Consider the following 72,089-nt stretch of genomic DNA (forward strand, 5'->3'; position numbering starts at 1 on the left):
AAATAATAGTCAATAATTTCCTCTTCTTTTTTTCCTGATCAGTTTTATGCATCTCATATTCAGATTGGTTTAGAGGCATATGTTACCCCTGTTATACAAAAAGTAGAAAAGATACCCAATTTATTTTATGAGGCTGAGATAACATTTATTAAAACTGAGTGAGAAAAATGCAAGAAAATATGATGATTGTCCAGTGTTACCATGAACACAAATGTAAATTAATTTAGAAAACAAAACAATAAAAGCTTAGAAACTATATTCTACACTACTAAAAAAATAAATAAATACTGTCCTTTATCAACAGATTAAATGACAATGATATTATGAACATTTCAGAAGATACCAAAAACAAACGGAATAAAATAAAGCACTTATGGATGATAAACAAAGTTATAGCAACATCAGAATGGAGGAGCATATTCTTAACCTGATAAAAAAAGTTTAATAAATTGGCACAGTGAACAAACTACTTAAAACTTGGTGGTAAAGCCTCATTATTTTCAAGGTACAGGGAAGTCTCCAATCTGTAAGAACTCATGAGGGAGTTTCGTAGCATCATTGTATACAGGATTTACCTTCAACTACCTACCATTTCTTTGCAATCTTACAAATCAGCACCAACGAGTCTGAAAAGTAATAACAAAAGATATTAAAAATGGCAACAAAAGTGAAAAGGTACTTTAGGAGTAAATCTAACAAAAGATATTATAAAAGATATAAGAAAATGTAGGGAAAACTAATAAAAAATTCTGAAGAATATAAAATAAGACTTATATAGATAGAGACCTGTATGATAATTGCATAAAAATATGTTGACTTGAGCTAAAATTGTATATAAACTTAATATCGCTACAAAGAAAATTCTAACAGAGTATTTTGAAGAACGTGATCCGTGAATCATTTGTAAGGATGAAGGGCAAGAAATACTCTAAAAGAAAAGGAAAGGGGAAGATGGAGTATGGGCTTGTCCTACTATTTATCAAGGCTTGTAATAGGACACAGTAATGCAGACGTGCTACACCATTAGAACAGAATGGACAAACCAAATTAGACCAACTTGTATGTGGGTCTAAACTTGATGCATGACAAAAGAGGTATTACAAATCGGTGGGTGCAATGTTGTAAATATTTTTTTAGTTCTTCACAGAGAAAATAAATATAGATCCCTAAGGAACAAAATGGATAGAAATCAATTTTATGTGAAAAAAGGCCTATTTGCCAAATGCTGACCTTAGAAACTTTTAGAAGAAAATATAAAAAACTATTTTATTATACTAAAAATTTCAAGAACTTCTTAAACAAGATACATAAAACACAACTGTAAATATATAAAATTAAAGCTTCATATGATAACATTTAAATCAAAATGAAAAGAAAAGCCATATGTTGAGAAAATTATTGACAGTGAATATATATGACAATAGCATACTATGCACAATATATAATTTATGCCTACAAGTTAATACGAAAAGAAAAGAAAAATCATAAAATAGAAAAATGAGGAAGGATCTGAAAATCTGAATATTTCCATAAAGGGCAATTACAATGCCTAACATGAAAACATGCTGAACTTCACTACTTATCAGGTAAATGTCAATTAAAGCAATGTGATATTATCTGACAGCCATCAGATGGATAGAATTTTAAAAACTGAAAATTTCAAGTATTTGGATAGATATCGTTAAATGGGAACTCTTATAGTGTCATGTAGCAGTGTAAATTGGTGAAACTACCTTGAAAGGCAATTTAGCAACATGCTGGAAAAGTACAAACACACATATTGTATGATCTGCCATTCCATTGCTACACCTACATGACATAAATATTTGTGCAGTTACATAAGACATGTGAAATTAGGTTTAGTTCATTATTGTTAGTAATATTGAAAAATTGCAATCCATCTAATTTCTGATGACTAGGGGAAATGGATAAATTATCGTTTACTCTTACAATGGAATACTTCCCAACAGTTCAAAAGAATCAACTGAACGTAATGTTGAATGAAAATGCTATTTTAAAAAAAACATAAATGATATTTGCAATTAACTCTGAGATGCATCCACAAATTCATATGGATTAATGGATGAACAGAGAGATGGATAGACAGAGACATGTAATAAAGCAAGAACAAAATGTAGATAAAATCTAGGTGGCAGGTATACAGGTGTTCACTGTAAAGTTCTTTCAACTTTGCTGTATGATTGAAATATTTAATAATAATTTGTTTAAAAAGAACATGTTCAATGTGATAATATCATATAAATACTCAGAAATTATATTATTGTTTGTGGAGTAATATGTTAATGAGATTATAAAAACATGCATAGCTATGACACAGAACAATTTCAGGATAATGGGTTTATCTAGGGAGGGAGAAAAAGGAAAGGAATGGAAGGTGAGGATTTAGTTCTATCCATCATTTTTCTTTGCATTCAAGAAAAAAGTGAGGAACAGAGAAATCTGAAACAAATACAGCAAAAAGATTCTCATGTGAATACCACAATATGTTTTCAGGGATGTAGTTTATTAATTTGTACATATTTTCATTTGATTGAAGTATTACCTAATTAAAACTCTTATAAATAATGAAACAAAATAAGTAATATATACATTACCAAAATTATCTTAAAAAGTAATATTTACTAAGAAAGCGAGACACAGAATCATTTGCATGGTATAATGCCTATTGCATAAAATTTTTAAATACCAAACAATCCCGAGTGTTGCATATGGATGTGTGCATATGTAATAACATATAAAAGCACAAATGTGAAAATATTCACCAAATAAAAGATACTGGTTACCCCAGGAGAGGGAAAGAACAATGGGTTAAGGAGGGGTAACGATCATTTCGACTAAATTTGCAACATTATAATCCTCAAAACAATTTTACTTTTGATACATCTGAGTAATAGAACACAATTCTTCATCATGTTTTAAAATTTTCATGATACATAATAAAAAAAATCATAAATCTGCAGAGTATAAAAGAATAACCCTACTTTTAAAGCCAGTAACAGCAACACAAAAAGAAAGAATTATCCCATGATGCATGAGAATTAGCTGGCATATTCCAATAACTCTTTTTCCTGCTTGCCTATGATATTAGCTGAGATCACAGATAGATCACAGATTGATTATACTCATTGATTACTGTACATATTATATTCCTGCTCTGCTTTGTGGCCATTATTTTGTTTATCTTATATTGTATCCCCCAAATTATAAAGTTTAAAGAGTTCTTACTGATTATTTGATACAACAATCTAACCAAACTGAGGGTCTCCCTGCATTATTCTGAACAGTTTCATTCTGTCCTTTATTAAGAAGCTGAGATCATAAGAAACATCTAAGAAACTCCCCGGGAACACTGCATAATGAAAAGGATTATTTAATTCAACCTCTAGTGATGCACAATTCCTTAAGAAAAAGATTTCTCCAATAGACTGAAAGCAGAAGGTCTACAGCGGTTATAATTAAACACTTTCAGGTGCTTACCTGGCTTTGCCAGCTACCCAGGAAACTGGGAATTCAGAGTGAAAAAAGCAAAGCCCGAGGATCTGGAGAAATGACAGGTCACTTGCTTCTAGAAACTAGAGAAATTCAAAGGGACACTGGACGAGTTATGGGAGAAGAGGCCCTAGAAGTCTGATTTCTATTTCTTTAAGATGGGAAAACTGGACTGAGAGTCCCCTGAAGGTAGCCAAGTGTTCTATGGCTGGGCTCAGAGAGACTTAGTCCACAGATATTAAAAAAAAATGAACCATCAAAGAATCATCAAGTCAGAAGCCTACTCGTTTCCTTTTCTCATCTTTCTCTTCCAGAAAATACTTTCTTTCAGAAAGAGTACATTCACAGGCATGGCAAAAAGCTCTTCTAAAACCATTTATCATTTTGAAGTAGTTTCTGCTTTACAATCTGAATCCACCCCTACTTCTAGCTCCTTAGAGAGAAAATAACAATGGAAATGCAAAGTGCTAACAACATATACATCCCCAACTCCTACACAAGGGTGTTGTAAAGACTAATGAGTTATTGTTTGAAAAGACCTTGGTGGCTTTCTGATGAGAGGTGGAATATACATAGAGTTTTGAAGGTTTTATTTTGTTGTTGTTATAATTACAGTAGTTGTATAGTCTGTGAGGCATACCACCAGCTAAGCATCTTTTTCTTCTTTTTTGTTTGTGTTTCAAAAGTAAGCTTGTTGCCCTCTATAGGTCTTGATCATGTTAATCACTTTTTATTCTGCTGTCAGACACCATGGGGCAAACTCTGGATTATTTAGTTTGCTGAAAAGCCAACCTCAACATTTTGAAAAATTCCCTGACCTACATAACATTTCTCTTTCCCCTTTCCCATCCTTACAGAGTATCCCCTCTGTGTGCTAGACTTTCTAGTTTTAATAATTTGTTTAACCTGCTGCATTTGGTGAGGGAATCTGGGAAACCATGTTAAGCAACACAGGAAGGTTTATTATGCCCCCTTATAAAATGGAAGCTAGTCCTCTTGGAGACCTCTAATAAGATACAGATGCTCAAAAGCATCACTCAAGGATAATTGTGTATAGGTCTTTGCTTATTGGCAAGCTGATTTCTCTAGGTCTTCTTTGACCCTGGGTTATGGGGGGCTGTTTTGCATTTGCTGAATAGTATACCTTTTCCCTGCTGCTTGCCTCTCTTGTTATGTATGGGCTGTGTCTGTCTAAAATTCCTTATGCTGATTTTCCAGACACGTTTATTTATGTTCACTCACTAATTGAAAATCTCATATTTTAAGTTATTATTCTGATTGATGTCTGTCATTTTGATCAAGCAGTAGCTCACAGATGCTTTGTTGGAACAATTTACAAGTGAGTTTATCATCATGCCTTTCTTTCCTGAGCTTCTTCATGGCTGGTAGCAAAAAATCTCAGTGGAGGCTCAGAAAGAGGAGATGTTTGGCAGACCTCCCAAATTCATGTCATTGTGTCTTCACTACTAAAAACAATTCTATTTCAGCTGTTGTTGACAGTAATAGAGGAGAGGGATTGAGGTCAGACTCAGTGCAGGGGACCAAAAGCAAGTGTAATGATGACCTCTCCCCACCAACTGGAACTCTCTCTGTCCCCAGGCTGAGCCCACCATCTCGCTCTCACTCTCCTACACAGATAACCTGGGGCCAGGAAGGAAAGAAACATCATTGATCAGATTCTTCTCCATGATATGTAAAATACAGAGAAGCTTGAAATTCTGATTTGTTTTAGGCAAGAGGGCACTGAAAGGACTCAGAAAAGAGCGGTGTGGGAAAGGGAAAGCACATTTTCAAGCACTTTGCACATTTGCTAAGTACCATCAACTTACTTGTTTTGTTAGAAAAAGTGTTTCACAAAGTACGAGTTGTTCTGTAACCAAATATATCCACATTTAAATAAATCTGGTTAATGCTGCAAATGTTATTCCTGCTTTGATGATTAACAATACTCATTCATATAGTTAAGTTAATTATATCAAGAATTTTATTTCAATTTGCTTAATTCAAAATTTTTAAGTATATTTGAATCATTTTTTGTTTATCATAAAGAGTCAGATCCCAAGAAACTATTGCCTTATGAAACAGTTTTAAAAACAGCATATTAGACCATAGACCTCCAGGGCTAGCCAGTTAGCTCAGCTGGTTAGAGTGCCACCTTGTAACACCAATGTCTAGGGTTTGGATTCCCATACTGGTCTGCCGTAAAAAATAAAATAAAATAAGTAAATACATAGACCACAGGCCTCCTGCAATGAGGTACTTTTGTTTGTAGAGTCATGAACTTTTAATGTTGGGAAAACCTTGGGTTCAGTTAATCCAACCCTGTCCCGTGACTACTGCATGGATTTCTTCCATAAGAAGAATTCCTCTTAACACATGAGCAGCCAGAATTTTCTTGAATATCTTTAAAAATCTTACCACAAAGGCTTAGAAAGGCTAATAGAGGAAAGCATTATTTTTTAGAAAATGATTCAGGTTGAACTTAAATTTTGGCCAGAGACAATTTTTTTTTTTTAAATTTCACTTCTTATTCTCTTACTCACTCATTTAAACATATTTATTGAGGGTCATTTATGTGACAGGCACTGTTCTAGACATTGGGCATATTTCAGTGAACAAGACTAACAAATTCCTTGCCCTCCCTGGACTTACATTCTATGTGCAAAAACAGACCGTAAGCAAGCAAATAAATAAATAATATAATACCAGGTGGTGATAAAAGATGCAGAAAAAAAAAGTGATTTTAGAGATAGAGAAAGAAAAGGGGATAGAAGGATTCTGTTTTAAGCATCCTAGTTAGGAACGTCTTCTTGAGCAGGAGGCATTTGAATAGACACCTAAAGAAAGAGAAAGGAGAGTGAATTTTGCAGCAGGAAGGTAAAGCAAGGTCCCAAGGGCATGAATAAACTGAGTGAGTTGGAGAAGTAGCATAAATGCCTTCAGTGAAATAGGGAGGACAGGGGGATGAGGCTGGAGAGTTGTCAGATCTCAGAGAGTGTGATACCAGGCCAAGGCCTGTGGATTATGGTTCAGGATGTATGGACACCACTGTAGGATCTGGAGTGGATGAATAGTGTTGCTAGCGTTAAGTTTTCAAAGGATCCCTCTGGCTGGTGTGTAGAGAATAGACCATTAGGGCAATAGCAGAAGCAGGGGGAACCCACTGCAGTGGGGTGAACCCCCATATACCTCTTCCTTGACCATCTGTCCCCCATCCTCTAGGCCTACCATGCTCTGCATGCCCTTCTATTATAGCTCCGTAGACTTACCGTGGACTTATTTGCTTACAAGCCCATCTGTACCATTCCTGAAAGATCATCAGCTCTGTAGAGGCAAGGATAATAATTTACTTGTCTTCCTACCTACCCATAGAACCAAGTACAGTGCTGGCCAAAAGTTGGGTCAAATGTCTTTACATCTTTCTACAAGTGGCACCTTAAGCTTTGCATTGGAAGGCGATTATGTTAATTTATTTACCTAAAAATCACCTTGAGTTCTGTTGCCCATTTCCACATACCAATTAAAGTATACCCGATAGGGTTTTTCCCCAAAAAACTCATGTGGAAATCTGATGCCCAATGTGGCAGTGTTGGGAACTATTGAATCATGGGGGAAGATGCCTCATGAGTGGATAAATGCTGTCCCTGGGAGGTGGGGGTAGTGAGTGAGATCTCGCTCTATCAGTTCCCCTGATAGCTGATTGTTTAAAAGACTGGCACCTACTCCCTGTCTCTCTGTCTCTCTGTCTCTGTCTCTGTCTCTCTCTCTCTTCCTTCCTCTCTCCATGTAATCTGCTCATACCTGCTGGCTCCCTGCCACTTTCCACAATGATTAGAAGCAGCCCGAGTCCCATGCCAGATGCAGCTGTCCCAGAATCGTAAGCCTAATAAACCTCTCTTCTTTATAAATTACCCAGTCTCAGGTGTTCTGTTATAGCAACACAAAAACACACTAATACAATATCCTCTCTTATGAAGCTATCTGCAATTGTTACCTGTGCTTACCATTTTCCTACCTTGTTTATAGTTTGTTGTGTTAGTAATCATAATTCTCTTACTGTTCTTTATCAGAGTTTGTGGCCAAAGAAGGCACATGTATGCATCACTTTATCTCCAGACCATAGTGAATAATCCAAATAAGTGGTAAGCAATGTTTACCATGGGAGAAAGCTCCAGAAAGTGAGCACTATGCACAACTTCAGATTATCGGGGTTCTTTAGCTTAGGAAAGAATTTTTCTTTTCTGTTTGGTTGAGGCCAAACAATACTATAGTGTTTCACAGTAGCTAAGAAAATGTGTATAATGTGTATATAAAATAAATGATGGGGGGGCATCTACCTAGATGAGAAGGCAAAAGTATAACAGGTTTCTTAATATAACTAAGATTTTGAGAAGATATGAAAAAGGAAAAAGCATTGTGTAACATTTCATGTGGTTGAACTCAAACTCCAATACCCACACTGGTCAGGAGTTCTGGCTAATATCACCTCACATGGACCAAAGCAGCAACCCTCTAATCACATGGTTGGTCTTTCTGGTGTGGCCAGAGCCCACACTAAGACTCTTGCTATAGCTAGTCCCACCCTGAGTCATATCAATAGTATAAACTGTCAGGGCTTACCATGAGTTAAATCTTTAGCATAAACTATCAGGTGTGGACCAGAAGGCCACCATAAATAACAGAGATATTACTATTATTCTAAAAGTTCTAAGGGGTTAGAAGCTCCCTCCTGGGAACCGGGATCAAAGGCCAGACAAATCTTTGTCACACAAAGGCTATTTAATTTCTCACCTCTGTCAGTCTTTCAGTATGTTACTAAAATAAATCTTTAATTATTTTAGTTTTTTATCATCCATGTATATGTTCCCCTAAATATCTAGCTCTGTCATAACATTATTTCTGGTTAGCAAAGCTCATTAAAAAACATAAAGAAAAACAGGAGAATATTTTTGGTTTAATTCCAGAAGTGTGAAAGTCTTCTGTTACTTTTCTTGAATTATATGATGTTCTGTACTATACAATGTTAACTCATTTAGAAATTGATGGAGTTATAGTATTCATATCTAGAAAGGTAAACAGAAAGGATCTAATTTTAATTTATTTTTAACTTTTCACTATCACACAGCTGCTTAATTTTTTCTGCCACTGACTCTTTGTTTTTTTAATTAATTATTTTTTAAAAAAATAATATGTCTACCAAAATAGCATAACAAGTATTAACAAATTGCAAGGTTTTAAAATTTATATTCATCATATACCTACAACTATTAATCAGATATTATGCTTAAAATTTATGAGATTTTTAACATGTTAACTGATGAGGCTTAACATAATATGAATGGAAATCAAAATCTATGTATTTATTGGAGTTTGAACCAATTACTTGGAAATAAATATGCAATATCAACTTGGATTTTTGAAATACTGAAATTAAATTCTGTTGCCAAATTCATTTAATGTTAGAGCACAGACTTTAAAGCCATTAATCTAACCTAAATTTCTCACATTGCATGTGAAACAACTGAAGCCCAATGAAGTAAAAAATTTTCTTGAGCTCTTAGAGATATTTAAAAATAAATTAAAGATACTTATTTGATGTTATTACTCCAGCAAGCAAAAGTGCTCCTAATATTTTTGATTCATCTTTTTCCATAAAATATTTTATGTATAAGGAATACATACTCCTATTTACACTTAGAAAGGGTGCTCTGGCCATATTTAAAGGGAGCTATTGTAGAGGACTATTACTGGAGTCATGAAGACAAGAGAGTGCTGCAGTAATCCAGAAGAGAACCACATAAATTAGTGTAAGGAGCAGATTGATGGAATGAATGATGACCAAGAGAGTGTGATATCATGAAAAGCAAGGCCAGAGGACATTTGAAAAAGAAAAGAGGGGTCAACAAGGACAAAGCAAAAGAGAAATATAATTCAAGGCCAAGGAATATAATTGTTGAAACATTTCTTATCGCATTTGGTATCCCTCTGATGAGGACAAAAGTCAGTACAATGTTGAGAGAAATGTAAGTTATGGTGGTCACAGCCATGAATGGGAGGTAAAAAGGTAATAACGGGGAAACAAATGCAAATAACATTCTCAAAAAAATTGCTATGAATAGGTTAAGAGAGCTGAAGTAGAAGTCAGGATTGTTATTGATTTTAGGATGGAAAAGAGCTGAAATTATTTAAACGCTAGTATAAAGGAGTCAGTAAAAATGAGAACCCAAAAATGCAGGACAAGGATATAAGCAAGGTATTTATATAAATACCATATGATGAGATCCTGGTGAATGAATCTCATTACAAACTTGTTCTACACATTGGTTCGGTTTTCTAAGCATGTGCTGTAAGCACCCCGTCTAGTTCTGCTATAAGTATTTTAGGAGCAAGTCTAAAAAACCTTCTTCTGTGATTTTATTATTTCGCTTTCTCTATTCCTTGTTTTTGATGCTCTGTAGTAAAACATTCCCATGAATTTTTAATTATGAAATACTTGATACAGATGAAATAATATATGCTAGCCAAAGAACATATAGTGACTAAGGCTATGAAGGAATACAATGGGCATTCACGACAAGGAACAAGTTTACCCCAGATATCTGTTTATGGTCACAGAAGTCTACTGGTTTATAGCACATCCCTCCATCCCTAATGGGCCGATACCCTACCTTCAATGCTACTCTCTGACATCAGTCTTGACTCCTCTCTGAAGACTAAACTTCTTTGATATTCAAGGATTCATCCCCTCAATTTAAGCTTATTCACTGCTTTGGTCTACCACACTCCTTTTTTTTTTTTTTAACAATATGACAATTTTTCAGAGAACTGATGTCTTCTTCCTGGAAAGAGAAGAGTAAGGTTCAAATGAGGATGTTTTATAGCAAGACAAACACACACACTGATACTGATGCACCTAGAAATTTTTTGGCCAAGAACAATTTTTAATGAGGATGTTGGTGGGGACAATGAACAAGGTACTAGATAGGCTGTACACTGCAGTGGAAAGAGTTTGGTCTGCGAAATCAAATAATTCTGCAGTCACATATCTTACCACTTACTACCTATCTGATGTTGAACAAATTACCTATTCTCTCGGCCTCAGTTTCTTTCTCTGAGAATTGGAATAATGGTAGTGCTATTGTGGAATAACTTATAGAATTGCTTTAAAAATTCAAAGTGGTCATGCAGTAACAGAATGTACACAGTGCTTAGTGTGAAAATACTCATTTAAAATGAGGTGTTATGTTGATGACAATTACAAAGACAACAATGATTATGTATGATATCAAATGAAAAATTAGACTATTCAGAAAGGTCCTGCTATGTACATGTGAATTATATTTGCAAAAGCAAATTCAAACTTAAAAAATAATTTCATTGTTCTTAAGACATTTTATTCAAGATAAGCAACTAGACATTCAGGTTGAAATCACTTGAATACAAATTATAGAAGATAACATAAAGTTAAACTATTTATAATTAAAATTTGTAAATAAAGTTAAATAACATTTTAAATATATTCAATGAGTCTCTATATAATGGGAATATACTATATGTAACAGATCATTTAAGTTTATATTTTGATAGACATCATGAATAACAAGTCATTAAATGATATTTCTATAATGTTCTCACATTTTCTTTAATACAAAGGCCAGAATGAAGTATAATACATTTAACCCAGTAACAGTTTCAGTGATATCAGCAATCATGAAATTTAAGAATCAAGTGATTTTTGTTTTTATTATGCATGTAGCTTGAAGGAAAGTTATTTCTCCACCCAGTTAAGTCTCCATATCCAGTTTAGGCTAATAATTATTTCATTATTACAGATATATTCCTTTACCCTTATGCAAAATTATAAGAAAAATAATACGAATAGCCAAAGGGAAGAAAGATTTAAAAATATATCATCTAGGGGTTTATCAATACCTTGCTGGATCTTACATAGAAAGTTACACCACCAAGAATTTTAGTGCTTTTTCCAAACTAAAACACATGCATTTAATCTTCCGAAAGATGATATTGGAACAAAATGTGACCTAAGGAAGGGAATGTTTGAGTGCTCCAAAATCAAAAACAACTTAGAAATATGACCCAGAACTAATTCTTGATGACAAAAGCAAGTCATGAAAGCTGTATTAGTCAGAGACAGACAGAGACAGAGACAGAGACAACAGAGAAAAAGACTGATTTATTAGCTCACGTTGAAAGAAGTGTTTTCCAAGCTAGCCGCAGTAACGCCATTCCGCAAGGCCAAGAAATTCATAAAGGGGTGTGCGAGGTAGACTGATTTAGCTTATGCCATTTTTACTGTTTGAAAAGTGTTCTTGTTTAAAAGCCCCCCCAACACCTGTGGTGAAAATTGAAGGTTAAAAATTGTGCTGTACTTAGAAAAATTTTAAGTTCTGCCTGCCTTTGCTGTTTCCCACCTATGCTGTCTCTGACTGATAACACCAAGAGCTGTATCTGGATGTATCTAGACAACCTAAGGAAGAAACCGCCCTGTGAAAGTTTTTGCTGTCCCTAAGTGATTAACTCGCTTCTTTCAGCTTCTGTTATCAGCTTGCACTAGGCCTCCCAGAGCAGTTTCCAGGGCGCCCTTCAGCTGTTTCAAGAACTCCCACATGACCCGCGCTTTTTCCCTGGCCTTGTTTAAACCGACCAATTACCTTGCTTCTCGCTTCTGTACCCGCGCTTTTTGCTATAAAACAAGCTCAAAAACTCTACTCGGCGCGCCAGTCCACCGAGAGACTGAGCCGCCCGGGTACCCGTGTATTCAATAAAACCTCTTGCTAATTGCATCCGAAGCCGTGGTCTCGTTGTTCCTTGGGAGGGTCTCTCCTGACTGAGTGATTGCCCAAATCAGGCGTCTCTCATTTGGGGGCTCGTCCGGGATCAGACCCCCACCCAAGGACCACCGACCCACCAACGGGAGGTAAGCTGGCCAGCGATCGCTCCGTGTCTCGTTTCTGTGTCTGACTCCGTAACTCTGACTGTCCCTCTGAGTGCGCGCATTTTGGTTTCAGTTTGTTCCGGGCTGATCGCTCTGTGAGCGACGTGTGAGTAGCGAACAGACGTGTTCGGGGGCTCACCGCCCGGTAATCCTGGGAGACGTCCCAGGATCAGGGGAGGACCAGGGACGCCTGGTGGACCCCTCAGGAGAGGATCATTGTGTTCTGATCCCACTGCCGCGTCTAGAGAGGCGCGCTCTGCCATCTGACTCCTTCTTTTGTCTCTACGCTACTCGATCTCGCCGCCGTTTCTGGTTTCTTTTTGTTTTGTTCCTGATAGGCCTCTGTGTCGTGGTCCCTCTCTTCGAAATGGGACAAAATAACTCTACCCCTCTCTCCCTCACTCTAGATCACTGGAGGGACGTGAGAGCAAGGGCTCACAATCTGTCCGTGGAAATCAGAAAGGGAAAATGGCGGACCTTTTGTACCTCCGAGTGGCCCACGTTCGGTGTCGGGTGGCCGCCGGAAGGAACTTTTAATGTTTCTGTTATTTCCGCAGTTAAAAGGATTGTCTTTCAGGAAATCGGGGGACACCCGGACCAAGTTCCATATATCGTGGTGTGGCAAGACCTCGCCCAGAGTCCCCCACCATGGATGCCGCCCTCCGTCAAGGTCGCTGTCGTCTCCAGTCCAGAGAGGCCATCCGCTCCTCCCCGACCCCCCATCTACCCGGCAACAGACGACTTGCTCCTTCTCTCTGAGCCCCCGCCCTATCCGGCAGCCCTGCCACCTCCTCTGGCCCCTCAGGCGGTCGGACCGGCGCCGGGCCAGGCGCCCGATATTTCCGATCCTGAGGGACCAGCCGCGGGGACCAGGAGTCGCCGTGCCCGCAGTCCGGCAGACGACTCGGGTCCTGACTCCACTGTGATTTTACCCCTCCGAGCCATAGGACCCCCAGCCGAGCCCAACGGCCTAGTCCCTCTGCAATATTGGCCTTTCTCTTCAGCAGATCTTTATAATTGGAAATCTAATCATCCTTCTTTTTCTGAAAATCCAGCAGGACTCACGGGGCTCCTTGAGTCTCTTATGTTTTCTCATCAGCCCACCTGGGACGATTGCCAACAGCTCCTACAGATTCTCTTCACCACGGAGGAACGAGAAAGGATTCTCCTTGAGGCCCGCAAGAATGTCCTGGGGGACAACGGGGCCCCTACTCAACTCGACAACCTCATTAATGAGGCCTTCCCCCTCAATCGACCTCAGTGGGACTACAACACAGCCGCAGGTAGGGAGCGTCTCCTGGTCTACCGCCGGACTCTAGTGGCAGGTCTCAAAGGGGCAGCTCGGCGCCCCACCAATTTGGCTAAGGTAAGAGAGGTCTCACAAGGACCGGCAGAACCCCCTTCGGTTTTCTTAGAACGCCTAATGGAGGCCTATAGGAGATACACTCCGTTTGAGCCCTCTTCTGAGGGGCAGCAGGCTGCAGTTGCCATGGCCTTCATCGGACAGTCAGCCCCAGATATTAAAAAAAAGTTACAGAGGCTAGAGGGGCTCCAAGATTATTCCTTGCAAGATTTAGTGAGGGAGGCAGAAAAAGTGTACCACAAAAGGGAGACAGAAGAAGAAAGACAAGAAAGAGAAAAAAAAGAGGCAGAAGAGAGAGAAAGGCGGCGCGATAAGCGCCAAGAAAAAAACTTGACTAGGATTTTGGCCGCAGTGATAAGTGAAAAAGGTTCTAGAGATAGGCAGACAGGGAATTTGAGCAACCAGGCAAAAAAGACACCTAGGGATAAAAGATCTCCTCTGGACAAAGACCAGTGCGCATACTGTAAAGAAAAGGGTCACTGGGCAAGAGAATGTCCCCGAAAGAAAAACGTCAGAGAAGCCAAAGTTCTGTCCCTAGATGACTAGGGGAGTCAAGGTTCGGACCCCCTCCCCGAACCCAGGATAACACTGACTGTGGAGGGGACTCCCATTGAGTTCCTGGTCGATACCGGGGCTGAACATTCAGTTTTGACCCAACCCCTGGGAAGGGTAGGGTCCAGACGGACAGTCGTACAAGGAGCAACAGGGAGCAAAGTCTACCCCTGGACCACAAAGAGACTTTTAAAGGCTGGACATAAACAGGTGACCCACTCCTTTCTGGTCATACCCGAGTGCCCCGCCCCTTTGTTGGGTAGGGACCTCTTAACCAAACTAAAGGCCCAGATCCAGTTTTCTGCTGAGGGCCCACAAGTAACATGGGAAGACCGCCCTACACTGTGCCTGACCCTGAACCTAGAAGAAGAATACCGGCTACATGAAAAGCCAGGTCCCTCCTCTATCGACCCATCCTGGCTCCAACTTTTTCCCACTGTATGGGCAGAGAGGGCAGGCATGGGACTGGCCAATCAAGTCCCACCAGTGGTAGTGGAACTAAGATCAGGTGCCTCACCGGTGGCTGTTCGACAATATCCAATGAGCAAGGAAGCCCGGGAAGGTATCAGACCCCACATCCAGAGGTTTTTAGACCTAGGGGTCTTGGTGCCCTGTCAATCGCCCTGGAATACCCCTCTACTACCTGTAAAAAAGCCAGGGACCAATGACTATCGGCCAGTCCAAGACCTGAGAGAAATTAATAAAAGGGTACAGGATATTCATCCCACCGTCCCAAACCCTTACAGCCTTCTGAGTTCCCTTCCGCCCAGCCACACTTGGTATTCAGTCTTAGATCTCAAGGATGCCTTTTTCTGCCTCAAGCTACACCCCAGCAGCCAGCCGCTATTCGCGTTCGAGTGGAAAGACCCAGAAAAAGGTAACACAGGTCAGTTAACCTGGACACGGCTGCCCCAAGGGTTCAAGAACTCTCCCACTCTCTTCGACGAGGCCCTCCACCGAGATTTGGCCCCCTTTAGGGCCCTCAACCCTCAGGTAGTGCTACTCCAATATGTAGACGACCTCTTGGTGGCAGCCCCCACATATAGAGACTGCAAAGAAGGGACACAGAAGCTCCTACAGGAATTGAGTAAATTAGGGTACCGGGTATCGGCTAAAAAGGCCCAGCTCTGCCAAAGAGAGGTCACCTATCTGGGGTACCTACTCAGGGGGGGAAAAAGATGGCTGACCCCGGCCCGAAAGGCTACTGTTATGAAGATCCCCGCTCCCACGACCCCCAGACAGGTCCGTGAATTTCTGGGCACTGCAGGATTCTGCAGGCTCTGGATCCCTGGGTTTGCTTCCCTAGCTGCGCCCCTGTATCCCTTAACAAAGGAAAGCATCCCTTTTACCTGGACTGAGGAACATCAGAAAGCTTTTGACCACATAAAAAAAGCCTTGCTGTCAGCCCCCGCTTTGGCCCTCCCAGACCTCACCAAACCATTTACTCTATACGTAGATGAGAGAGCCGGTGTGGCCCGGGGAGTGCTTACTCAGACTTTAGGACCCTGGCGGCGGCCAGTAGCTTACCTATCAAAAAAATTGGATCCGGTGGCTAGCGGGTGGCCAACCTGCCTGAAAGCGGTTGCAGCCGTGGCACTCCTTCTCAAGGACGCTGATAAGTTAACCTTGGGACAGAATGTGACTGTGATTGCTTCCCATAGCCTCGAAAGCATTGTGCGGCAGCCCCCCGACCGGTGGATGACCAATGCCAGGATGACTCATTACCAGAGCCTGCTGCTAAATGAAAGGATATCGTTTGCACCCCCTGCCGTCCTGAACCCAGCTACCCTCCTACCAGTCGAGTCGGAAGCCACCCCAGTACACAGGTGCTCAGAGATCCTCGCCGAAGAAACTGGAACTCGACGAGACCTGAAGGACCAGCCATTGCCCGGGGTGCCAGCCTGGTATACGGACGGTAGCAGTTTCATCGCGGAGGGTAAACGGAGAGCAGGGGCCGCCATCGTAGATGGCAAGCGGACGGTGTGGACAAGCAGCCTGCCAGAAGGTACGTCAGCCCAGAAGGCCGAACTAGTGGCTTTGACGCAGGCATTACGCCTGGCCGAAGGCAACATCTACACCGACAGCAGGTATGCTTTTGCCACTGCTCACATTCATGGGGCAATATATAAACAGAGGGGGTTGCTCACTTCTGCGGGAAAAGACATTAAAAACAAGGAAGAAATTTTGGCCCTGCTAGAGGCCATTCACCTCCCTAAGCGGGTCGCCATTATCCACTGCCCCGGCCACCAGAGGGGAAATGACCCTGTGGCCACCGGGAACCGGAGGGCCGACGAGGCTGCAAAACAAGCCGCCCTGTCGACCAGAGTGCTGGCAGAAACTACAAAACCTCAAGAGCTAATCGAACCCGCCCAGGTTAAGGCCGAGCCAAGAGAGCTCACCCCTGACCGGGGGAAAGAATTTATTCAGCGGTTGCATCAGTTGACACACTTAGGACCAGAAAAGCTTCTCCAATTAGTAAACCGCACCAGCCTCCTCATCCCGAACCTCCAGTCTGTAGTTCGCGAGGTCACCAGTCGGTGTCAGGCTTGTGTCATGACTAATGCGGTCCCAACCTACCGAGAGATCGGAAAGAGACAACGAGGAGATCGACCCGGCGTGTACTGGGAGGTAGACTTCACAGAGGTAAAGCCTGGCCGGTATGGAAACAGGTATCTGCTGGTATTCATAGACACTTTTTCCGGATGGGTAGAAGCTTTTCCTACCAAAACTGAAACGGCCCTGACCGTCTGCAAAAAGATATTAGAGGAAATTCTACCCCGCTTCGGGATCCCTAAGGTACTCGGGTCAGACAATGGCCCAGCCTTTGTTGCTCAGATAAGTCAGGGACTGGCCACTCAACTGGGGATAAATTGGAAGTTACACTGTGCGTATAGACCCCAGAGCTCAGGTCAGGTAGAAAGAATGAACAGGACAATCAAAGAGACCTTAACCAAATTAGCCTTAGAGACCGGTGGAAAAGACTGGGTGGCCCTCCTTCCCTTAGCGCTGCTCAGAGCCAGGAATACCCCTGGCCAGTTTGGTCTAACTCCTTATGAAATTCTCTATGGGGGACCGCCCCCCATACTCGAGTCTGGAGGGACATTGAGTCCCGATGATAATTTTCTCCCTGTCTTATTTACTCATTTAAAGGCTTTAGAAGTTGTGAAGACCCAGATCTGGGACCAGATCAAGGAGGTGTACAAGCCCGGTACCGTGACAATCCCCCACCCGTTCCAGGTCGGAGACCGAGTGCTTGTCAGACGCCACCGACCCAGCAGCCTTGAGCCTCGGTGGAAAGGCCCGTACCTGGTGTTGCTGACCACCCCGACCGCAGTAAAAGTCGACGGTATCGCTGCCTGGGTCCATGCTTCTCACCTCAAGCCTGCACCACCCTCGACACCAGATGAGTCTTGGGAGCTGGAAAAGACTGATCATCCTCTTAAGCTGCGTTTTCGGCGGCGGCAGAACGAGTTGGAATGAAAACCCTCACCAGCCTGTGACCCTCACCTGGCAGGTACTGTCCCAAACTGGGAACGTTGTCTGGAAGACAGAGAAAGTCCAGCCCCCTTGGACTTGGTGGCCCATTCTTACACCTGATGTATGTGCCCTGGCGGCCGGTCTTGAGTCCTGGGATATCCCAGAAACCGATGTATCAACCTCTAAGAGAGTCAGACCCCCTGACTCAAACTATGAGAACGCTTATAGACAGATCACCTGGGGAGCCATAGGATGCAGCTACCCTAAGGCTAGGACCAGAATGGCAAGTTCCACCTTCTACGTGTGTCCCCGGGATGGCCGGTCCCTTTCAGAAGCTAGAAGGTGTGGAGGGCTAGAATCCCTGTATTGTAAAGAATGGAGTTGTGAAACCACGGGGACTGTTTATTGGCAACCTACGTCCTCCTGGGACCTCATAACTGTAAAATGGAATAGCACAGAGCGATCATGGGGTGCCCTACTGGCAACCTGTGAAAAAACCGGCTGGTGTAACCCCCTTAAAATAAATTTCACAGAACAAGGACGGCAATCCAAAGAGTAGATAATAGGAAAAACCTGGGGATTGGGATTCTATGTGTCTGGATATCCAGGCGTACAGTTGACCATTCGGTTAGAGATCACCAGCAAGCCAGCTGAGACAGTGGGCCCCAACTCCGTCCTTGCGAAACAAGGACCCCCTAACAAAAACCCCCCTTCCCCAACGAGGGAAGCGCCGCCCATCTCTCAACCCTCGGCGGCTCCTAGCCAAGTCCCCACGGTACTGGAGGAAAGCGTTGTCCTGAACACTCTGTCTCCAACCACGGGCGACAGACTCTTTGGCCTTGTGAGGGGGGCCTTCCTAGCCTTAAATGCTACCGACCCAGACGCCACGAAGTCTTGCTGGCTCTGTTTGGCCTTGGGTCCCCCTTATTATGAAGGAGTTGCCTCCTTAGGAGGGGCCTTCACTTATACCTCCAACTATACCCAGTGCCGCTGGGGGAGCCAAGGAAAGCTTACCCTCACTGAGGTCTCAGGACACGGGTCGTGCATAGGAAAGGTGCCCTCTACCCATCAGCATCTTTGCAATCAGACCCTACCCATCAACTCCTCCACGAACCATCAGTACCTGCTCCCCACCAACCATAGCTGGTGGGCCTGCAGCACCGGCCTCACCCCCTGCCTCTCCACCTCAGTTTTTAATCAGTCTAAAGATTTCTGTATCCTGATCCAGCTGGTCCCTCGCATCTATTACCATTCTGAAGAAACTTTGTTGCAGGCCTATGACGATCCTCACCCCAGGGTTAAAAGAGAGCCTGTCTCACTTACCCTAGCTGTTCTTCTGGGGTTGGGGGTCGCAGCAGGTATAGGTACTGGCGCATCCGCCCTAGTTAAAGGGCCCATAGACCTCCAACAAGGCCTAGCCAGCCTCCAGACCGCCATGGATACTGACCTCCGGGTCCTCCAGGACTCAATCAGCAAGCTGGAGGACTCGCTGACTTCCCTATCGGAGGTAGTACTCCAAAATAGAAGAGGCCTTGACCTACTGTTTCTAAAAGAAGGAGGCCTCTGCGCGGCCCTAAAAGAAGAGTGCTGTTTTTATGTAGACCACTCAGGTGTGGTGCGAGACTCCATGAGAAAACTCAAAGAGAGACTAGATAAAAGACAGTTGGAGCGCCAGAAAAACCAAAACTGGTATGAAGGGTGGTTCAATAGCTCCCCTTGGTTCACTACCCTCCTATCAACCATCGCCGGGCCCCTATTGCTCCTCCTTCTGTTGTTCACCCTCGGGCCCTGCATCATCAATAGGTTAGTCCAGTTCATCAATGACAGGGTAAGTGCAGTAAAAATTCTGGTCCTTAGACAAAAATATCAGACCCTAGACAACGAAGACAACCTCTAAATTCGCTCTAAGATTAGAGCTTCCCACAAGAGAAATGGGGGAATGAAAGAAGTGTTTTCCAAGCTAGCCGCAGTAACGCCATTCCGCAAGGCCAAGAAATTCATAAAGGGGTGTGCGAGGTAGACTGATTTAGCTTATGCCATTTTTACTGTTTGAAAAGTGTTCTTGTTTAAAAGCCCCCCCAACACCTGTGGTGAAAATTGAAGGTTAAAAATTGTGCTGTACTTAGAAAAATTTTAAGTTCTGCCTGCCTTTGCTGTTTCCCACCTATGCTGTCTCTGACTGATAACACCAAGAGCTGTATCTGGATGTATCTAGACAACCTAAGGAAGAAACCGCCCTGTGAAAGTTTTTGCTGTCCCTAAGTGATTAACTCGCTTCTTTCAGCTTCTGTTATCAGCTTGCACTAGGCCTCCCAGAGCAGTTTCCAGGGCGCCCTTCAGCTGTTTCAAGAACTCCCACATGACCCGCGCTTTTTCCCTGGCCTTGTTTAAACCGACCAATTACCTTGCTTCTCGCTTCTGTACCCGCGCTTTTTGCTATAAAACAAGCTCAAAAACTCTACTCGGCGCGCCAGTCCACCGAGAGACTGAGCCGCCCGGGTACCCGTGTATTCAATAAAACCTCTTGCTAATTGCATCCGAAGCCGTGGTCTCGTTGTTCCTTGGGAGGGTCTCTCCTGACTGAGTGATTGCCCAAATCAGGCGTCTCTCAACGTGACTTTGCGTAGCTGACAAATTAGAAATCCGCAGGGCAAGGCATCAGTCTGTAAAAGGTAATGTTGAGTCTGAAAGCTGGAAACTCAGGCAGTTTCTATGGTGCAGAATGGAGGTAGAATTCCTTATTTTTCAGGTAACTTCGCTCTTTGCTCTCAACTAAAGACCCACCCACATAATAGAGGGGAATCTGCTTTATGCAAATTCTACTGATTTAAGTGTTCATTAAGTCTAAAAAATACCTTCACAGCAACCTCTAGAGAATTAGACACCATAGCCTAGCCGAGTTGACAAAGATAGTTAACCATCATAAAAGCCTATTGTCCTAACAGTAATGAAAATCGGTAAAGAAAACAGCCTTTAATACTATTGTATAGAAATTCCACAGATTATTAGGCTAATAAAATCATTTAGTAAGGTTGTTGTATTATTTTAGAAATCTATTGCATTTGCCTCCCCAAGAAGTGCAAACCATTAATTTAGCAAGAGATTTAAACACAGCTCCCTGAGTTATTGATAGATAAGGCTGTCACAGTATCAGCGAAATTATGGAAACTGAAATGAAGTATTAACAAGCTTGGTATGAAATCTGCATTGTATTTCATTTTATGCGTTATGTTTCTTTGTGGGAATTATATCAAAACAGAATTGTTTGTAATCCTTTATTTTTTGATAACAAAAATGCTTCAAGAACCAAATTTGCTCATTTGTCACTTCTGTATTTGTAAAAGTGTGTCTGTAGCATGAATTCCTAGAAGAGGAACCACTGCTTCAAAGGGTAAATGTATGCTTATTTTCATTACTATCGATAAACTTCTTCACATGTGGTATGTACAATTTTGCACTCCCACTGAAAATATAGTACTTACTTCCCCAGACTCTTGTTAAGAGTGTGTCTTGTCAAATTTTGAATTTTTATTAATCTGATAGTAGGAAAATAGGAACTCACTGCAGTTTTAATTGAAATTTCTGTCATAATATATATGAGCAGATTTTCATGCATTTAAGAAACATTTTCTCTATGAAATACCTTTTCATATCCATTGCCCGTTTTTCTGTAATATTTTACTCATTTATGCCTTTATATCTAAAAGACATTAACATACATTAAATGTATGACCTTTATTCTTCCTAGTTTTTACTGTTTTTTGACTTTGTGCATGGTGTTCTTGTCAATCTTAGTGCATTAATCTTTTTCATAAAATGTGAAATTACAGATTTTTAAATTTTGATTTATACTTCCAAAGATTTTTCCCACTTTGGCACCATAAAAACTTAGCCCACATTAACTTAGAGTAAATTTTCATTTCTACATTTAAATCTTTACAGTAAGTAAGATATAAATTTTGATCTGGCATTACTTTTCTATTTCAGATAGCTATCTGATTGTAAAAAGAAACGTCCATGAGTTCATACCAATATAAATAAAAAATTGATAAATAAACAGAGGGAAAGACAACTCTTCTTTACAAAAGAATTCTAAATGATGCTATTGAGACAGCTCCCTCCAGGAGGTGGAGTGCAAACCTCCCCAATGAATGTGGCTTAGACTTAGTGACTTGAGGAGCATACTATAAAGCAAATGTATTTCACTGGGCCTCCAAAGCCCTACAGTTTCAGGTTTAGCCCAACTTTTTAAAATTACATGTAGAAATGTTAACCTTGCAAAAGACAGGAAACTTTCATCAGGCTAGGGTCTCTGATGTGGATGGAAAGTTGTGGCACAGCAAGGTTTCTGGCTCAAGGACAGACAAGTTATTGATTGATATGAAAGATACTGGGAAATTGCTGTAGAGAAAGACAGTGTTTGCTAAGATCAAGCTTTTGTTGGTAGATTGACTTAACCTCTTGCAAATTGCATTACAGAATGTCACCTTGCTTGTTTCACTGAATGTTACCAGCCTCTATTGTTTTTTTTTTTTTTTTTTTTTAATTTTATTTTGTCGATATACATTGTAGCTGATTAATGCTCCCCATCACCAAAACCTCCCTCCCTTCTCCCTCCCCCCCTCCCCCCCAACAATGTCCTTTCTTTTGTTTGTTGTATCAACTTCAAATAATTGTGGTTGTTATATCTTCTTCCTCCCCCCCCCCCGGTTTGTGTGTGTATGTGTGTATGTGTGTGTGTGAATTTATATATTAATTTTTAGCTCCCTCCAATAAGTGAGAACATGTGGTATTTCTCTTTCTGTGCCTGACTTGTTTCACTTAATATAATTCTCTCAAGGTCCATCCATGTTGTTGCAAATGGCAGTATTTCATTCGTTTTTATAGCTGAGTAGTATTCCATTGTGTAGATGTACCACATTTTCCGTATCCACTCATCTGATGATGGGCATTTGAGCTGGTTCCAACTCTTGGCTATTGTAAAGAGTGCTGCGATGAACATTGGGGAACAGGTATACCTTCGACTTGATGATTTCCATTCCTCTGGGTATATTCCCAACAGTGGGATGGCTGGGTCGTATGGTAGATCTATTTGCAATTGTTTAAGGAACCTCCATACCATTTTCCATAGAGGCTGCACCATTTTGCAGTCCCACCAACAATGTATGAGAGTTCCTTTTTCTCCGCAGCCTCGCCAGCATTTATCGTTCATAGTCTTTTGGATTTTAGCCATCCTAACTGGGGTTAGATGGTATCTCAATGTGGTTTTGATTTGCATTTCCCGGATGCTGAGTGATGTTGAGCATTTTTTCATATGTCTGTTGGCCATTTGTATATCTTCCTTAGAGAAATGCCTACTTAGCTCTTTTGCCCATTTTTTAATTGGGTTGCTTGTTTTCTTCTTGTAAAGTTGTTTGAGTTCCTTATATATTCTGGATATTAATCCTTTGTCAGATGTATATTTTGCAAATATTTTCTCCCACTCTGTTGGTTGTCTTTTAACTCTTTTAATTGTTTCTTTTGCTGTGCAGAAGCTTTTTAGTTTGATATAATCCCATTTGTTTATTTTTCCTTTGGTTGCCCGTGCTTTTGGGGTCGTATTCATGAAGTCTGTGCCCAGTCCTATTTCCTGAAGTGTTTCCCCTATGTTTTCTTTAAGAAGTTTTATTGTCTCAGGGTGTATATTTAAATCCTTAATCCATTTTGAGTTGATTTTAGTATACGGTGAGAGGTATGGATCTAGTTTCATTCTCCTGCATATCGATATCCAGTTATCCCAGCACCACTTGCTGAAGAGGCAGTCCCTTCCCCAGTGAATAGGCTTGGTGCCTTTGTCAAAGATCAGATGGCAGTAAGTGTGTGGGTTGATTTCTGGATTCTCTATTCTATTCCATTGGTCAGTGTGTCTGTTTTTATGCCAGTACCATACTGTTTTGGTTATTATAGCTTTGTAGTATAGCTTAAAGTCAGGTAGTGTTATGCCTCCAGCTTTATTTTTTTTGCTGAGCATTGCTTTGGCTATTCGTGGTCTTTTATTGTTCCATATAAATGTCTGAATAGTTTTTTCCATTTCTGAGAAAAATGTCTTTGGAATTTTGATGGGGATTGCATTGAATTTGTATATCACTTTGGGTAGTATGGACATTTTCACTATGTTGATTCTTCCAATCCAAGAGCATGGAATATCTTTCCATCTTCTTGTATCCTCTCTAATTTCTCTCAGCAGTGGTTTGTAGTTCTCATTATAGAGATTTTTCACCTCCTTGGTTAACTCAATTCCTAAGTATTTAATTTTTTTGGTGGCTATTGTAAATGGGCAGGCTTTCTTGATTTCTCCTTCTGCATGTTCACTATTGGAGAAAAGAAATGCTACTGATTTTTGTGTGTTGATTTTGTATCCTGCTACTGTGCTGAAATCATTTATCAATTCCAACAGTTTTTTTGTAGAGGTTTTAGGCTGTTCGATATATAGGATCATGTCATCTGCAAACAGGGACAGTTTGACTTCATCTTTTCCAATCTGGATGCCCTTTATTTCCTTCTCTTCTCTGATTGCTCTGGCTAGTACTTCCAACACTATGTTGAATAGGAGTGGTGAGAGTGGGCATCCTTGTCTAGTGCCTGTTCTTAAAGGAAAAGCTTTCAGCTTTTCCCCATTCAGGATGATATTGGCAGTGGGTTTGTCATATATGGCTTTAATTATGTTGAGATACTTTCCCTCTATACCTAACTTATAGAGGGTCTTTGTCATGAATGAGTGCTGAACTTTATCAAATGCTTTTTCAGCATCTATAGAGATGATCATATGGTCCTTGTGTTTGAGTTTATTAATATGGTGTATCACATTTATTGATTTGTGTATGTTGAACCAACCTTGCATCCCTGGGATGAATCCCACTTGATCGTGATGAATAATTTTTCGAATGTGTTGCTGTATTCTGTTTGCTAGTATTTTAGTGAGGATTTTTGCATCTATATTCATCAAGGATATTGGCCTGTAGTTTTCTTTTTTGGTTATATCTTTACCTGGTTTTGGTATCAGGATGATGTTTGCTTCATAGAATGAGTTTGGGAGATTTGCGTCCGTTTCAATCTTTTGGAATAGTTTGTAAAGAATCGGTGTCAATTCCTCTTTGAATGTTTGGTAAAATTCTGCTGTGAATCCATCTGGTCCTGGGCTTTTCTTTGTTGGGAGCCTTCTGATAACAGCTTCAATCTCCTTTATTGTTATTGGTCTGTTCAGATTTTCTACGTCTTCACGGTTCAGTTTTGGGAGCTTGTGTGTGTCCAGAAATTAAACTTGTTAAACTATACTTAGCCAAAACCTCACCTATGTTCTTTTCCTATAACTTCTTGGTCTGGAGAATAAATGTGGAGTGAGAACCCCAGTTCATGGTTAATTTCCCAAAGGAAGGAATGCCTCGCTCTTGAGGGTTCCAGGAGATTAACCCCTTTGGGGTCATTCACTCCTTGGAAGAGATGGGCTTTGAGTAATCCTTTTTGTGGCTCCATCACCCAGGGGAAAAGAGGTGACAAATCCTTGAGAGGCAAAGCAACAGTGACTTGCTTGCAAAGAATCGAGTATAGAAAGAGAAAATGCCAATATTACAGTGCAGAAATCTGGTAAATGCCACATATTATAGCTGATAAGATGTGATAAGAAGTGACTCTGAGGTATTCTGCCCAAAACCCATAACCCCAGTCTACTTATGAGAAAGACAAACCTGAATTGAGAGAAATTCTACATACCTGACCTGTATTTCTCAAAACTGTTGGGAAAAAAAAAAAGACAGAAAGCAAGGAAAGATGGAGACTGTTACAAACCAGATACAACTAGGCAGACAGGGTGACTAAATGCAATGTGGACCCTGAATTGGACCCTGGTACAGAAGAGGAATTGGTGGGAAATCTGGTGAAATCCAAATAAAGTCTAGAGTTCAGTTAACTGTAATATACAAGTGTTGATTTATAGGTTTTAATGAATGTATGATGTAGGATGATAACATTAAAAGAAACAGAAACTGGGTGAGGGGTACATGGAAACTTGTACTATCTTTGCATTTTTGTAAATCTAAAAATTTTTTAAAGAATTTATTTTTGAGTCCATTTTTAGCCTCCCCACTTAGTTAAGACAATACTTTTACCACATTGTAAAATACTGTGTTTATTGATGTCTATTTCATAGATTTCATTCTGTTTGATTTCATTGCTCTGGTTGTCTTTCATGGGCAGTGCCCAGCTGTGTTCCTGAGACTCCCAGAGTATTCTGCTGTCCTAGCAGTGCACAGTACAGTAACCTCTTTCATGGCTCTTCTTTTTTATTACATGCTTCTTACTGTTTATTTACTTATTTATTTATTTATTTAATATCTGACCTTTAGAATCCACTTGTCTAGCCCCAAACAATAAAACAATTAATATTTTTATTTGTAATGGCTTACATTCATAAAGGTAATTAGGAGGAATTGACAATACTAAGAATACCTATTCAAGAACAGATACATTTTTCCATATGTATAGGTCTGTTTTTAGGCTCAAAGAAAGTTTTAAGTGTTTTTCATTTCACATAGTTTTTCTCATTTCTTATTAAGGTATTTCTATGTCTTTTCATATTGTTGCTGTTATATTTCTTCTTCCATTACAATTTCCAAGATGTTGTTGGTAAATATAATTAATATTGATATCTGTATATTAATATTTTAATGTCTTTTTGTGTTGGCAGATTGTTGATGATTATTTTTGTGTTTTCCAGAATATAATAATATCATAGCAAGTAGTAATAGTTGTGCCTACTCCTTCCCAATTGCTTCGATTCTATGTTATTTCTCTTGGCTAATGTATTTGTTAATATTTTCATTTGACTTTAAAATATTAGTGGTGTCAGGGGCACTCTTGTTTATTTCTGTGTTAGTAGTTATAAATCCATCATTATCTTTTTAAAAAATTTTATTTTACTTTTCAATATACATTGTAGTTGATTTTCATTATCTTCTAAGTATTTGATAAATCTATGACACATCATTTTGATGTGTGCTTGTTGATGTGTATTCAAGATATTTTCATACTTACCTATTTTGAGTGTTTTTTTAATCAAGAGCATCATAACTTGAAAATTTTCAAGTGCCTTTTTAGCACCTATGGAAGAGGTGGCTCCTTGATTCTTCTACTAAGATCTATGAGTAAGAGCTTACCCAGTAGCTCCCGTGCTGCACTTCAAATCCTCTTGGCCTCTCCCTGTATTTTCCCCATGGCTCCAATGACCAGTCACAGCAGGCTTCGCTCAGCTTTACACAGGGGAGTGGAATCTGACAGAGGCTGGCTTGGCCCTATGTAGTAAGTCTCTGGCCTCCTCCCACTGTGGCACCCATAGAAACTGCTCATATACATGTCCATCCTAAATATCAGGGAGTTACACACAGTGTGGTCTCCATTGATTACGAGCATGAGACCTGATGCTAAATGAGCCTTATTTTCTTATCTTAGACAGATGAGAGGCAAGACACATGCCAGAATCCTTAAAAGGTCAGAAGAGTCAAATAAAGTTTAGAGAATATGTCATCCCAAAATATGCTACTTTGGCAAAGGATTACATGTATTTTAAGGTGAGGCAATTAAGAAACAGCAGACACAAGAAAAATTTTCTGCTTTCCCCCTATTTGCCTACATGCAGGACATCAGTTTATAAAGATGCCTCCCACCCTCCTATATCATGAAGGACAGACGTTAACCACTGGAGACAACTCCAGACCCTCAATAGCCTGGAGATGGCACCAGTGGAATTTATATAACAAACTCTATTAACTAACCTTTATCTACCACTAGTTTTCTCATATATTTGCCTTCTTACAATTTACCATGTTGGAAATTCAAAGTCCTTTTCCTTTGTCTTGTCACTTCCCTAAAAATGTATTTTTCTTCTGTTAAGATATTATATCAGTCCAAGCCCTAACTACCCCTCTGAGTTTCTCATCTCTGAGTGCTTCCACCTGCATGTGTGATGCACTTGTTAATAAACTTCTGTTTGTTTTTCTCTTGTTAGTCTATTTTTTGTCATTTAATTTATACGGCCCCATCAAATGAACCTAAGAGGGGAGAGAGGAAATAGTTTTTCCTCCCCTACATAAGCAACCAGTAAGCCCCAGACAATGACCAAATTAATAGCATATGTCTACACCCCCATCCATTTTTCATTCCTGTATACCTCACTTCTGCTCTCTGGGGTTATATTTCTGTATAAACTACTCACTTTGGAGGGGAGGCCAGAATAAGATAATGGTATATTATACATATATATGTATTTTCTAATATTATATATTAATATATAAAATAGATATTATATATTTGAATTCTTGCTCTATCTACTATTTTGCCTACCTTCTATTCTAAAAGTAATAGAAGGTAGGCAAAAGTAAACCTGTAAATTTTGAGTGGATATAATAAATAAGCAACACAGTAAAAATATCTAAAAAGATCTCTAGGCTGGGGACAAACATTTGAGAAAGTTTAGCATGAGAGTGAATGAGATTACAAGAAAGAAGATATAGAATTAGAAAACTGAATCTTGCATCTCAGGAGTAAAAATATTTAAGGGAAAGTTTAACATCCAAAGAATGTGAATAAATATATAGCAGAGCAATCATGAGAAAGGAAACAATGAATAATAACGAATAGCTTTACATGCAGCAGAGAAATTTTATAAAAGATAGACACTGACAATATTCTCATAAATTGAGGTATTAGAGAACTTCTTTAAACTTAAAGAGAGCAATCCCATTAGCGAAACAATTGGTTAGGGACAGAACATACAGTGATGTGGTGGATATGTTGAATATGGATTACTCTGAATAAAAATGCAAGCAAAAAAAAAAAACAATTTTGTCATTATAGGGTCAGGGGAACCGTTATTCTTTAATCACAGGTGTGACACAATTATAAGTTAGTAAACATAATAATTAGCATAGATTGAGAAATGGAGCCAGTAGAGGGCAAAATGTTGAAGATACAGCAGAGAAGGTAATGGATGAAATAAAGTCATAGAGGAAACAAGAAAGATCAGGAGAAATCAGGTGCATGAAGTCAAGGCATACACCTTTTGTTGTGCTTTTGAAATTGCCATACTCAGACCTCAAGAGATACCCTTCAATATAGTAAGAAGAATTAGGTGAATGACCCCTCCTTCACCTTATCAGGGGCAGCATACCTCACATCACATTCTCTCTCAGCTTTTTTTTTTTTTTATTTTCTAGCTAAAGATTTTGAATCTGTCCACCTTAATTGCCTCATTTCAGACATGTGCATTTCACTATGCATTTTCTTAGAATGCTGTAATACTATGCAAAGCACAGCTTTCCGATCGTTTTGTTCAAGGATAGATAAAATAACATCCGATTTTTGTGTTTGCATTTTTTACAAATGATTCTAGGACTTTTACCTTGTATGTGCCTAAAGTAAAAGAATTTCTCTCTATGGCATATACAGATTATTCAAAGGCTGATTCTGGTTCCATATGTGTCATATTCTTAAGCACATGTGGGTCATCTCTATCTCAGTGGTTAAATACTGCTACTTACAAAATTCTCCTAAAAAATTAAGGAGTTTGTACTGACAAGGAAGTACAGGATTCTTTTATTTTTCAAGTAGAACTTACTACTTTGAATTCTATATGAAACTGACTATATCTGAGGAGACAGAGAGAGAGAGAGAATAACCGCCCCTCAGAAATGACTTCCCATAGTTCTCCTGTCACTAAAAACAATGAGCAATTATCAACAACAGTAAAGAGAAGCCAAAATAACAAACAAGCCAAAACAAGAAATAAATTAAAAAAAAAAAACAAAACGCTTATAGAAATACCTTCTCACAAAACTTTAGTGCCTTTTAGGTGAAAGAAAAATTATGATTGGAAGATTCTTCAGTTCTCAGCTTAACAGTTGGAGGACCACCTGAGATACCCCAAATTTAAAAAAAGTTTCAGCAAACATAATAGCTTTTTTCTTACTCATTGATGTCCATCTGTGTTACTATAATATCCTTTGTTAAAGCTAAAAATAAACAATTGTGTCCCCAAATACACCTCCTCAAAGTAAAACAAGACTGCAGATAAAAAGTGGATGGAATCAGATAAAAAGCAAAACCTACTTGGAATTAATCACTGCTTGAAGGATAGGTAGAAGAAACTTTTATAGAGAGAGGAAAGACTCCACAAAATTTCAAGCTAAATAAAATCAATGCATAAGAAAGCAGAGGCACCCAAGCCGTCCTCAAGGTGATTAACTGTGGAAAGGAATTTAGAACAGCTTTGAGCCAAGCAGTGGGCAAAAGGGCGATTTACATCAAGTTGACAGCAGTGGGTGTAGCCGGGGAGGATTAACAGGTAGGAAACTGCTCCAGTTAGCAGCTAACTTCCAGAAAGGAAGCTTATTTCAAACACATAGAAAACAGATAGGAACACACCTTCTGTGGAAGCAAATTCCCTCCCTGTCCCATTAATTAGCAGAGTGAAACCTCAGTAGATAGAGCAAGAATTCAAAGCCAAGCAAGATCATAGAACACTTGGGGAGATCCAATGCATAATAATATGAAATGAAATACACATGTGCACAAAAAGACTTACACAACAATGTTCATAGTAGCTTTATTCATAATAGAAAATAAAAAGTGGAACAATACAGATGTCCATCAATATGAGAATTCATAAACAAACATATATTCACACAAGGAAAACAACTCAAAACAACAATAACAAAACCATCATGAGCTACTGATACATGCAACATCACGAATGAATTTCAAAAATATGCTGAGCAAAAGGAACCTTACAGAAAAGACTGCTTTCTGTGCCATTTATTTACATGATTTTCTAGAACAGCAAAACGAATCAGTGGCAGAAAAATAATCAGAAGAGCAGTTTCCTTTGGAGAGTGAGGGTGGATATTTACCCTTAAGAGCCACCTTTCTGAACTGATAGATGTTATGTTCTATACCTTGATAGAGGTTTGGATTGTATCGGTGTGTGTGTTTGTGAATACTTGGCTAAAGTACACTAAAAATATGTGCATTTGTTTGTATGCATATTTTACATAGAAAAAAATGGAACTCTAGTTAATGACATTCATGCTAAAAACTCAGAAATGATTAAAAGGAATATGATTGATGGGTAACCAGAAGGTATAGACAGCTATAAAGACAGATAAATACATCATAAAATGAATATAGTGAACTGTTATTGGTACAGTCTAGGTGGAGGGTGAATTCTTCCAAGCATTTATAAAAGAAATAATACCAATTTTATGACCATGCTTCCAGAAAACATAAAAGAGGACATATTATTTGAGGACAGCATAACCTTGATATCAGAATTCCACAAAGATTTTTTTTTAAAAAATGTGTAGGCCAATCTCTTCCATGAACATGAATGTAAGATTTCTAAACAAAATATTAGCAAATTAAAATCATCAATATTTAGAAGAATAACATATTAGAAGTATAGATATACAAATACAAAAGAAAATAAGGGTTAATTACACAAGTAATAAAATATATAAATAAAATAATCAGGTATTTATAAAAGTTAACACATGGCTTTGGTAAAAGTGTGGGAAAACAGAAACCATTGCACACAACTATCAGGCTTTTAATTGGGGAAAATTTTTGGACAGTGAATGGGGAAATATTTACCAAAAAAAAAAAGACTTTAAAATGTGCATGTATTAACCTTCCACATCTAGTGCTTGTAGTTTATCTTGAGGAAAATTATGTAATTTTTCCACATGAAATAGAACTTCTTAAACTGCTTTCATTCATTGATTATCAAGAAATATCAAACACTATGAAATTTTATGACTGAATTTTAGCTCACATTAAAAGGAATGATTAAATACTGTCTCCCAGTGACTTTTAGAATTAAGTTGGTATCTTTGTACTAACAAAAGAAAAGAGAGAGAGGGAAAAGAATGAACTTGAAGAATTTCCTTTTGGATTTAAAAAAAAACCTCAAACTTTCAGGCTTAATGTTTATAATAAAACTACTAATCTTTAATAATTCTAATTACTATTTAAAAAATATTTATTTATTATTGGAACATAGTTGGCTGTACATATCTGTGAGGTACATCATTGAAGATCAGTACCTGTGTCCAATATGTGATGTTTAAATAAGGATAATTAGTGTATTCAGCATTATAGAATGTAATCGATTTTTGTGTCCCTTTACCAATTTCCCCCATACCTCCCCCCCTTTCCCACTTCTGTTAACTTCAGTTCTGTTCTCTTCTTTTGAAAGTTCAACATATTATTGTTATTGTTGTATCATCCTTCCTTCTTTCTGTCCTTCCTTCCTTCCTTCCTTTTATTTATTTATTTATATTTTAGCTCCCACTTATGAGTGAGGACATGCACTATTTCTCTTTCTGTGTCTGGCTCATTTCACGTAACATACTTTTCTCTCAGTTCATCTGTGCTGCTGCCACTAATGTTGGGGAAACATAATTTAAAAAGAAAATTTCTTTCCACACCAGAAAAACTCTCTGTGAAGATAGGAGAGAAAAAAAAAGTTGTCTTATCAAATAAGCATTAAACCAGAATGTGATGTGCATCACAGGTAATTCAATAAGAGATTGCAAAGACAGAAAGAAACCTTACCCCTTTATAGAATTAAGCAGATACAAACCATTACATACATGTTCTCAAGATAAGTGCTAAATGGATCTCAAGTAACAGGACTTAACAGCACCATTTGTCATACAGAATTCATCCTAGATTCACCTGATAATTGAGGTAATTAGCTATCTGTGGTAGCTAATTGTCTTTAACCAAAGGAAGAATCAACTTTCTACATCTTTATAACAGGAGGGAGTTGTGTAACTTGGAGCCAGATGCCAACAGAAGTTACTCTCCCACAGAAACTGGGCAATAGCGCTGTTATCTTTCTTGATGATTGTTACCAAAGGAGTGGGGTCTGTTTGCCCACTTACCATGGAAAGCCAGTAACAGAAGCCTGTGTCTTTGCTATAGAGAAAGAGAGTTTAATCTCAAGATGGCCATAGTGAGAAGGTGGAAGATCTCAGATCCATCTTCTTCACAATCGGGAAGGTCCTACAGTTATGGGGAAGCAGTTAGGGGTGATGTGAGATGTGGGATATGGTTGTTGGTCACAGGGTTTGAGGGAGTCCCTCAGTCTGTGGAGGCACAGGCCATCTGCATGTTCAGAAGATGTCTTCACATAGGCTCAGTAGAGATGTCTGCAGGACTAGCTTGGTTTGGGTTGAGCCAAGCTGACCTCAAGGATCTAGAAAAGAAACCTTGGGCACACAGGTATGACTTCTATTCCTGAGGTTCTATCTTAAAGGGCAGATAGAAAGAAACAGAATGGAAGTTAGTTATAGAAATTTACTGAAAGAACAGCAATTTAAACAGTGAATTAAACTTTAACTGAAAGCCATGGTGACAATTACACTTAAAGGGATAGCTTCCAGGTCCTTGAGAAAAACATGTACAAGGTGTAAAACTGGCTGGAAGTCTTTATAAAAATTCACTTCTCAAAGGAGCAGAGAAATAATTTACAATTATAGGTTTTGTAAAGAAAATACTCTAAGAGGCAGAGGGAGTCTCTTTCCCTTTTTGCAACTGAGAAATTAATTTTTAAAAAATTTGTATTAACGCTTACACTAGCTGGCTATCAACATTATGGAGGGCCTGAAAAATATAGGTTGTTATTAGTGACCTTCCAAATTAATTTTTCTCTGCAAGTTATCTCATCACATGAATGCTAACCTTGTATCATCGCAATCAAATGAAATTGAAAAAATAAAAAGGAAATCAGAGATTTAACAGATTTTTTAATATCTATGATCCTAATGAGGATGATAACCAGTTTCTATAAGGTATTTCTAATTTTAAAAATTCTTTTTGTTATTTCCTATTTTAGCTACCTGCACTCCTCAGAAAAGCAAGGACTAACTTAGAAACACTAAATTTCCAAAATATTCATCATCATTTGTGAAGTAGAGAAATTTTTAGTTGACTCAAGAACAAGAAAAAGTCAGGAATCAGGTTGAAAGTTAATTATACCATATACGAAATGTAAGTAAGGTGGACTTTCTAATGCAAAAGATTACAAATTAAACATTTCCCTTGATAATGCTTCTTCCCTGTACTATACTTTGGTAGAACTCAGCCACACAGATGGGTCAGAATAGACTCAAGCTCTGAAAAAGTCCCAAATTCTGATTTATTTCTTCTAACAAATAAATTCCTCAGTTTATTCTGATGTCAAGAAATAGAACTAAGATTGTTAAAATATTGTTCATAATATGTATTAATTATGATAACAAGTACTATTTATTAAAAACTTTCTAACCATAAACTGTTCTAGATATTTCATTTTATGTTTTAGGCTCACAACAAACAGGCAAAGTAGGTATTATTATCTGAATTTTATAGATGAGCAAAGCAAAAACCACTGAGAATGTAAAACAGGGTCCTTTTTCAAAAACAATTCTTGAAAATGTGTGGAGAAATGTGTGGAAAAACATGTGTGTGCAGTTATTTTTTGCAGCATTATTTGCAATAGCAGAGGATTGGAAGCCAAAACCTGCATCAACAGAGGAAAACATCTCAAAAGATACTATACTCTTGTAGAAAAAATGAGGAAGTTTTATGCACTGAAAGGAAATGATCTCCAAAATTACTTATTGAAAACAGCGAGGTCCAGATGAGGGTTATATTTTGCTACCATTTTTGAAAATAGGAGAAAGTTTTTATACACACGCACACACACACACATATATTTGTTACAGAAATATATAAAATATAGTTATATGTAAATTTATGATTTTATATATGAATATATACTATATATATTTATACATACATATATACATGTATACATATGAATTTGTTAGTACGTGGATAAGATGTCTCTCAAAGAATACACCAAAATGTGATTAACTTTAGTAGCTTTCAGGAAAGGATTTTGGTGGATGGGAGTTCTTAGTGGGATGAAGTCTTTTTAGTCTTAGAAGTTTTGAACCAAGTGAAAGAATTATTAATTTAAAAAGTAAACAAAATAAAATTTAAAATAAAAATCAAATATGCATAAGCTTCTCACTCACTGGCCTTTGCTCTTTACGTACCATCTAGTACATTTAAATTTTAATTTAAAGAAGTCATTCCAAAAGGCATTATTAATACATAATCTAAATTAATACATTTTAAGTTTCCAGACATCCCCATCAATCTAAAGTTCTGCAGACTAAACATCACCTTGGATTTAGGTTCCAGCAATATTTGGAATGCCTGTTATTTTTCAGGCACATTATCAAAGTGACCAAGACAATCTATCTTTAACTAGTAAATGCTTAATTAGCATTAATTCATCAGGGAAAGATGCCATCTCCTGGATAGCACAATTCCTTTCTCACCAAACAAAACAAGCTTACATCCTCCCTTCTCTCTGAGTCCCATCTGTTAGCATTTATGTTAATATCTAAGGCAGTTGAGGACTGTATTTAGGAAGATGCCATATTTCAATACATGTCCTTCCTAAAAGATACATAAGCTTTGTTTTTTTCCAAACCTGGCAAATATAAGTAAAATCACAGTACAGTTTTCTAGGCTAAGAATCATTCTTAAATGTGTTTTTCTTTGTCTAGAGTCAATTTGGATGATGGCTAAACTGGCCACTAATAAAAAATTTATATCAGAGAAACAACTGGCATTTGATGTTGATGTATAGATATTCATGATGTTGCATATTCAGTAGAAACCATCATCTCATGATTCTGCCTCAGAATCAGGTGACTTGAATAAGCTCCCTCTAATTCATCACCCAGAGATAGTGCCAGATGGGTGTTACAGGTGTTAACAATTAATTATAGATACACTTTGGGAATATTTTCAAACAGATTATAAAAAACAGAGTTCTTATCTACATCAGATAGCCCTAATGTAGTGAAAATAGTTTATGTATAGCTTCCAAAAGGTAAAAAAAATAAATAAAGGAAAATTTCTTATCATTCTGATAGGTATGATTTAAATTCTCCAATCCCATTATTGTGTGTGTGTGTGTGCATGCACGCTTCAGAAAGAAAATATTTGTGATCATTTGTGACACTTCCTATACAGGAACATAATATATAAAAGAAAACAAAATATGTGATATAACAGAAAATGTCAGAAATTATGCATGTGGGGAAATATTTTAATGGCTTTGCCATTCACTAGATAGTTATCCTCAGAAAAACTAAAATGTTATATTTTAAAGATATTACTTTTTTTTTAATTTTCATTTTTAATCTGAATCCACTATGGCTTTCCATTTGTATATATTTTTTTAAAAATTCCTAGGCTTAGCTGTCAGTCTCCCTAAGTAGAAATCTAAAGCCAAGTTGGTTAACCTCAAATGATTTTGCAGATTCCAAAAGTTTTCTTTTCCATATCATGTAAAGATACCAGAGATGGGACAGTAGTTTTAAAATAAGGAATAGCACAGTGAGGACAAAGGGAAGGTGACGGTCCCTGGGCAGGGATGGAAGGCTGTAGCGCTCTTGGACCAGGGAGAAGAGGAAAGGGTAACACCAGCAGGAACTGCAGGTGTGTTGAGCAATAACGCACACACTCAAATGTACACACCCAAATTTTTCTAGCATGCCCCATATGGTATATGAGAGGATTACAAGCATCTCCATTACAGAGCAGTTAAGACAGGAAGCTCCTACCCACCCCGCACCCCCCAACACAATTCCCCCACCCTACACACACTCCGCCCTCCTAGAGTATCCACGAATTTAACCTCACCCTATTTAACTCCACTACCTGCATTTATATGTGAAATTTGATAAGGAGCATTTTAAATAACAAGTCAAAATATAATGAGTTAGGTGGTGTTGGTTTTAAATGATGAAGAAAGCAGCATTTACTTTTGCACATTTGAATTGTAAATACAAACCATGTTACTCAGCTCACAAGAATGCACTGAGCCTTAGTTTCCTGCAAAATCATAATATTAAATATTTGCTCTGCTGTCCGTATGAGAAGAGGTTAGTATGAGGATAAAATGCTGTCATTTGCACAGAGTACTTTGCAAATTGATGAGTGCTCTGCCAAAGTAAGTGCTTGTTATCATCATGGATCTAGATAAAGGATATAAATTTAAATCATCAGAATCCAAGGTTATAAAATCTTGATAAAACAAATTTTAAAAATGTATTTTAGCTTATTTCTGGCTTAGATTTTTAAAAAATATGATATAACTAAGCTCTACAGAGATGCTTTCTCTCTTTTCAGCAGAAAAAGTGCAATAGTAAAACACACCGCTTCCTTCCCCTTTTCCATGTGTTTGAGTACCACCACTACAATAAAAACTCAGAAGAAACAAAACCAGAATATAGGCTGAATGTTTATAACCCCAAATTTACCTCCACCAAGCCATACTAAAATCATTGCTATTTTTTTTTCTCTCTTTTTTTATTCTTTTTATAAAAATCTTAACATTGACATGTACATGTTTTGGGGGTGTGGCATGTTGTTTCAATACATGCATATACTTCACAATGATTCACTTAGGGTAGATAGCACAGTTTTGTACCCATTAGTCCACCACCCTTCTCCCCTCCCAGCCTCTAGTAACCATAATTCTTTCCATTTTTATGAGAACCACTTTTGTTTTTTGTTTTTTGGGGTTTTTTTTAGATTCCACATGAGTGAGATTATGTGGTATTTGTCTTTCTGTGCCTGATTTAGTTCACTTAACTTGATAGTTTCTAGTTCTATCCATGTTGCTGCAAATGGTGGATATCATTTTTTTATATATAACTTAACAGTATTTCATTATGTATATATACCACAGTTTGGGGTTTTTTTTGTTTTGTTTTGTTTTTCATCCATCCATCCACTGATAGGCAGTTAGGTTGATTCCATCTCTGGGCTATTGTGAATAGCGTTGCAATGAACATGGGAGTACAAGTGTTTTTTGATATACTGATTTCATTTCCTTTAGGTAAATACCCAGTAGTGGGATGGCTGGATTTTTAGTTCTCTGAGGAACCTCCATACTGTTTTCTTCCGTGGCTGTACCAATTTACATTTCCACCAACAACATAGGAGTGTTATTCCCCTTCCTCCACATCCTCACAAACACTTATTATTTTCTGTCTTGTTGATAATAGCCAGTCTAACTAGGGTGAGATGAAGTAGTTTGATTTGCATTTCCCTGATGATTAGTGATTTTCAGCATTTTTTCATGTACTTATTGGCTATTGGTTTTATTCTTTTGAGAAATGTCTGTTCAGATCCTTTTTCAGTTTTTAATTGAGTTATTTTACTTTTTGCTGTTGTGTTGTTTGAGCTCCTCATATATTCTGTGTTGTTTGAGCTCCTCATATATCTTCTCTGCTGTGTAGTTTACAAATACTTCCTTCCTTTATGTAGGTTGTTTCCTTACTTTGTTGATAATGTCCCTTGCTGTGCAGAAGTTTTTCAGCTTGATGTGGTCCCATTTGTGTATTTTTGCTTTTAGTTGCCTCTGCCTTTGTAGTCTCACTCAAAAAAGCTTCTTCCTGTTTTGGTATGAGGTTAATGTTGGCCTCCTCTGCAATTTTTTGGAAGAGTTTGAGAAGAATCGGTATTAGTTCTTCTTTAAATATTTTGTATACTATGTCAGTGAAGCCATCTGGTCCTGGGAGTTTCTTTGTTTGGAGACTTTTTGTTACTGTTTCAATCTCATTACTTGTTACTGGCCATTTAGGTTTCATAGTTCTACATGAGTCCACCTTGGTAAGTTGTATGTGACCAGGAATGTATCCATTTTTTTCCTGGTTTTGCAGTTTGCTCACATACAGTTAGTATTCCTTCAGTATCAGTTGTAATGTCCCCTTTTTCATATTAAATTTTGTTTATTTGAGTCTTCCTGTTTTCTTATTAGTCTAGCTAAAGGTTTATTGAATGTGTTTATCCTTCCAAAAAACTTTGTTTCCTCAATCTTTTGTATAGTTTTTTAATCTCTAATTCTTAATTTCTGTTCTGATCTTTGTTATTTCTCCCCTGCTACTGATTTGGGGTTTAGCTGGTTCTTTTTTTCCAGCTCCTTGAGGTGTGATGTTAGGTTGTTTATTTGAAGTCTTTCTTCTTTTTTGATGTAGGCATTTATTTCTATGAACTTCCCTCTTAGAACTGCTTTTGCTGTATCCCGTAGGTTCTGGTATCTTGTATTTTCACATTCATTTGTCTTCAGGATTTTTTAAATTTCCTTTTTGATTTCTTCTTTGACTCATTAATTGTTTAGGAGCATGTTGTTAAATTTCCATGTACTAATATGATTTCTAGTGTCCCTTTTGTTGTTGATTTCTAGTTTTATTCCATTGTGGTCAAACAAAGTAGTTGATATGATTTTAATTTTTTTTTTTTTTTTTTGTCTTTTTCGTGACGGGCACTCAGCCAGTGAGTCCACCGGCCATTCCTATATAGGATCCGAACCCGCGGCGGGAGCGTCGCCGCGCTGCCAGTGCTGCACTCTCCCGAGTGCACCAGGGGCTCGGCCCATGATATTAATTTTTTAAAATTTATTAAGACTTTTTTTGTGTCCTAACATGTTCAGCTCTAGAGAATGCTCCATGTGCTGCTGAGGAGGATGTGTATTCTGCAGCCGCTGGATGAAATGTTCTACATAAGTCCATTAGGTCCCATCAGCCTAGGGCAAAGATTAATTCTGATGTTTCCTGGTTAATTTTCTGTTTGAATGATATATCCTTTGCTGAAAGTGGATGTTAAATCCTCAGCTATTATTGTGTTGAAGCCTGTTTCTCTCATTAGGTCTAATAGTAATTGTTGTATATAACTGGGTGTTCCTGAGTTGGGTGTGCATATATTTAGAACTGTTATATCCTCTTGTTGAATTGATCCCTTTATCATTATATAATGACCTTCTTTATTTTATTTTATTTTTTACTTTCCTTGGCTTGAAGTCTGTTTTATCTCATATAAATATAACTACTCCTGATCTTTTTTTTGTTTCCATTTGCATGAAATATCTTTTTCCATCCCTTCACTCTCAGATGGTGTGTGTGTCTTTATAGGAGAAGTGAGTTTCTTGTAAGCAGCATATTGTTGGTTCTAGTTTTGTAACCCATTGAGCCACTCTGTGTCTTTTAATTAGAGGTTTTAGTCCATTTGCATTTAAAGTTATTATTGATTGGAAGGGATTTTTTACTGTCATTTTGTTCTTTTTGTTCTGGTTGTTTTGTTGATCCCGTTTTCCTTGATATGGCTACTGTTCTTCTGTTTGTATGGCCCTGTAAGGCCCCAGACCAGGTAGGCACTATTAAGGTGTTGAATAGGCTTATGGCCATATATGGTCAGCCCCTGGTCATACAGAGTGATAATGGAACCCACTTTACTGGACATGAAGTACATAAGTGGGCTTCTCAGTTGTCCATTCAGTGGAAGTTACATGTGCCGTATCATCCCTAGGCAGTGGGAATGATTGAATGGTACAATGGTCTTCTGAAAAAGGGAATAAGGCTATCCGCTCAACTCCCATTCCTGAAGGGGTGGACACAGTGGTTATGGCCAACAGTCAGGATCTTAAATGAGAGACCGCACAAGGGCAGGCCCTCTCCAGTGGAGGCTCTGTTGCATAGAGCTGCAGCAGCTATTCCTGCAACCATTCTTTCTGGGATGGTAAGCTGGTATATATTATGCCAGAGGGATAAGAACTCCCTCTATTGGTGTCAATGACCTTATTGTTCTTTCACCGATAGTATTGTTGCTGCAGGCACCAGAGTTGACTGGACACGTACATATTTTCATGTGGCCAATGTGTTGGCTTGCTGAATAAGCACTAAGTTTCCTACCAGTGTGGCTGCAGGATTCCTGTGGAAAATCATCACTATGACGACTACTAACCAGATGTGTGTATGGGTAGGGTTTTCATGGCTAATAGTTGAGAGGATAGAGCTATGGGGACAAGCCTCAAGGTGTATGGAATGTACAAAAAATATGGAGGTTATATAGATGCAAGGTCAGCCATCCTCACCAAGGGAACACTGTGGAAGTTCTCAGATGCATAGATTGTATAGTGAGAGACCCTGAAGGGATAGAGTGTGAGGAAAGTGGAGTTAGAATAGCCAGGCCCTCTCACCTCATATCCTGCTGGGTATGATTCAGCACATCCTTTGTAAACAAGTTACATAAGAGTAGAGTTAGTGCACACGCATGCCCTTGTCCCCCATGGCTCATTGCCGATATCACGTACTTCAGTATGGAAGGCAGTGGCTCTGAACTGCTGGTCAGCAGGGCTTGAATCTGGAATAAAGCATGTCCACTTTGCTGGCAGCTGCTCAGTTTTTCTTTTGTTTACCTGGCTCAGGATGTGTACAGGATCGGGCATAGGAGTCAGTAACCCAGCTCAACAGTGTTCTTACTAAACAGGTCTTTATGAGAGTAGTGAAAGGTACAAGTTACTACCTAAATGCAGCCTGTCTATCTAATCACTTGGTGTACAGCTGATGCTCTCAGATTGTTCAAAGGTAATGCAGGCTTCTTTGACACATCACAATATTCTTCCTACTCCTAAAACAACTTACCATAATTCAATTCAGTATTTACAATTTTAAATAAAACTTTTATAAACTCCATCCTTTGTTAACATTTTTATATCACTTAAATATTTGCTTGGTTCAATTTTAGGCAGCAGGGTATGATAGCATATATAAATGTGACAAATACAATGTAAAAATAAATATATTCTAAATTCATGGTTAATCAAGTAGGAATTAAAGGAAAAACCTCAGAGGTTAGTAATAAAGCAGAAGCAAGAAGACAAAGATGTTGGCAAACCCTGAGCTTAGTGAATACTGTTCAGAAAAAGAGAAGGCACAGCCTGGGGTTCTTAAAAGATGAGGGATCATATGTAAGATCTTTCAATAAAGCCTGAAACCCAAGAAGAGTCCAACCTCAAGGGGAGAGTAAAGGGAAAAGAGGCATGATGGCAGTGTGCCTGTCTTAACCTTGAATCTGGAAACAGAGAAATAAAAAGATCACTTGAGAACCTGTAAACACAACTTGACCCTCATTAGAATAAATGCTTCTATTCTAATGAGATAATCTAAAAAATATCAGGCACACAATTTACACTAACTTTGTAGTTTATTCAGAGCTGATTCAAGCACCCAGCAAAAGAAAACTCTTGAGAAGAAAAGTAGATCAGTTCAAGTCTCAAAAAATTTGATATGTAACATAAAATAAATAAATAAGGGGATAAATAATTAAATAGTAATTTTACAATATATGTGGAAAACCATAATACATAATAGCTAATTACATAAATATGAAGGTACTTCAAAAAATTCATAGAAAAACAGAATTAAAAGATAGCACAAATTTTTCCATGAACTTTTTGAGATACTCTTATATGTTACTAAATTAATATAAAAGTATGAAAAGTAGAATTTTATTTGAAATTCTGTATTACCCTGTATTGTTGACTTACTTACAGAAATGCTATTATTTACACAAAAAAAGGACTGTGACAAATTAGTAATAGGACTAATTTAATAATATATGAGGAAATATGGCAATATTTTATATTTCTTTCAGTCTTCTTGCATAGCAATTTGTTTTAACTCTTTAAACTTCTTGGATATTAAAATCTGTAAGCTATCTCATTGCGTATTCTTAAGATGCATAAATGCATGTCTTTTAAAAGGATAGTATAAATATAATAGGAATAACTTGACAGGTGTTCATGCACTTCATAACAAAATAACAATGACATATTCCTTTCTGTCCAATGATACAATAGAAAGTTTACTCTTTTTGTTTCCTTTTGTAGTAACTTAGTGCATCCTTTGTTTTGTGTGAGGGTAAAAATGAATACAGTTAAAGGTAATTCTGAGTTGCATCTCTGCTCTTTTAAGCCCACATTACACTGATTCTCAGTGTCAGTCCAATGTAGTGACATCGAGCTAAACATCCTCTCAACAAAATCATCTGAGAATGGAGTACTTAGGAATTTATTTAGTAGCAACAGCAGATGTTTTGACTTCAATGAATTATTTTTCAGCTCTACAGAAATGCCCATCCCCATTATATCTGCAAGCTTGTTTTGGTAGACCAGCTGTTTGTCAGCCAGAACTTTTGCATCTATAAATCCATCACATAGACTACTCATGTCTAAAACATTTATTATTTGCAAAGACTTTAAAGCACATTGGATGTCACCAAAATTTAAACACCTTTTTGCTGAGGAAAATGGCTTTAAAGCACAGATGTAATCTGAATTAATAAAATTTAAGTTGGTTTCCAAATAATTTTAGTTTTATAAATTAGAATTTCCTGTTTACTTTGGCTGCCTTTTCTCTGTGAAATTTTTTTTTTGAGCTGTGAAGCAGTCTTGTGCCCCTTCTAAATAAGTTACTTTTTCACTGTATTTGCTTTTGTTGCAACCTACAGACGACTTTGAACAACTCAGGTGGAATCAAGTCATCCTCGATTATTAAACAGTTTTAGAAAAACATTACATAAATTTCTGTTATTCCACTAGCCTCCTCAGTGTGCTACCAAACTAGAAAACAATATTCTTCTTTCCCCACACATTAAATATATGATTTTATGGCACACTTACCTTTCACCTCTTTTCTATGGCCAGCAACATTGATAACTGACTTGTAGGCACATGTATAAGGTGATTATCACCTTCCATTTCCTTAAAAGTGAAAATCTCATTAAGTACTTCTGCATGTGTTGAGGAAACTTAAAAATGACCAATATTTTTCATTATGAAAAACAATGTTACAGGTAAGCAAATCACACACATTTTCAGCATTGTTAAGTAAAATGTGTGCAGGATCTTTGGCAGATAACACCATTTCATTTTCATGGATAAGAATTTTATAGACCAAAAGGTGTTACACTTCTTTTCCCTGTGTAATGGATATGAAGAAAAGAATTTCATGAATACTCAAGCACTGTGTATGCATTGAGGCCCAGATAGACTGCACTTCAGTAAATTCTCCATTAGGAGGAGCAAAACTGAAAGTGGCAGCCCCTTCCTAAGTTAGCCTCTCCCTTTTATTGTAAAGACAAGGAAGTTTTACAAGAGAATTCAGTTGATTTAACCATTAGAGAGACACTAGGATATTGGCAAAATTATGGCTAACCGATGGAAAACTAGTAACATCATTGAAATAGACAAGGTGACATTCCATAATGCAATTTGCAAGAGGTTAAGTCAATACACCAACAAAAGCTTGATCTAGGCAAACGTTCTCCCTTCTTACGGCAATTTCCCAGTGTCTTTACATATCAATCAGTAACTTGTCTGTCCTTTAGCCAGCAACTTTGCTGTGTTAAAATTCTTTATCTTACAACAGAGACTATAGCCTGGGGAAAATTTCCTGCCTTTTGCAAGGTCAACATTTTATATGTAGTTTTAAGAAGTTAGGCTAAACCTGAAACTGCAAGAAACTAGGCCCTGTGGAATATATTTGCTTTATAAATATTGGTATACTCTAAAGAAAGGAATTTTCCAAATATTACCATTGCATTGTCTGTTGAATATGCACATAATGAGCAGTTTAGTGTGCATGCAGACAAGGTATCAACAATCTTAAGTTTCATTAAATCTCCAGAGAAATTAAGACCATTTGAAACTTCGATTTTTCAAATTTTTTTTTTTTTTTTGCTGTTATTTGATTCATAGCTCAATATACTGCAGAAAGTGTGATCATTGTAAGAGTCAACAGAATCTGCTCTACACTGTGTGAATCCAGCATATCTATTGCTGAAATATCCACTTTTGTTCATCCACAGGACATTTTAGCTGCAACCTCTGAACCAAGAAATGTAACTTACTGTTTTCACAGAGCAAACAAGGGAACAATATGAGAACATGTTTGTTAGTGAGGTATGCTCAAGCTAGCCATTGCTTTCAGATGAGCATTGATGTCTTCTGGAGAGACAAAAAAAAAAAAAAAAAGAAAAAAAAGGATTGATTTACAAGGATCTGCTTTCCTCTCCTGGACTTATGATATTCAGTTACCATCTGTGATTTTCCATCCTCTTCTCCACCATGCCCAATCCCAAATTCTTTCCTGCATGTTGTATAGTGTGCTGTTTTGTTGGTTATTTACCTCCTTAATTGGTTCCCTATGCCCTACTATCAGTCATTTAGCACAGTCATTTAGGCTTTGTTTTAGTGATGTCTGGGTCACGCAATTGTTCGTATTGTCATTCTTATTTTTACTGTCTGAACCCTCACAAAATATGGTCACACTGTTTACAATTTTGAAATTAAAGCAGCACTGTCTCCATGCAAGGTGCAGTGACTAATCTTCAGACAATTGAGGATGAGCCGTCAACACACATGATCACAACACACTTCATTGGCATGACTTGAAGTGATGCAGCAGTAGATGATCCATTATAGCAAACAGTAGGTTGTGCTTGCCAGCATCAGTGGTTAGGGAAAAACTGCAGTAGTTGCCAGGAAAGATCACAAGAGGACAAGCTATGCCTATCCATTTGATGCTAAAAACAGTGTTGTTTTCAACCCTATTTTTAAGGCCACCATATGAGTTTTGTACTTTTCCCCAAACTTTTGCACTCATCACTCCACACTATGACTTTTTGCATCCCAGGGAAGGATTTCATCCTTGTCTCTTACAGAATGTGCATTCATGAGGTAGGAGGCTGCTGGCTGCTTGAGCAAAATCTGCCCTCTTTGTCAATGTGTGTTGACTGTCCCCACGAATTCAGATGCGGAAACCTCGGCTCCTCTATTATCTATTTTGTTTATCCCCACAGTGTGCCTGTTGTGCTTTCCTACATGTGACAGTCCAATAGAATGATCCTCTTATGTCTTGCTGCTAAAAAGACAGGAGATTACTTATGTGTTCTTGTAATGGTCATGGGCTCAGGTAAAATTCCAATACATTACAGATCATGGTGGAGGTGGGACTCCAAATTGAAACTGAAGAACTTTTTGAAAATTTCCTCATATGCACATTGTCATCTCAAAGCAATGCACATGCCACTTGAAGCTCCCAAGGCTTTTGAAGTCATCTTTCTCTCTCCTCAGTTTCCTTTCCAAACACAAACATCCAAGCTCTTTTGCACAGTAAAATGTCAGCATATTAGAAATGGCATTTTTACACAACAGATTCCAGATACTTTGGTTAGCCTGGAGTAAAAAAAAGAAACAAAACACTTGTAGTCACAACTTCCCTGAAATATTTTGTGTGCAATTCAATTACCACAATGCAGGGAGCATGTCACCTATACCATTTCATGGAAAATAACTTTAGACACTCTAGCAAAAACTTTCTCAGTAACAGTTGATAGACTAGAGAGACTTGGGAAACTGACAGAAGAGACACACATTGGGTGTGTCTTGTTAATATGTTTAATAAATCATTAAGTATTTAATTTGTATCTAATACTCTAGGATCTTCATGTGTTAATGATCTTCCCTTATACTTTGTATTAGGTGCTATGGAGCCTTCTATGCTGATTTTGAAATCGAGAATATAGAGAACTATCTTGATATAAAAATATCATCCAAAATGTGATTGTTTGTAAAATTAAAATTGGTGCACCACAGTAATAGATACAAGTCGATGAGTTTACAAACACTAAATCTCTCTTTCTGCAGTCCCCAGCTCATGGCCTGGACCCCTGGCCTCTGCTTCCTGTTGTGATGAAAACCTCCCCGCTTCATCAGCATCAGCAGCCAGGTCTTGCTCACCTCTGGGAGGGTGGGTTGGCACCACGCTTTTCGCTGCTGTGGCAGTCCTCATCAAAAAATAAAACCTCTTGAGTTGGCTACATTTTCATAGCTGCTTGGATAATCTTAATGTGGTTTTTGACTCAAGGGACATTTATGTTGTCAGAAGAACAGTTTTACACGATTTGTACAAAAGCTTTTTATGGCTTTTAAAAATGATTCTAAAATCCAAAAGAGATTTAGTATGAGTGATGGGCAAATGGGCCCAGTAGGAGAAATTAAATATCAGGGAAAAGTATTTTCATTAGTGAATATAATTTTTGTAACTTTGGTAAGGTCTAATCTGCTAGTTTCTAAGTTGAGAACTAGAACTGGACATAAGATTATAGTTTATAGACAAATTATATATTTTGAACACAAAAGCAATCATTAGACTGCAATAACACACTGAACTTATATATAACTCATGGTTTTCTTAGTAGTGTCACCTTCATCATTTAATTTGACCTTTACAATCACCTTGTGGTTCAGGCAGAAAAGATATTTTTATTTGCATACAACAGATGAGGAGACTGAGGTTCATATAGGGTACAGATTTGAGCAGAATCCTTACCATCTTTCCTTGAGATTTTAGGGTTGCTTATGCATGGAAAAAACTTCACCAACTAAATTCACACAATTCTATAGCTGAATGAAACAGAAATGTATCCCACCAGCAAGGTGACCCATGTAGACAAAGCAATCAACACTCCACAATTAATGCCTATTTAATAAAGAGTTATGTGGAAGCACAAGAGAGAAGAAACAACTAGAAGAAAAAAGGCAATGCCATGGAAGTGAGTGATTGATTTTCTTGTTTCTGATTTAGAAAAGTTTTAGCCTAGTAGAAATATTATCAGGAAAAGGCTCATGAACTCCAAGTGGGAGCAACTGATGAGGTGGTTATTAATAATAAAGCTGAGGTAGGTTAGACTCTAAGGCTCACGCAAAGACAGTCTGGTGAATCCCAAGAAAACCGCAGGGACAATAACAAAGGCCCCTTTGCTGGTATTACATTTTCCTCCCACAAACTGAAGCGTACTCACTACAGTGGAGATGTGACTTAAGGAAAATAGGCCTCTTTTGTATTTCACGGCTGAGCAAGGTGGAAAGCAAATGGCAGAATCAAAAGGAAATGTGAAATTCGAGGAATGTGAAGTCAGAGTCAGGATTAGAGTGGTTAGGCTGCATATGCTAACAGTAGTGCCTTCAATAACAACAGAAAGGGACAGAAGACAGATTAATCATGTGGCAGGAAAGGTGGCTTTGAAATGTTTAGAAATAGGTTTGAAAGTAACAGAAACAAAAACCAAAAAAGAAATGTTGTGGTTTTGGCTGAATCGTAGTAAATTGCCATTTTTGTAGGACAAAGTAGATTGAATGACAGCAAGTTCATGTGGTTCAACCTAAGTACATTTCTTCCAGGTTGTGTTGGTTACTTACTCAGCTAGAGAAGGATGCAAAACAAGTGGGAAGTGGAAGACTTTGAAGAGGTCTTGACGTTTTCTGGTCAGGAATTAGTAGAATATGACATTAATGAGAAATGCTTGCCAAGTAAGGAAGAGAGAGTCCACGCTTCCCCTCTTCATCCTGCCCTCGCCCACCTTTGCACCCAATTCCCCGACTCCACACTCTGGCTTGCCCCCGAGCCCCCACCATGTACATATTTACTCTTTCTCTCCCACATCTCTTTCCGTCTGATTCTAATACTTGCTGAGCAAGATCACAGCAAATACTGGGATCAGGGACGTGAAGACACTGATCCAGATGAACTTACCAGCAATGATAACTAATGATGTTGGCACATCTAAGTGAAGGAGCAAAACAAATTCCAGAACGAAAGGCTGGCAGTTGGGCGTTGTTCTCATGAAGGTGCTGGAGGCAAAAGCAAAACTCCCCTTCACTAGGTATTAGAAATCAAGTTTTGCTGTTTTACTTTTATGTATAAATGGATATTCAGCAGACATGAGGCAGAATCAGGTTGTTCATAGCAGGATTTTTTTTCCATAACTAAAAGGAGCCATACCTTAAGAAAAATGAAATAAATGACAGCAATTTTATTTGGTTTCTTTCACTGTATCAAAGTATAGCATACATATAGGAAAGTTATAATGTGCAATAATCCTAAGTTTGCAGGCAGCTCAGTGAAGTTTTACACATTCACTCACTTACACCACCCACATCAGGGGCACATTACTTCCCACAGCTGAGCAGGCTCTTTGTGCCTATGCCCAGTCAGTATCCCACAGATGCAATCACTATTTTTAATTATATTATCATAGATTATTTTTTTCTGAAGTACAGATAATGTTTCACATGGAAATTTATTCTGTATAGCTTTTTGAACAATTGACCAGCACGGAGATTTTGATTTTTGGTGGAGACACTATGCCCTGCCTGTTGGAGATGACCTGAGCTTCTGAGCATGGAAGGGCTTCCCCACTATGGTGGCTCTTTTCTGGTCTTTGCTATTGATGGCATCTGGCAATTTCTTTAGAGGCCATAACCACCTCCTTAAAATTGGAGTGGCTCTGGAGGAGAGAGAGCTGGCCAGAATGATCCATGTACAGTCTCCGGAGGTGGATGATGAGGAATGAGGCATATGGATTTTTCATTACCAGTCTTGGCTTCTCTTCATGATGAAATATGTGATTTCTAAGATGAGAGTTAGTGCACTAGGTGAGAATGTTTTCTGAATTTAAGCTGGTACACATGATCTAACAGGAGGACATATGAGAAGAGTTGGCCAGTCCAATGATCCCAGAGAATCTAGACTTTGTGACCTGAATATCCCACAGGCCAATTTACCTCCAGCCTCCAGGGTTTTGTGGATCACAGCATGTTGGTACAAAAGATACCATTCTTTCACGTCTTAATTAAGATTCCATATGTTTAATGTGCAGTTCTTTAATTTATCTGTTGTAGGACTATGGAAAAAGTGTTTCTGAAACGAAGTGTAACCTTCTGAAAATGGGAGTGATTCTATTTCGGATGGTGTTGAGAATTTGGTTAACTAACACATAAAAAGTGCTTAGAGGAGGAGTATATGGCATGTATCCCCTTTGCTTGGAGAACATTAACCTTGCAGCCTAGCTATGAAAACCAGCTTCTTTCTACCCACCAGAGGGGGCAAATAGAATTTGGAGCTTCCCCCAAAAGCCCATCCTGAGAGGATTATCACTGTTTGGTTTACTTTATAGCTTTCTGGATGTATCAGTTTGCTAGAGCTGCCATAATAAAATACCACAGACCAGGTGGCTTAAACAACAGAAATTTATTTTTCACAGTTCTGGAGGCTGGAAGTCCAAGACCACGGCATGGGTTTTATGACATGCAGTGGTACCTAACTAGGTGAGTAAATCTTTATCCCTGCAGGTGCCTGTCTCTCTCTAGGTTTGGGATTAGTGCTTTGACATTTGACCTCAGTTCACTGATGGGTTCTAACATTCCACACATATAAATCATGCAAGGGCCTTTGCATTATATAACTTGCTTCACACTTAATTTTCCGTTTTAGATATCTATCCATATTTATGCACCTACATAGTGCTAATCTTAACTATTTCACCAAAAAACTGTTTCACAATTTGTATATTTATTTCCTTGATGGATATTTACATTTTATAAAAATTTTCTTTTACAAACAAAGCTGAAGTGGCATCCTCATACATAATTCCTGTGCACATACTAGTATGTTGTGAAGCATTGTAGTGTCACAGGATACAAACAACTTCTTATTTAATATTTATTTCCATATCTTTTTATGAAGTGTTTGTATCCTATCAGCTATATATGTGGGTTCCTGTTTTTACTAATCTTTAATATTTGTTAACACAGAATTTGTTTTTCTTTGTGGATAATATGAATAATGTTATAAAAAATTCTGTTATTTTAATTATTTCTCCTGATAACTATGTAGAGAGAGTAAACATCTTTACACTTTTTATGTTTATTAGCTAGTTTGGTTTATTCTTTTTTAACTGCCTAACTATATTCTTTTTCTAATTCTGTTTGGTTGTTTATTGATTTCATAATGTTTTTGAGAAATGCTCTGTATGTACTTATCCCATGTTCATTATACATATTTCATATATTTTTTATAATCTATGTCTTATCTTCTAACTTCATTTAGAGTACATTGTCATAGAAAAGGGTTTTTTTTAAAAAAAAAATCTAATATTCCAAATCTTTAAATCTCTGAGATTTCCTGCCCTAAAGACAAAATGTATTTTTAATCCTTCTAAAGTTTATTTGAGGTTACTTTTAAAAAGTTCATGGAAAAATAGAGATAAAAAATATGAACCTTTCCTTGAACTTTTTGAAGTATTCTTCTATAGATATTTTTCCTTTTCACAGTTAATCCTCAAAATTTAATATTTGAAATGTTTTGTAATGGTAAAGTATGCAATAACACTGATTTTGTTTTTATTTTTTTCATACATAGTCTATTGATGTTATATCTCAGTGAACAGCCAGCCTCATATGGAGATGATATGGCACTTGCGTTATTTACCTATGCCAAGTACAAGCTTGGGTCTGTTTGGGGGCCTCAGGTTTCCCCCACTGAACTATTTGACCATCATTGCTGTTCACTGTTTAATTTCTGTAGATACATGTATTCATGCTTTGATGTTTTAGGTCCATTCTCCTTCTTGACTTCTTTATATTTGACTCGGCTTTTATTGGCCATTACTGTTTTATATAAATTTTTGAATGAGTTTTTCTGAGTTCCAAAACATTTCTTACGATTATATTGTTTTCTGTTAGAAAAGATTACATTTTGTTGATTCTAACAAACTTAATGAGACTCACTTTGTGACATAGTTTATTTTAGATATGAATATACACAGAAATGATCATATCCTATTGAATTTATATTTCAAGTGTTCTAGATACACCCTATTTTTGATCTGCATCATTTAATTGTGAGAGAAGTTTGCAGAGATCTCTGTGAATTTCTCTGTAATCTTGTATGTCTGTCAAGTTTGTCTTACATATATTCATGTTACTTTTAAAGCCATTTTTATGTAAAATAAACTGCACCTACTTAAATTGCAGAAGTCGATAAGCTTCAACAGATGTATATATCTATGAAACCACCATTTATTCTGAAACAATAAAATATCAGAACATTTACATAAACACCACAAGAATGTCTCTTCCACATTGATGTTTATCCCCTCCTCTGACACTCCAACAATATGTAATTTGCTCGTTGTTACTATAGATTAGTTCTCATTTTCTAGACTTTTAAATAAACGGAATCATATAGTATGCATTCTTGTTGGATTTATTTAATTCTGCATACCAATTCTGAGATTCATCCATATTTTTGCATCTATCAGTTAGTTCCTTTGCATTATATGGACTTACTATATCATATTTATGAATTAATTCACCTGTTGATGGTTCTTTGGGCTGTTTCTAGTTTTTGCTGTTGTGAGTAAAGCTATTACAAATGCTCAAAAACACATTTTTGTGATAAAATGTGTTTTATTTCATCTTGATTAGCACATGGAATTTTCAGACTTCTTCATTTTAGTCATCCCATTAGGTGTATAATAGTATTTCACTGGTTTAGTTACTCTCTGATAAGTTATCATAGTGACTATTTTTAATGTATTTAACAGTAATTTATATATGACTTTTGTGAGCTAATTGTTGTATCGTGTATTTGTTCCAGGCTTTCTCCTGGCTTGGACTACTTTCTACTCTTCTCTAAAAAAATAAAAAATATAATGGACCCATCTTATTCCCTCTCCAGTGCCTTTGAGCAACTTTTGTGTTTTAGTTTTGTTTGTTCATTTGTTTTGCTGCTCACACATTTCATGTGAAGATGGACGAGTTGCCATGAGTTTACTCTTCACCACAAGTTGAAGGCAGGCTATGCCTTCGTGGAACTCTTTTTGTTTTTAGGTGTAGGATGTTGAGCTTGACATACATTTTTTAATCACAAATACTATTACCACTTGTCTGTGAAAACTTTCTCTGTAGATAAATGAAGGTGTTAATTAATACCCACTCCCTACTCCTGTTCCTCATTTCTATCCTTCCTGCAGGCGAACACTCCAAAGTGTGGCATATGCATGTGATGCAGATGGCATGCATGGTCTTGTAAAACATGCATTGTTTGGTGTTCATGCATTTTTAATCATGTAAATGGCATGATGTTATAGTTCTCATGTTATTACTTTTTAATTTTGTATTTTTAGCATCTAATTATATTGGTGTGCACACAATAATCTTTTCATTCTAAGTACTGCCTAGAATTTCATACTTTTCATCTATCACTTTCAATTTATCCATTCCCTCAATAATAGACAAAGTGATCAATCCCCATGATCATGAATGACATATTGATAAACATCCTTATAAACCCTACCTTCCAGACCCATTCAAAATTATTTGCTGAGCTCTGCACTCAAGAGTGGAATTGACGTGTATGAGAATGTGCACATATTTAATTTGACTAAATCAGGCCAGTTTGTCTTCCACAATATGAGTGGCATATGGTTTGCAGTTATTAGATGACCTTGGTGTATCTTTTATCTCAGTACTCAGCAATATTATTTTTAATCTATATTAGTTTTTTCACCTTAAATTTCCCCTTGGTTGATATCAATATTTTCTCTCATCTGCATTTCCCTGGATTAAATTTTCTTTTTCTTTACAATCTTTCTATGACACTGTAATCGTGTCACTTGTAAAATAATATACAGTTAGATCTTAAAGCCAAGCTAGAAATTTCTGTTTTAGGCAAATTTAATTTGTTTATATACATCATTACTATTGGTCCATATTTAGAATTTAAAGCTCATTTAAATTAAGCAAATAAGCTTTATTTATATGACATTTCTTCTTCCTTCTCACTCCACATTTTGAAGGTTTTTAAAATTATTATTATTTCAAACTCTAAGATGTTGTGGAGCAGTTGAGGGGGAGGGGGAGAAAGGAAAGGGGAGGGAGATAGGGTGGGAGGAGGAGGAAGGAGGGAGGGTAGGGTGTGGCCAAGTCCTGTGGCACACCTCTCATTCTAGCAGGGCAACCTGGAGCTGCTGGGCTGGATGTGGACATGGAGGGGCGTGGCTGAGGCCTTTGGCCCCCACCACCCTGGCTTGGGAGCCTGGGGAAATTCCAGTCCTTCTAGGTTTTATAGGTGTTCTTTAGTTGTGTTAGACCTTTACTGGTGAATATCAGAACTTTGTCTCTGTTCTATCAGATTTTGCTTTTTCTTTCAGTTCTGTGCTGGATTATTTGCTGTTTCCACCATTTAAACTCTGCACTGGATCTAATTTGTTATCCTTTGGTTATTTCTAAAATAGGGGAACTTCCTGTAGGGTCTAGCACTTTAGCCCTGTGGTTGGGCTAAATTGCTTCATTGCTGCTGATTCCCTGGGTAAGGCTTTTTGTGCAATTCAGGTTTTGATAGTTGACCTTGTAAGCACTTCTAGGTCTTGTGAGGCCCGGTACACCTGGGTTGTGTGGAAACTCTGGTCTGGGCCTGAGTCTTTTCACCAAACTTCACCCCATGCAGTTCTATATTCCTGACCAGTCTCCACTGAGTGTGACTGTGTTGACTGGAGGACAGATCAGCTGTCCATGTCGTGCCCCAGTGTTCTCCCAGTGGCCCATCTCCCTCACCGCCCACACTCCCAACACTTCCCATGGGGTGGGCCATGCACCAGTCCCTTACAATGACTCGTCATCCTCTGAGTCATTCCGTTTTCAGTTGTTGTGGCTCTTCGCTCCTATGTGAGTCCACAAGAACACTGTTAGTGGTCTGGCTGGCCTGGGGGCCACCAACGACCTCTTCTCCCCTGCCGCCTCTAAAGAACTTCATAGGAAGGGCACAGCAGTGGCTTTTGCCAGCTCTTGCTCCATGTGCTCACCAGGGCCAGGCTTGAGGTGGTCGGGGCTTGAAACAATCAAAGCAGTCCTTTCTTTTTCTCATCGTGGTTTCTCCTGCCTTCATGAACTCCATAGGTCTCTCCTTCCTTACCCTGAGCTCTAGCCCACATTTTGAGTTTAGTTTCTTTTTTTGTGAAAATTTTTGTCTGAATTTCATAGTATTCTTCTGGCCATAGGCTCTTTTTTTGTGTGTTGAAACCTAGGAAGCCCTTCTCAGAACAATGTTTTGAAATGCACAAAAACACATTTTATTAATTTTAGACCTCCTTTTTCATTGTCTTGGATTTCCGCACATTTTCAGTAATCATTGAAGACCTGCTTATCTTTGTATTTGAGAGTTCTATTTGCCTTCTCAGTGTACTTTTGGCTATTATGCAGCAAGGGTGTAAAGTTCTTTCAGTAACCATGTATCAGCCACTTGGCTTTTGGGTGTGGTGACCCCCAAAACCTAATGGGACACCACATATGACCCTGTTTCATTGACCCATTTTTCTCCTCTTAGTATCTACACTTACTGCTCCAACCTTTGGCAATTATTTACTCAAATTTATTCAGCCACAAAAAGACAGTAATCCTATTAGCTGTTTTGATTGCAATGACCCAATTGATTTCTTCTCCACTTTGCAAGTATTACAAGCTTCCAAGATGCGGCAAAAGTATAGTCAGATTCCTAAAATGATCAATCTTGTTAGTTTAGAAATTTAAAATTACTTATTTTTTTTTCAGTCAAAGCTACTTAACCTCTAGTTTTAGTTTTATGCTTATACTGATATTAAAACACATCACTGAGAATCCAGTTTTAGAAAAATAAACAAACAAATTTTAAGACAATCTGCCATAAAAGCCAAACCATTACAGAAGACTTCTTTGGGGAAAAAAATTACCTCACAGTTTCTGGAATGGTTGTTAATAATATCATGAAGGTTGAGTGGGTATTTGATCTGAATCTCAAGTTCATACTTAAGACATTCTTAGTGAATATGAATAATGGTTGAGTTTATTTTCTAAGGAACCCACAGACCATATTGAAACCAGTTTTTCCACACAAAGTCTTCCAGATAGCCTTCTACAGTAATCTAGTCTACGTGTTTACTTGTGCGTATATTTCTAACAATAACACATTTTTTTGTGCTACAGCTCTCAGTTGGGTAAAAACTGGGTCAATTAATACACTTAATTCTCAATGTGGTAAACTAGGAATGGGGATTTTCATTAAATAGTTTAAGTAAATTTACAAAATCAGTCAGGAAGAGTTTAAGAGCTATTAACTGACAACTGGGCTCTCTGTTTGCAGCTCTCTGCAGTGATACCTAGCTTTGTATTAGACAAGACAAAGAAATACCACTGCAGTTGAGGACATGCTGTGTGTGAAGAAAAGGGTGAGACACCAGGAGAAATTATAAAACTCTATCATCCTAGTCAACAAGTTTCAACTTGTAGCTTCCCTGATTGGATTATAATAGGACATGGTCATATTGAAAATTTCTTTCAATGTCTGCCACAGCCAAGTCTGTTCAATTTACAGTGTTGACTTGGGTGGTTGATTCTGGGTGTGCAGACTCCGACTGAGGTAAATGATTTCCCTGCCCCCATGCTATTTCATAATAAATAACAATTACAGTTCTTGGACTACACTTTTCCAAAGCATAAAGAACTAGCATGTGTTACACATTCACACATTTTTTAATATGAGCTCAAAGACATTGAAAGAAATTATATTTTGGTTTTGCTATATATATTAAGATATAAAAGTAGCCTTGATTTTTTTCTGCTCTGAGCTATAAGAATGTCATACAATATTATTCATTTTTAATTTACTCTCAGAGTGACAGAATCAACTTCCTTGATTAACATTAGGAGTTATTTCATTTTCTTTAAAAAGAAAATTACCTGCATAATTTCTCTTAATCTGACAGGCTCATCTCAGATCTTCATGCTTGAAAATTTAGCTTTAATTGTTCTCAGTTCTCATCAATCTCCAGGGAAACTTTCCATGGTGTTTACTATTGAGAGTATCTGCAAGCAATAGAAATATTCTACTTATAAATAAAATACCTCCCTCTCCTTCACTGCAGATAAAACACACAGAAACACACACACACACACCATGCACACACACAATTATGGTGTCTGCCAGTGCTGGGGTCTTAATCTGTAGACTCACCTGGTAAAGTATTTGCTTCTAGCCTCACTTACATGGTTGATAGAGAAATTCATTTCCTTCTGGGGTGTTATACTGAGGACTTTAGCTTTTAGCTGGCTGTTCACTGGAGGTCCATCGAATTCCATGTCATATGAGGCCTATCCACATAGCAACATCTTTATTAGAGCCAGCAAGAGAGAGTCAGCCAGCAAGACGGAAGTGATGGTAATACAAAGCCATCATGGAGGTGACAGCCCATCACCTTGATGTATCTTACTGGTTCCAAACAAGAACAAGTCTAGAGCATAATCTAGGATAGAGGATTATACAGGGGTGAGAATACAAGGAAGTAAGGAAAGTTGGGGGTCATTATAAACTTTGTTCACCATGAAAGGAACAACTGAGCAGTACAAAGATGACCTCCAAGAACCAAGATGATAACTAGGGTAAGTCGTGTTTCAGATTAAATGCAAAGTTTAGCTAATAAAAGGTTTGTAATTTAAAAAATCACTTCTAAAATATACATTAAAGTTGTACATTGAATAATATTCACAGTTTTACATTTTTATAAATTATATTCACCATTAATTAAAATTGTAACACATGGGTATTGTAATGATAAAAAATTATTACAATTTTCAAGTCCAAAGTTCTTTAATCATTAAGAAAAATATTATGGGTTTTCAAAGATGGTGGACTAGAGGTGCCCAGTGTGAAATCCTCCTGCAGAAGTGGCCCAGAGCAAGAAATGGACAGCTAGAATCAGCTCGGGAGGAATTTTCTGTTGCAGTGAGAAGAATCTACTCAGTCATGAGCACTTCCCAGTGATAACCCTCCTATCACTCCTGCTCAAGCCCACCCTCACCACCTCTGCAGTTGCCTGTGCTGTTGTCTATCCCAGGGCCAAGGACCATTTCCCCTTACAGGAATTCATTTAACTCCTCACAGTGGCTACTGGCACACTCTGTGATATGGCCTGCATTGCCTACAGCTGAAAATGCCAAGTGCCAGAAACCTGTGCTGCCCAGCCACAGCCTCTGGAGCCCTGCCCCTTGCACCTTCAGCTGTAAAAGCCCTGTGGTGCCCAACCACAACTGCTGGAGCTGTGCTCTGCATAACCACAGCTGTTGGAGCCCATGCCACCTGGCCACAAATGCCAGAGCCCCAGGCTGCCTGGTCCCAGCATCTGGAGCCCTATCCTGCATAGACTTACCTGCTGGGGCCCAACCACAGCCACCTGAGCCCCATACCACCCAGACCCAGCCACCCATGCTATGCAGCTGCAGCCACTCTCAGCCACAGCCAGGCCCAGTGGCACCCCCCCCCCCCCGCAACTACTGAGTCTACCTGGAACAACTGAGTCTACCTGGAACTGCTGAGAATATAGTGTCTACATGAACCAAAACTAAAACATGCCACTCAACAGACAGCATAAAACAAATCAATAGGAGAGATTCTCTCTCCTCAAAAGCCACTCCAGATTAATAGAAGAAGCAACTGCTTCACCACATGACCAGACATCAATGTAGGAATGCTAGAAATATGAAAAAATAAGAAAATATGATAACTCCATAGGAATGTAATAATTCTCAATACCAGATTCCATACAAAAAAAAACCCCTTGAAATGTTTGAAAAAAGAACTGCAAGCAACAATATTAAGGAAATTCAGTGAGATACAAGAAGACACAGATAAAATGACACAATGAAATGAGAAAAACAACTCAAGACATGAAGGAGGAAATTTACAAAGAGATAAATGTGAGCAAACAGAAAAACAATTTCTGTTCTCAAAGACAGTCTTTTTGAAATAACCCAAGCAGATAAGGAAAAAAAGAGAACTTTAAAAAATGAAGAAAATCCTTGAGAGCTATCAGACAACATCAAGTGCAAAAACATCCAAATCATGGGTGTTCCAGAAGGGTAGGAAAAAGGAAAAGTCATCGAAAATTTACTGAACAAAATAATAGCAGAATACTTCCCAGGTGTTGGTAGAAATATGTATCTAAGAGGCTCAAAGATTCCCAATCAAAAATTCAACCCAAAATGATCCTCTCTGAGACACATTGTAGTCAAACTGACAAAAATAAAAACCAGAGAGAATCCTTTAAAAAGCAAGAAAAAAGCACAAACTACCTATAAGGCATGCCCCATCAGACTAGCAGCAATTTTCTCAGCAAAAGCCCTACAAGCCAGAAGAAAATGGGATGATATATTTAAAGTACTAAAAGAAAAAACTAAAAGAAAAAACTGCCAGCCAAGAATACTATAACCAGCAAGGCTATCATTCAGATATGAAGGACCTAGAATGCAAAAAAAACAATAATCACCATCATGAATACACAGGAAAGTTGAAATCCCACTGGTAGAGAATATATGTCAATGAGAAGAAGGAAAAACTTTATCACAACACCTTGGAAAAAACAACAAACACTGAAGACAAACAAAGATGGGGAAAGAAAGTAACAAAATATATTTAAAACAACCAACCACATGAAAGCAATTACATGACATGAGTTAGACAATACCTTTCAATAACAACCCTAAATGTAAATGGGTTGAATTTCCCACTCCAAAGATATAGACTGGTTGAATGGATTAAAAAACTAGACCCAACTATATGCTGCCTACAAGAAACTCACCTCACCTCTAAAGACTCATATAGACTAGGAGTGAAAAGATGGAAAAATATAACACAAAAATGGAAAGTAAAAGTGAGCACAGGTAGCTATTTTTATACTGGATTAAAAAAAGACAAATCAAAAACTATAAACACAAAGAAGATATGATAAAGGAATTAATCCACCAAGAAGATGTAACAATTATAAATATATATGTGTCCAACATTGGTGCACCCAGATTCATAAAGAAAACATTATTACAACTAAAGAGAGAGATAGACCCCACTAAAATAATAGTTGGGACATGACCACACCTCTCTTAATACTGGGATTATCATCTAGGCAAGAAATCAACAGAGAAATACAGGATTTCAACTACACTGTAGACCAATTGGACTTGGTGGACATCTACAGAACATTTCATCCAACAATCAAGAATACACATTCTTCTCATCAGCACATAGAACATTCTCCAAAATAAACCAAATATTAGTTTACAAGTATGGTCTCAACAAATTTTTAAAAATTAAAATCATTTCAAAAATCTTCTTAGATTCACAATGGGCTAAAACTAGAAATGAATAATAAGTGAAATTTTGGAAGCCATAAAAATACATGAAAATTAAACATGCTCCTGAAAGACCTATGGGTCAAAGAAGAAATTAAATGAAATCATAAATTTTCTTGAATCAAGTGAACATAAAAACATGTCATACCAAAACTTATGGAATACTCCAAAAGCAATACTCAGAGGGAAATTTATTATAAGAAATGCTTTCATCAAAAGAATAGAAAGACTTCAAATAAACAAGTTGATGTTATACCTCAAAGAACTAGAAAAACAAGAACAATCCAATCCCAAAATTAGTAGATGGAAAGAAATCATTACGAACAGGGCAGAATTAAATGAAATAGTAACAAAAAAAAAAAAAAAAAAAAAAAAAAAACAATTGAAAAGATCAATGAAAAAAAAAAAGGGTTGGCTTTTGAGAAGATAAACAGAACAGAAAAACCATTAGCTAGTAAACCAAAAAAAGAGAGAAGACCCAAATGACAAAAATCAAAGATTAAAAATGAGACATTACTACCAATACCACAGAAATACAAAGAATAATTACAGACTATTAGGAAATTATGAATAATATATTCCAACACATGTGAAAACCTGGAGAAAATGGATATATTTCTGGACACATACCAACTACCAAGCCTGAACCAAGAAGAAACAGAAAAACTCAACAGATCAACAGTGAGCAGAGATTGAAGCAGTAATCAGGAGTCTTCTAACAAAGAAAAACCCAGGACCAGATGGCTTTCCTGCTGAATTCTATCAAACCTTTAAAGAGGAATTAATAGCAAGTATTTTCAAATACTCCAAAAAAGTAGAAACAGATGCCATTCTTGCAAACTCACTTTATGAGGTCAGCATCAAACTGATATCAAAATCAGACAAATATACATCAAAAAAAGAAAACTACAGGCCAAAAACCTTGATGAACATAGCTGAAAAGTGCTCAACAGAATATCAATAAACAGAATACAGCAAGCCATCAAAAAAGGTTACACACCATGATCTAGTGGGATTCATCCCAGGGATGTAAGGATAGTTCAACATATGAAAATCAATTAATGTGATGCGCCACATCAACAAAAGTGAGGACAAAAATCATATCATCACAGAAAAAACATTTAACAAAATTCAAAATCCCTTCATGATAACAACTCTCAACAAATTAGGTATAGAAAGAAAGTATCTCAACACAATAAAAGACATATATAACAATAACACTGCCAATATCATCCCAAAGGGGGAAAACCTGAAAGTGTTTCCCTTAAAAACAGGAATAAGACAAGGATACCTGTGCTCCCCACTCCTATTTACATAGTATTGGAAGTACCTGCCAGAGAATCAGACAAGAGAAAGTAACAAAGAACTCTTAACTATTGTAGGATAAAGCAACAAAATCCAAATAGGGAAATGGAAAAATGTAATGAACAGACAATTTTTTTAAAAAAAAGAGAGATAAAAATGTCCTTCAAACATGTAAACCAAATGTTCAAACTTGCTCATTTGTAGATAAATACAGGTTAACAATTTTGTGATAGCATTTCTCCACCAGACTGCTACAAATTTAAAAAATTAAATGGGAATACATTCTTTTTGTGAGGCTGTCAGAAAACAGGCATTCTCAAGCATTATTGATTAGAATGAAAAGCATATCAAACTATCTGGAGGAAAACTTGCCAGTACTTAAAGTAACCCAAACAAACAAACAAACAAAAAAATACATATGTACTTAACCTCTGACTCTGAAATCCTACTTCTAAGAACCTACCCTGAGGGTGCAGCTCCTCTGTCTGGAAGCAGGCAAGAAACAGAGCACACTTGGGGTCCTGGGCAGGAGCCAAGAGCAGCATTTCCCACCTGGAAGCAGGCAAGGAGCATGCCAAAACCACCACTTCCATGTGGGTGACCTGCGACAGCCACTGCCACAGCCATGGCAGCTGAAAAAGCAGCTCAATGCCACAGCAGTAGCTACAGCCACCAAGCAGGTTGCCCGGAAGACACTGACTATAGTGACACAAGGAGGGTCAGCAGCAGAGACCAGAAAAAGAAGAGGATGTCTCTCTCATTAAAGCTCAATCAGAGTAATAGAAGCAACTGCTCTACCAAATGACCAGACATCAACATAGAGATACTAGAAATAAGAAAAGCCCAGAAAATATGACACCAACAAAAGAATACTGTAATTCTCAAATACCAGACCCTATAAAGCAGGAAATCCTTGAAATGACTGAAAACAAATTCTGAGCAACAGTCTTAAGGAAACTCAATGAGATACAAGAAGACTCAGACAACATCATGAAACAAGAAAAAAAAAAACAGGATATGAAGGAGAAAATTTACAAAGAGATTAGTAACTTAAAAAGGAATGTAGCAGAACTCATTGAACTGATATATTCATTTGACGAAATAGAAAATACAACTGAGAGCTTAAGCAGCAGACTAGAACAAGCAGAAGAAATAGTTTCTGATTTTTTTAAAGTTTATTTATTTATTAATGTTATTATTTTTTTACATTCTAAGATGTTGTTGCAGAATTTCTGATCTTGAAGATAGTCTTCTAAAAATAACCCAGGTGGACCAAACAAAGGAAAAAAGTATTTTAAAAAACGAAGAAAATCTTAAAGAGCTAGCAGGGAACCTTAAGCACATAAACCTTCTATCATGAGTGTCCCAGAAGGGGAGGAGAATGGAAATGGCATGGAAAACCTATTCAATGAAATAATAACAACAACAAAAAAACCTCCCAAGTGTAGGGAGAGACATGGACTTTCAGATCTAGGAGGCTCAAAGATCCCCAAACAGATTCAACCAAAATAGATCATCTCCAAGACACATTATAGTCAAACTGGCAAAGACAAAGACAAAAAGAGAATCTTAAAAGAAGCAAGAGAAAAGCATCAAGTTAACTAAAAGGGATCCCCCATTAGAGTAACAGCAGACTTCTCAACAGAAACTCTACAGGCCAGAAGAAAATGGGATGATATATTCAAAATACTAAAAACCAAAAACTGCCAGCCAAGAATACTCAGCAAGGTTATCCTTCAGGAATGAGGGAGAAATAATGTATTTTCCATACAAACAAAAACTGCAGAAATTCACCAGCACATGACCAGCCCTGCAAGAAATCCTCAAGGGAGTCCTACATCAGGAATCCAAAAAAAGATAATCACTCATCTTACTAGATATAATTCTGTTAAAATTCTCTGTTTTTTCATAATTCAGTATTGGTGGGTGGTGTGTTTCTAGGAATTTATTCATTTAATCTAGTTGATCTAATTTGTTGACCAATTACATATAGTATTCTCTGACAATAATTATTTATAGTATTCTTTTGATTTCTGTAAATTTGATTGTAATGTCCCATCTTTCATTTCTGATTTTAGTTATTTGACTCTTCTCTCATTTTTCTTAGTCCATCTAGGTAAAGGTTTGTCAATAATGTGAATCTCATAAAAGTACCAACTTTTGGTTTCATTGATTTTTCTCTTTTTTTTCTATTTTGCTTTTATCTATACTCTAATTTTTATTATTTACTTCCTTTGCTAGGTCTGGGCTCAGTTTGCTTTTCATTTTATAGTTTTTTAAAGTGCAAAGGTGATTGTTGATTTGAGATCTTTCTTTTTTATAAATGTATGCATTTACATTAAAAAATTTCTTTTAGCAAAAGAAAAAAAAAGATTGTAGGACCATGCCATAATGAATGGAATGAATGGATTAATAATGGTGGTCAGGGGCTTGGCTCTGAGCACTTTAAAACAAGAGCACATGTGCAGTTCTTACTCTCTGTTCTACCTTTTTCTGCCAAGTGAGACCTCTACATTACTGTAAAGCCACGGCCAAAGAAATACCTCACCATGTGTGTTCCCTGGACTGTGGATTTCCCAGCCTCTGAAACTGTAAGCAATAAATTTAATTTTCTCATAAAAAATAATTTAAGAGCAGGTCATTCCTCCACTATGTTTTTAGTTTGCTCATTCCAGAAGCATTACTATGAGAATTGGTTTCATATCTTTTGATGCTGTGCTTTTGCTGGTCCTTTAATTATTCATGACTACTGTATCTTCATTTTGGATTCTGCCTTTTATTTATAAAATAGTCCAATAGTTCATGCAATTTCTTAATTCTAGTTGGTCTAGTATTAAAATTGTTATTTCTGCATTCTAAGAAGAAATAAAAAAAGAATCTACCTTGAAGATACAGCAGCAGTAATATAGAATTATACGTGCACCTGGTTATTCTTTGCAGCATTGTTTGTAATAGAAAAGTATTGGAAACAACCTCAATTTCTATATTTGGAAGGGTGTTTGAATAACTAATATTTTATGAATGAGTAAACTGTGATACTTCTACAAAATGGATCACTATTTAGCTGCTTAAAAAAATTTATAAACTAAGAAGTGATTTTACCAAAGCATTCTGTTAAGTAAAACAAGCAAAGTACAAAAGGATATTTACAGTATGCTATCCTTTATGTAAAAAAAGGAGATATAAAAATGCACATATGTCTGCTTATTTAGGCAAAAGAAATGCTTGAAAGGTAAATTTAAAAGTATAGCAATTGGCTACCTCCAGAGTGTATGTCAGGAGGAGGAAGGGATGAAAGAAGGAGAAAGAATGAAAAGTAAGGATGAGGAGAAAGGGATGCTTCTATGAGTATACCTTTTTTATAGCCCTGACTCTTAGAACCATAGGAATGTTCCACATATCCTTCACATACCCAAATTAAACAAATAATTAAATACATATTCAAAATACTAAAAGACAAAAAACTGCCAGCAAGAAAAGCAATCAGCATGTGAGGTGAACCAAAATTAAATATATATAATAACAAATGAATCTAACTGTCTCAATGACTAACATTTCTACACTGGAAGAGATGGAAAAATTTGAAAAATAATATCTTGACTGGATAACTGTAAACCTAAAGACAAAAACAGGTGTATATTAATGATGTAATCTAGTCTGTAATTTGTTTCTCACAGGGATATGAGTAACAATTCTGAAACTTTATATTCATATTAAAGTTCAACAAATAAATAAACATATTGCAGATAATAAGAACTGGGTTTTTTACTGTAAGAGAATAAATTTACAATAAGAAAAGGGGAGATACTGGAATGAAACCTGTGGTATTGAACTGGAATCTTTAGTGAGTATGTTTTCATAGGACATGCATGTATACACAAACACATGCATACACATGGATGATACAGAAATGTAGATGTATGTCCATGAATGGGTTAGTTTACATATATGTATTTCATAACTCTGTGCTGGAAAGGCCTAGAAGAAAGGACATGCTGTGATTTCTCCTATTTTAAAAGAATAAATAGTGAAAGTTGATCCAAAATCAATTCAGAATGGATTAAAGTCTTAGATATAAGCCCCAAAACTATAAAATTACTAAAGGAAAACATAGGAGAAACACTACAGGAAGCAGGACTGGGCAAAGACTTTATAAATATGACCCCAAAGCACAAGCAACAAAAGAAAAAATAAACACATGGGATTATATCAAACTAAAATCTTCTGCACAGCAAAGGAAACAAATCAACAGAGCAGAAGGACAACCTATGGATTGGAAGAAAATATTTGCAAACTATACATCTGACAAGGGATTAATATCCAGAATATACAAAGAACTCAAACAACTATACAATAAAAAAACAAATAATCCAATTAAAACGTGGGCAAAGGAGATAAATAGACATTTTTCTAAGGAAGACATGCAATTGGCCAACAGGTACATGAGAAAATTCTCAGCATCACTAGTCATCAGAGAAATGGAAATCAAAACCACATTGAGAAATCATCTCACCCCAGTTGGTCTGGCCATTATTAAAAAGACGGAAAATAACAAATGCTGATGAGGATTTGGGGAAAAGGGAAACTTCTGCACTGTTGGTAGGACTGTAAATTATTCCAGCCATTATGGAAAATAGTATGGAGATTCCTCAAACAACTACAGATAGAAATACCATATGATCCAGCAATCCCACTACTGGGTATATATCCAAAGGAATGGAAATCATCATGTCAAAGGGATACCTGCACTCCCACATTCATCGCAGTTCTATTTACAATAGCCAAAATATGGAACCAAACTATGTGTCCATCAACAGATGACTGGATGAGTAAATTGTGGTATATCTACACAATGGAATACTACTCAGCCATGAAAAAGAATGAAATTCTGCCATTTACAACAACATGGATGAGTCTGGAGAAAATTATGTTAAGTGAAATTAGCTAGACAAGGAAAGAGGAATACCACGTTTCACTCATAACTGAGTGCTAAGAAGGAAGCAAAGAAGGAAGCAAAGAAAGAAGGAAGGAAGGAAGGAGGGAGGGAGGGAGGGAGGGAAGGAAGGAAGGAAGGAAGGAAGGAAGGAAGGAAGGAAGGAAGGAAGGAAGGAAGGAAGGAAGGAAGGAAGGAAGGTAGGAAGGAAGGAAGGAAGGAAGGAAGGAAGGAAGGGAAAAAGACAACAATATTTTGAATTTTCAGGAGGAAAGAACAAACCTAAGTTTACTAGAGATGGGGGGAAGGCGGGAAGGGGTTTGGAAGGTGATAGGTCGGGTAAAGAGCACAAAGAAAAATCATGATTTGTAATGATGTATATGCTAATAATAAATAATTAAATTACCAAAATAAATGAAAAGCTGTGTCTTCACCTTACTTCTCCCTTCTTCAACAGAGCTCCTAATAGAGCCATCCATACTTGTCCTTTTTCAATTCCTCTCTTTCCATGCTGTGGTAAACTCTTGCCAATCTGGCTATCACCTCTACACTTGAAACAGAAAAAATGCTCTTGTTAACATCATAAGTAACAGCTGTGTTCTATGTCAGTACCCAATCCACATCTTATTTGACCTATCAACATCATTTGACACACTCCAGAACTACAGGTTTGCCTATACAGCTGTATATACAACATCTGCACTTGAATGTTTAATATAGGAATCCCAGACAACATATATGTAGCCAACTGTCTGATCTTCCATTCAAAACCTGCTTCTCCTACAGCCTTCACTGTCTCTATACAAGGCCAAACACCATAGAGTCACCCTTGGCTCTTCTGTTTCTCTCACAACCCGTGAGCAAAGGTGTTGGATCTCAAGAGATCCCACCACTAACATCACAAAAACCAAGTCCAAACTGTCTGCACTTTTACCTGCATCACTGACACATCTCCCATGCTCTACTCCTACCCTCCCTTTGCCGACTCAGTAGCCATAATAAACTTTTTTTCAAAAACATAAACTTTATATCAAATATAAAGTAGTCCCCTTTTATCTCAGGTTTCCCTTGTTGTGATTTCAGTTACCTACTGTCAACTACAGTCTGAAAATATGGAAAATGGAAAATGGAAAATTTCCAGAAATATGCAATTCATAAGTTTTAAACTGCACACTGTTCTGAGTAGCACAATGAAATCTTGCACCTTCCGGCTACTGGAGTGGTGAACCATCTCTTTTTCCTGCAGATCCACATTGCACAGGCTACCTACCTGGTAGTCATCTAGCAGTCATCTCGGTTATCAGATTGACAAACTGCAAGAGAAAGGCTGAGCAAAGTATAATAAGATATCTAGAGAGACAGAGAGACACATAAAGAGACCACAATTATTTAACTTTTATCTCAATATATTGTTATAACTGTTCTATTCTATTATTAGTTAGTGTTGTTAATTTCTTACTCTGCCTAATATATAAAGCTTTCTCATAGATATGTAGGTATGGGAAAAGTGTAATTTATATAAGGTTTGATCCACTAGGGGTCTTGGCATGTATCTTCTAGGGATAAGGGGGGAATCCATATTTTGGCTTGATGAATTTTGCCAGGTGAATGCTTTTGTGTTACCATAACCCAGATGAAGAGATACAATGTTAGGAGCTTCCCAGAGCAGGCCTTGGACCCAGCAGGTCCACTAAAGTAAGGACTATGCTAACTTTTCTCTGCAGGGAAGTTTTTGTTCAGTTTTGAATTCTACATGAATGGAATCATGCTATGTATCCTCTTATATTTAGCTTCCTTAGGACAAAATTGATTTTGAGATTTATCAAAGTTGTTCTGTAGTAACAGATTTAGTTCCTTCTCATTGAGGGGTATATTCTATTGCATGACTACTCCAAAATTCACTTGACAATATGAATCTTTTTATAAGATTTATTTTTTTTACTGACACGTAAAATTGTACATCTTTATGGTGTACAACGTGATGTTTTATTGATACACACACACACACACACACATATGTATTGGAATGGTAAATCAAGCTTTCATTTATTTCCATTTGGGGCTACTCTAAATAATCTTATTGTGCATATATGTGTAACATCCTTTAGCGAACAAATATATGGTTTTCTTTTCAATATTTTCTAGAAGTGGAATGCTGGCCCAGAAAGTGCACATTTTCAATTTTAGTAGAGTTTAGTAGAATTTCAATCTAGTAGAATTTTAGTTTCAATTTTAGTACAAACTATGAAAGTTTTCCAGAGTGGTTGTGCCAGCTTCTGTCTCACCAGCAGTTGCTTCTCATCCTCTTGAATGCTTCTTTATTATTTAAGTTTAAGCCACTTTGTTGGGATTTACTTTTTCTTACTCTAACAACTAAAGAAGCCAATGTTTTTATTAATGCATTAGCCATTTCTAAATCTTCTTCTGCATAAACTTGTACTAAGTAATTTGTTGTTTATAAGGGTTTGTAAGAGTTATTTACATACATATTGTTTCTAAGTCTTTTGTAAGATATAAGAATACTAATATCACCTTCCACTCTGTGGGTGGAATTTTCCCTCACTTAATAGAATCTTTTTATGATAAAGTGTATTAGTTTAGTGTAATTTATAGGTATTTCCCTTTAGGTTAGTCCTTTTTCATTTTCTATCCTGTTTAATAACTCTGTGTCAAAGTGATTTCATAAAATATATAGAACTGGAATACATTGTTATGCGTAATTTGAGGTGTCAAGATTTCCTTAATGAATACCCAGTTGGTCTAGTATCATTTATTATAACAAGATTCTTCCTGCACTACATTGCAGTGGAATCACTGCCATAAATGAAATGATAAAACATTTGGAAGTTTGTTTCTGGGCTTCCTACTCTGTTCTATCCATCTATTTATCCACTTTTGTGCCAATATTACATGATTATAAAGATTGTATCTGTGTAATAAGCCTTGATATTTGGTACTGTACATCTTCCAACTTTGTTCTTCTTATTCAAGAATATTTTGGTTATTATTGACCTTTTGAATTGCCATATGAATTTTAGAATCAGTATGCCAATATCAATAAATAAATATGAACAAACAGGCAAACTAGCCTTGGGGATTTTCATTGCAATTGCATTGTATCGTATATGTAGACCAGTATGTGGAAACTTTGCATATTAAGTAAAGTTCCTTACATATTGAGTCTTCCAACCCAAGAAATATATCTCCCCATTTATGCAGGTTTTCTTTCATTCCTGTCAATTGTGTTTTGTACTTTTCTGCTTATAAGATTTGTAAATCTTTCTTAGATGTATTTATAGGTATTTGATACTTTATGGTATCTTGTAAATACATTATCAGTTTAAGTTTTTTAAATTTTATTTTTTATTGACACAATGATTGTACATATTTATGGAGTACAGAATATATTTCTATACATATTTCATACATACACACACTGTGTGATGATCAAATCAGGCTAATTAGCATATCTGTCACCTTAAACATTCATCATTTCTTTGCATTGAAAACACTTGAGCTCTTTTCTGGCCATTTGACAATATACAATAAATTATTGTTAATATAGACACTTAGCATTACAGTACAATACTAGCACTTATTCTTCCCATCTGGCTCCAATTCTGCATCCATTAACGAAACTTTTCCTACAAAATTTTATTTTCTAATTATTTGCTACTCTTATATGGAAATAAAATTAGTATTTGTGCTGAACTTACATTAGGTTTGTGCTAGACTTATGCTTTCAATTCATTTCAGTTGCATATTCTGTGGGAGTTTCTAAAAATAAAATTTTTATTTCTCACTTTCAAATCTCTTTCATTCCTTTTCCTTGCTTTGTCTAGCTATGATTGCCAGTGAAATGCTGAATAGAAGTGGCGAGAGTAGGCATGCTTGTTTCAAGTCCAGATCTCAGAAGAAACATTTTCCGTAATTTATCATTAAGTATGATATTTGCTGTGGTGTTTTTCCTGTTGTTGTTCAACAATCCTTATAAGATTAAGGGAGTTCAGTTCTCCTCATAGCTTGTTAATGTGATAACTGTTGACTTTCATTATATGCTATTTTGCTTCCACTGAGATGACCTTATAATTTCGCTTCTTTATTTACTTAATGAAAAGAATTATGTCACTTGATTACCAAGTGTTAAAAAAGTACTAAAAAGAAATGCTCCAGGAATAAACTTACATGATAATGATTTGATATCCTTTTTAGATATTTCTAAATTCAATTTGTTTGTATTTTTTAATTTTCAAATATATTTTCATGACAGCAATTGGCTAGTAGTTTTGAACTTTCCTTTCTTGTCATAGTGGCATTCAGAATTACATTGTCCCATAAAAGAATTTGGGGTCTTCCCTCCAATCCTTTTTAAAATTTCTGTAAAGAAGTTTGAGAACATCTGTTGTTATTTCCTTTTTAAATATTTGGAAGAATCACTTGTGAAACCATCTGGTTCTGAAGAATTCTTTGTGGGGAGTTTTTAGTTACAGTTTCAGTGTCTTCAATAGATAAAGAATTATTCAGATTTTTCTATTTCTTCTCATGTCAGTAATTGTATGTTGAGTTTTTCTGTGAATTTGTCCACTTTATGTTAAAATTTTCAATTATTTTACAATATCCTCTCTTTTTTTAATATCTGCAAAAACTGCTGTGCCCTTCTTGCAATCCACTGCTAATTCTACATTTATTGTGCTTTATTTGTTTATCAGTCTAGCTAGGTGTTATCAATTTTTATTAAAATCTTCAAGGAACTAATGTTCTGTCTCAATGGTTTGTTTCTTGTACATTCTTTTCTGCTTTTATTCTGCTATTTTCCTCTTATTTATTTCCCTTCTGCTTTTCTAGGTACATTTTGCTATTCCTTTGAAAATCCTTAAAATGGGCTCTTGGATTAGTGATTTTCAGCCTTTCTTCAATTTTATTATGTGCTTTTCTAAAAGAACTTTTTCTCTAAGTACAGTTCTTATGGTATACCACAAAGATTTGGTGTATTATATCTTTATTATTATTATATTAAAATATTTTAACACTCTGTGCTTCTTTTCCTATTAGATCATTTTTTTATACATTTTGAAACTATATCATTATGTGCATAAAGATTTAGATTTTTCCTTATATCTCCCAGGAAAATTACCACCTAAATCACTATGAAATGGAGCTGGGCATGGGCACTCTATTTCTTCAAGTAATTTTTTTCTTAAACTGTACTTTTTTTCTGATTATAGAATGGTGGGCATGTTTCTTTTAGCTAGTGCTTGCATTTGATATTGCTTTACATCCTTTTATTTTCAAAATTTACTTCCCAGTGTTTTTAAGGGCCTCTCTTGTAAGCAGCATTTGGACAACATTTGCCCTTTAAATTGAGAGCATGTGTCATTTCTACCACTCTTATATTAGGGTTTATAAATATTTTAATATTTATTTTCTATCCCAACTACTATTGTTTCTTTTCTTTCCTTTTGTATTAACCAAGCATTTTTTTGTTATGTTACACTTAAGTTGTAGCTGTAACTTATTCTATTATTTTTAGTGGTGTCACTAGAGCTTACATATGCATCTTTGAGTCACTAACATCTAACATAAAACAGTATTTTTACTTCATCTTTCCAACACAGACACTACATTCTAATTTATGTCCCTATCACTTTTTATGATATGGTTGTCATAAAAACTCAACTTAAGAAGCACTTATTTTTTTTTAATTTTAATTTTCTTTTATTGAATCATGATTGTATATATTTTGGGGGTTCGATGTTGACATATGTTGATCAAATCACTATTATTAGTACATATATCTCCCAAATTGTACTTATTCTTTATGCTCCTTGTCCAATCTCTCCTGATTCCCCTTTTCTTCCCCGCTCACACCTCTGATAACCCTAGATTTCTTCTCTCCCTCTGAAAGAGTAATGGTTACCCTGCTGATTTCTTGCCTGGACGATCTGTCCAATGCTGAAAGGTGTGTTCAGTTTCCCCAATATTACCGTAGAACAGATGC

Source organism: Cynocephalus volans, chromosome Y (assembly GCF_027409185.1).
Source record: "Cynocephalus volans isolate mCynVol1 chromosome Y, mCynVol1.pri, whole genome shotgun sequence".
NCBI lineage: Eukaryota > Metazoa > Chordata > Mammalia > Dermoptera > Cynocephalidae > Cynocephalus > Cynocephalus volans.